The sequence below is a fragment of the Nicotiana tabacum genome, chromosome 9 (genome assembly GCF_000715075.1).
Source record: "Nicotiana tabacum cultivar K326 chromosome 9, ASM71507v2, whole genome shotgun sequence".
Classification (NCBI taxonomy): Eukaryota; Viridiplantae; Streptophyta; class Magnoliopsida; order Solanales; family Solanaceae; genus Nicotiana; species Nicotiana tabacum.
The window spans coordinates 89,105,363-89,177,451 of record NC_134088.1 but is presented as its reverse complement, the minus strand read 5'-3'; the positions used below and the strand labels follow the sequence as shown (position 1 = coordinate 89,177,451).

Genomic DNA, 72,089 nt, shown 5'->3' with positions numbered 1-72,089 from the left:
TGAGAACCTATTTTACGTGCATTTGTTGTCTAAGTGTGGAGGCTAACTTGAGCCTTTAACTTCTCTCATTTGAAGTCCAATTTGTTTTGTATATTGCCTAGTTTTATCATTTTGAGCATCCTAAGTTAAGTCTAGAATACCCTAAATAGAGGTCCAATGCCTCCTGGACCATAGATATGGGACGGGTAGTGCACGCATAGGGCACGACTTAATATAGAATTAGAGCGCTTAGGTAAACAACTTTAACATAGTAATCGGGTAGCAGGAGATGATAGTCTGTGTCCGCTGAATAATATGAGTAACCCCCTACCTCAAGGGAGTTGCGAAGTATTATTTATGTTGCACGGGGTGATCCTTTAGGCTAAAAAACTTAGGACCCTCCTTCTCTTCTTTATTCGTTTAACATCTAATATAAGTTTAATAGTTATATCCTTGTAATCCTTACTTCTCATTGTGTTAATAAATTCATTTGACCCGTACTCTCTTTGTTTATCTTTCCTAATTATAATCCACATAGTCTTAAGTTTGGCCAGGACCCATAGTTGTGGACCTCGAAGAGTGCCTAACACCTTCTCTTTGAGGTAATTTGAGCCCTTACCCTATCTTTGGTGGCGTTGACTAGTCAAACAGATTTATCTGCATTATAGGTGCCCTAACTCACCTTAAAAATCGTTAGATGGCGACTCTTCTCTTCTTTAACACTCTATATCCCATCCAAAAGAGTTGTCACGACGTTGAACCCAGCTTTCGCGAGAAAACGGGGCGCGACAGCATGTCGACTCTGCTGGGGAAATACTTAGGCCCTTACCATAATGAACCTGGTTATGTGGATTATTTTCTTTGTTATAACATGCACATCCTTTCCCTTCTCCTCCTTTATTTGTTTAAATTTGTTTTAACATACACATCCCTTCCCTATTAATTTCTATGACTGCTCTTCATTTGACTGCTATATCATGCCTCTCCCATCCCTACTCCCTTACTTGCTTTATCACATTCTCGCATATATTCCACGAACTAACTTCTTCCTTTGTCTTTATTTCTTATGCTTTTCATGTTTTAACTTATTACCGTATTTTTTGCTTTTACATATTTATCATGCAAATACTTGGCAACGCGTTATTATCTCTGCATAAAGCATGCTCCACATCATACTTCACTCGTGCCAATTATCAATATAGAGGCACTTGATGCGTGTCCGCGCTCTTCCAGAATTACCCTTTTTACATCGGAAAGGCTTATTTGCGGTAGACTAGTCAATCAGCGGTGCAGTCGACGGTCCCGTGCATTTCCCTCTCAAGTTGTGCACTTGAGAGTACCATTCTAGACCATTCTAGAAACCTTACTCCACCATCAAATGCACATGCATCATGTTAAACCTAGTACGGGTTATGACGTTATTAACGTAATAGCCCGCTAAGATAAGCCTTGTCCAAAGTCCGACGGGATTTTCACAATCCCAAGGGACACTACCATGTTATGTGCATTACTTGGAAAATATTTGCCAATATGTTGATCATTATTGTGTAAATGGTAGAATTTGGAGGGGGAAAGGGCTAACTCTATTTGCTTGCAGAAAATGAAGCATGAAGTCCCCAGGTTCGGCATGGTCCAAAACATCCCACCTCTGCTACTTGATTGGTGGAAAAATCTCATGCCTTGCGACAAGAATCATGTGAGAAGGGTCATTGGTAATTTTTCATCCTTGCTAGACATCTGACCAAATAGGGCATTGATTGAGGCTGCTACCATGTTCTAGGATGAGAAAAGGGTCGTCTTCCGCTTTGGTGACATAGAAATGACTCCTCTCCTAGAAGAAATAGGAGGCTTCGCTAATCTTTCATGGGATAGTCCAGGGTTATTAGTGCCAGAGAATTGTACCCCTCGCGATTTTCTAAAAATGCTAGGTTTCAAGAAAAATGATGAGTTGCTTTGTTTGAAGAAGTCATACATCCCATTTAAATTCCTTTATGAGCGTTATGGGTACAGTAAGTCATATCGTCTTCATCATGAGGAACTTGCCATTACCTCCTTAGGTTGGACGCACCGCCGAGTTTATGTATTCATCATTTTCTTCTTGGGTTTGTTGATATTTCCAATGAAAAGGGGAAGCATTCACACTCGTTTAGCTATGGTTACAAGAACTTTAATGGAATGCATAGAGGGGCAAACCTACACCATCATCCCTATGATCCTAGCTGAACTGTACCGCGCTCTAGATCGGTGCAAGCAGGGGTTCAGACATTTTGAAGGTTGTAATCTATTGTTGCAAGTCTGGTTATTGGAACACTTTCAGAGAGGAGAATACGCCAAGAGCTTCTGCGACGATCGTTGAATGACTATATAGCTTACCATCACCCAAAGAAAATGACATTCATCCCAGATAGGTTTGCACAGCCCCGAGGTGTTGTAAGTTGGGTACGTTTCTTCCGCAATCTGACAGACGAGAAGGTACATTGGATGTTTGAGTGGTTTCCCAGCAGCGAGTTCATCATTAGGTCGAGGGATACTACACATTTGGTATTGATCGGGTTGCGAGGCATTTATCCTTATGCTCATATAAGGGTAATGAGACAAGCAAGAATAAAATAGGTCATACCTCGGGTTTCCAACATGGTCCAGTACAAGGCAGATTTCAAAGGGGACATCATTCCTTTCAAATTTGAGGCGCAACATATGTGGAACCAGAAGGTCATTGTGGAAAGAGAGACTATCGAGCCAGACATGTACCATGCCGGTCATATGTATTTCTATCCATAATGGTTGGTAGATGATATAGCGGGAGACGTCAAGCCAGGGGTCAATTTGGAAAATAGGATCATTGATGATGCTGCCGAGGCACAGGTCAAGTATAGAAGGCTTCGCAAAAGGGTTTTTGAGTCTGAAGCTAGACATCTAGAACAACATAAAGTGGACATGGAGGCAAATAATGAATGGAAGGAAATCGCCACTAAGTCCACTAAGAGATTGGAATATTTGGAGCAAGGGTTGATGGAGTTTGAGGGAAAGATGAGGAAGAGGCTTTCAGATTGTCAGAACACGGATGTCAATGAAGGAGGGCATCTAGCAAAGGCTTACCTATTGTTGGAAATGCGCGACCTGGGGAACCTGATTGACGGAGTCAAGAGTGCCAAGCATGGAGAAGGTCCCTCAGGGACCAAACAGATTTAGGAAATGATGTTCTTTACTATTTTCTAGCTTAGTTTAGATTTCGATTGTAATAAGTCTAAACGCCATTAGTAACTTCATTATTATTGTTGATTTAGTAAAGGTTTGGATCGTTTTCACATTAATGAAATGACGCAATGTTGACATCAATTTTTTTCGAGTCTATGTGTCGCTTAGGCCTACCTCGGGCACAATGAGGTCCCCAATTAGGACGTAAATTATTGCATGATTTTACAGAACATGTTTAAATACTGCAAGCATTCTTTCAAATATCCCTACTGACTTGGTTACCTTTGTTTGTTTTTCTTTCTTTTGATTATTCCCATTCCCCAAGGTTGGTTCGTGCATACTGGCATCATCTGCATATCACACTAGATCCAGAGGTCCTCCACCTCCTCCTCCACCAAATGATCTTAAAGGCCGAAGCAAAGGGAAAGGAAAAATGGATGATTTGAGCGGTATCAGAAAAGACAATGCTACTATAGCAAAAAATATTGAAACTTCTGATGGCCGAAGTATTCAGGCACAGAACGAATTGGTCTTATGCCTGGAACAGAAAATCCTGGAGCTACAAGGAGAACTTGAGCAGGTCCGAAACTTGGCAAATCTTTCCCTCACCCTAAACGTTCCTGATATCAACCAACAAAATCCAAATGCCCAAAAACCGGCACCACCCCAAAACACGCAGAACCAAAATCAACCGCTGAATCCTCCCGCTCCACATCAATTCACCACAGTTCCTCAGAACCACAACCCTCCACCAGTACCTACTCCTCAACAACACCACCATCATCCAACTCAATACCCGCAAACCACCACTTATCACGCTCCCCAGAATGCGCCACAACCTACTCTTGATCCCCAAAACTCAACCAATGACCATCCTTATGCCCAGATTCCCGGTGTTCACCAAAGCAATCCCATATATATGGAAACTTTACCCTACACCCCACAACAAACCCTATATATACTGGAATCAACCGAGAAGGACCTGCTCATCAAGAACATGGCGTAAGAACTCAAGAAGCTCACCGGTAGAGTTCAGAGCGTCGAAGGTGGTAAGGGCATTGAAGGTTTGAATTATGAGGACTTGTGTATTCAACCAGATGTGGAACTGCCGGAGGGTTACAAACCTCCCAAGTTCGAAATGTTCGATGGAACTGGTGATTTGAAGGTACATCTAAGGACATATTGTGACAAACTTATAGGAGTGGGAAAAGATGAACGAATCTATATGAAGTTGTTCATGAGAAGCCTCACAGGAGATGCTTTGTCTTGGTATATCAGTCAAAACCCAAAGAAATGGGCTAATTGGGTGAGCATGGCATCAGATTTCATGGATAGATTTAGGTTCAACACAGAAAATGCACCAGATGTTTTCTACATTCAAAATCTCAAGAAGAAACCAACAGAAACTTTCCGTGAGTATGCTACTCGGTGGAGATCTGAAGCTGCAAAGGTAAGGCCAGCGCTTGAAGAAGAATAAATGAATAAGTTCTTCGTCAGAGCTCAAGACCCACAGTACTATGAAAGACTGATGGTTATTGAAAACCATAAATTCTCTGACATCATCAAGCTGGGAGAAAGAATAGAAGAAGGAATTAAGAGTGGAATGGTGACAAATTTTGAAGCACTACAGGCCACAAATAAAGCTTTGCAGTCATGAGGTATCTCTAAGAAGAAAGAAGTGGGTGCTATAATGGTGGCCCAGGGTCCTAAGTCTCCTCTCACATACCAAACACCTCCACCCACATACCATCCCTCACCCCCCAGATACCAACAACTTGCCATCACCTACCATGCCTATAACACCCAACCCGCATATTATCACTTACCACCACCCGCCCGCCACAATTACCAAAAACCAAGACCAAACTTCGACCGCAGACTACCCAGACAATACACTCCAATCGCTGAACCCATAGACCAACTGTATGAGAGACTGAAGGCTGCTGGTTATATCACTCCCATTCCCGCCGTTTCTATGGAAAACTCTTCTCAGTGGATTAACACAAACAAGACATGTGCATATCACTCAGGCATGAAGGGTCATACCATTGATGAGTGTCGCACTCTGAAGGACAAGATTCAGACATTGATAGACACCAAGGTCATACAGGCAAAAGAAGCCGCACCCAATATTCGTAACAATCCTCTTCCAGATCACAGATGTGAGGGAGTGAATGTGATAGAGACCGATGAGGAATGGGATCCGGAAGGGTCAATTGGACTCATTCGGGAGGGGGATGATCCTAAAACATCCCCAGTCACCCTCACGCCCATTGTGGTACAAACCCAAGCACCGCTTGAAGTCGAGGTAACCGCACCAACACCGTTTGAAGTTGAGGTAACCACACCCTTCACTGTGATGGTAGCACCCACGCCATCTTACAAGTCTGATGTTATACCATGGGATTATGTTGCGGAAGCGAGAAGGAAAGGAAAAGCAAAAATGGAAGAAACAGGTACAACACAAGGCATGACCAGAACTGGCAGGGTTTATACACCTGAGCACTTGGGAGGAACAAGCAAGGAAGCTGCATCTAAGCCGCCTGTCATTGAAACTGGCCCTGATGACCTTTGAAGAAAAGTGAAAGCAAGAGAATACTCTGTGGCTGACCATTTGAACAAAACTCCCTCTCAGATATTTATCTTGTCACTGCTTTAAAACTCTGAGACACACAGGAATGCCTTGATGAAGGTGCTGAGTGAAGCCTATGTACCCACCAACTGGTGGGGAAATGGCCAACATAGTCGGGCAGGTATTGGAAATCCACAAAATCACCTTTCATGAAGACGAGCTGCCACTAGAAGGACTAAGTCACAACAGGGCACTACATATCACGTTGCAATTTGAAGATAAATTCATCGCCCGGGTCCTGATAGATGAGGGTTCGAGTGTCAATATATGTCCAATGACCACTCTAAAGAGATTAGGTAAAGGCCTGTACGAGATACGAGCAGGAAGCATGAATGTAAAGGCGTTTGATAAATCTCAAAGAGCCACAATCGGAGAAATCAACCTCAGCCTACAAATGGGCCCAACTTGGTTTGATGTTGAGTTTCAAGTGCTGGATATATCTGCTACCTATAATCTATTGTTGGGATGACCATGGATACATACCGTTGGGGCAGTGGCCTCTACTCTGCATCAGGTCGTGAAGTTTGAATGGAACCACCAGGAGGTGATCATCCACGGAGATGGAAGTAATCCGATTTATCCCAATCAGACTGTTTCGGTCATCGAGAATTTGAAGAAGTTAGGTAGAGAAACGTACCATCGCATTGAGCGCGTCAAAGCAATTGAAAAGGACAAATGGTGGAGCAACAAGATGGAAAGCACACTGCTATGGACATGGTATGAACCTGGCAAAGGTCTCGGCAAGAACCTCCAAGGGATCACCAAACCGGTACAGCCAAAACATCATGGTACAACTTTCGGAATTGGGTACGAATATACTTGGCAAGAGTGCCAGGATTGGTCACCACCATGGCGCGGTCCTTATTATCCTCTGAAACCACCGGTACCACATTTGCACCAGATATTTCATCAAGCTGACATGATATAGGAGTCTGAGGAAGATGAAGCCTTAGCTGGCATAAGGAAGCTGTTTTTGGATGACGAAGACATGGATTGCAGTGCAATAGTTGAGGAGAAAGAGGAGGAAGACCTTACCATTCAGACCGTTGAAAAAGGAGTTGCTCTCAAGAATTGGACTGATGCACCATCCCGGGCCCGTCGAGTTCCCGGGTAGCTTGGCAATTAGCATCAATTATTTTAAAGCAATCTTTTAAGCATCTAAGACATTTACAGTGTTTTATTTTGAACGTATTTTGTTTTGAAATAATTGCTCGAGTCATCGAGCCGTACTTGTTGACGTTTTTCAAATTTTATTAATGCATTGCTATTTTTAGTATTTATTGTTATTCTTTACATTTTTTCTCTCTACAGCATTATTATTACCTATCTCGATGAACCTACGACTGTGACATGTAATGAGGTAATGCGACATAAGGATAATGATTTAGAGGATCTGAAAGACGATGTAATACCTAAGGAAATTGCTAGAGAAGTGGAAAACTTTGAAAACAAGCCTAAGTCTAATTTGGACGAGACTTAGACAGTTAACTTAGGGGACTCCGAAATGGTCAAGGAAACACGTATAAGCATTCACCTATCACCATCAGAGAAGGAAGAGTATGTCCGATTCCTAAAAGAGTATGCAGATATCTTTGCATGGTCCTATGATGATATGACTAGTTTGAGCATATCCATAGTGGCTCACAAGCTACCTACCAATCCCATGTGTCCACCGGTAAAATGGAAGCTCATAAAATTCAAGCCGGATATGAGTTTGAAGATAAAACAGGAGGTCACCAAGCAAATCAAAGCCAAGGTTCTCAGAGTGGTTGAATATCCGACTTGGTTGGCCAAAATTGTGCTGGTTCTGAAGAAAGATGGGAAAGTCAGAGTGTGTGTTGATTACCAAGATTAAAACAGGCGAGTCCCAAAGATGATTTCCTATTGCCCAATATACACATACTGATTGACAATTGTGCCAAGCATGAACTCCAGTCCTTTGTGGATTGCTTCGTAGGGTATCATCAGATCTAGATGGATGAAGAGAGTGCCGTAAAGACAAACTTTATCACACCATGGGGAATATACTGCTATAAAATGATGCCGCTTGGTTTGAAGAATGCTGGAGCCACTTACATGAGAGCCATGACAACCATTTTCCACGACATGATACACAAAGAAATAGAGGTGTACGTGGATGACGTCATCATCAAATCCAGAAGAAGCACAGATCATAATGCAGACTTGAGGAAATTCTTTAATCGGCTTCGAAGGTACAATCTGAAACTGAATCCTGCAAAGTGTGCCTTCGGAGTCCCTACCAGAAAATTGCTAGGATTCATCGTCAGTTGTCGAGGGATTGAATTGGACCCATCAAAGATCAAAGCTATCCAGGACTTGCCACCACCGAAGAATAAGAAAGATATGATAAGCTTCTTAGGGCGTCTCAACTACATCAACCGTTTCATAGCACAATCAACCATGATCTGTGAGCCGATCTTCAAAATGCTGAAGAAAGATGATGCAACAAGCTGGACTGAAGAATGTCAGAAAGCATTCGACAAAATCAAGGAGTATTTATCCAAACTGCCTGTTCTGGTCCCACCAGAGGTAGGAAGACCACTACTACTTTATTTGTCTATACTGGATGGAGCTTTTGATTACGTTTTGGGACAACATGATGAAACTGGAAGAAAGGAGCAGGCAATATATTATTTGAGCAAGAAATTCACACCTTACAAAGCCCGGTACTCTTTGTTGGAGCGCATCTGCTGCACTTTAACATGAATAGCTCAAAAGTTGAGGCATTATTTCTGTGCATACACCACATATCTCATATCAAGGATGGATCCGCTGAAATACATCTTCCAGAAACCCATGCCTACGGAAAAGTTAGAAAAATGGCAGATATTGCTGAGTGAGTTCGACATCATCTATGTAACTCAGAAGGCGGTAAAAGGGCAAGCATTGGAGATCATTTGGCAGAAAATCCTGTGGACGGAAAATACAAACCATTGAAAACGTATTTTCCCGACGACGAGGTGTCATTCGTAGGAAAATATATCACCGAAGCATATGATGGTTGGAGAATGTTCTTCGACGGAGCTGCAAACTTCAAAGGAGTGGGTATCGGAGCTGTCTTAGTATCAGAAACTGGCCAACACTATTAGGTATCTGCAAAACTCAGGTTTCCATGTACCAAAATATGGCAGAATATGAGGCTTGCATCTTGGGACTCAGGTTGCCCATTGACATGAATGTTCAGGAGTTGCTGGTGATTGGAGATTATGATCTTTTGGTGCATTAGGTTTTAGGAGAATGGGCTACCAAGAACACCAGAATATTACCATATATGTACTGTGTACAAGAGTTTATCAAGAGGTTCATGATGATAGAGTTTAAACATGTTCCAAGGATTCAAAATGAGTTCGCAGATGCATTGGCCACTTTGTCTTCCATGATACAACACCCAGACAAGAACTTCATCGATCCTATCCTAATAGGAATTCATAAACAACCGGCTTATTGTGCTCATGTTGAAGAAGAAAGTGATGGTAATCCTTGGTTCCATGACATCAAAGAATACTTTGCAAAGGGAGAGTATCCGGAACATGCAACTCATACTCAGAAGCGCACACTCCGAAGGTTAGCCAACCATTTCTTTCAAAGCAGAGGAATTCTATATAGAAGGACTCCAGACATTGGATTATTATAGTGTGTCAATGCCAAGGAAGCATCCAGATTGCTCGAGGAAATACATGTCGGAACCTGCGGACCGCACATGAATGGCTTTGTCTTAGCCAAGAAAATACTAAGAGCAGGATATTTTTGGATGACTATGGAAACAAACTGCATCAAGTATATCCAGAAGTGTCACCAGTGCCAGATACATACTGATATGATACGAGGGCCACCCAATAAACTCAATGCAACAAGTGCACCCTGGCCTTTCTCCGCTTGGGGCATGGATGTCATCGGTCCAATCGAACCCACTGCTTTAAATGGGCATAGGTTCATTCTAGTGGCCATAGATTATTTCACAAAGTGGGTTGAGGCCGCATCTTACAAAGCAATAACTAAAAAGGTCGGCGCAGATTTTGTTCGGGATCGCATTGTTTGTCGGTTTGGAGTACCAGAGTCAATCATCACCGACAACGCTGCCAATCTCAACAGTGATTTAATGAAGGCCATGTGTGAAACTTTCAAGATCAAGCATAAGAACTCGACAGCACTCCACAACATACAGGCCACAGATGAATGGAGCTGTAGAAGCCGCCAACAAAAACATCAAGAAAATACTAAGGAAAATGGTAGACAATTACAAACAATGGCACTAGAAGCTGCCCTTTGCTCTGCTTAGGTATCGTACCACGGTTCGCACATCAACTGGGGCAACTCCTTACCTGCTGGTCTACGGTACGAAAGCGGTTATCCCTGCCGAAGTAGAAATCCCTTCTCTAAGAATCATACAAGAAGTTGAGCTCAATGACGCAGAATGGGTACAGAGCCGATATGAACAACTGTCTCTCATTGATGGAAAAAGAATGAATGCGGTATGTCACGGTCAAATCTACCAGAATAGAATGGCAAGAGCTTTCAACAAAAAGGTTAGACCAAGACAATTCACACCGGGGCAGTTAGTGCTAAAGCGGATCTTCCCATATCAGACCAAGGGGAAGTTCTTACCCAACTGGCAAGGGGTTCATTGAGTACTAACAGGAGGAGCACTCAGAAATGGAGGGAGAGATTTGGCCAAAACCTATCAACTCGGATGCAGTCAAGAGATACTATGTTTAGGATTGTTTACATGTCTTCACTTGATGTAACTGAACTACGCTTGACCTGATTCCCGTTTAAGAGGGGATACGTAGGCAGCCCTGTGGGTTTGGTCATATCTTAATAAAATCTTCATGTTCCCCACGATCAGAAACTGGGGCAAGATCGCAAGTTCAACGAACTTCATCATATACGGAACAACCAAAAGTATTGTCAGAAGTATGCATTTAAACTGGGGAAGAATTTTGAGGGGGACGCTCAAAATTCTAAGGCAAGGAGGTCGCAATGTCTCTGAAATGTGTCACAGTCACCGCTTTATCTAAATTATTTGATGTCACATACTACCACATTTCAAATAACTATATTTATCAAATACATTGCATATTTTTCGAAAAATTTATTTCTACAACAGCCAGATATTGCCCAGGGTAACTTAAACGGGATCCCAAGACAGGAGCAAAGGCCGAGCAAGAAGACAAAAGCACGAACCAACCTTCCCCCCACAAAATTCACGATTTTTCTTTGGATGCAGGCACGATAAAACAACATTATCCGCAAATACATCAAGTCACTACCTTCATGGAGACAAATTACCTAGCGCGGACACCTCCAGCTAAGAAATACTTTACTTTCTCACCGCCTTCTCATCATTTGCATAAGGTTAAGCTCTACCTCCTCTTCTTGCATGAGGCTAAGCATTGCCTCCCTAATTGCATAAGGCTAAGCATTGCCTTTCTTCGCATGAGACTAAGCATTGTCTCTTCTTCTTGCATGAGGCTAAGCATTGCCTCCCCAATTGCATAAGGCTAAGCACTGCCTTTCCCCGCATGAGACTAAGCATTGTCTCTTCTTCTTTCATGAGGCTAAGTATTGCCTCCCTAATTGCATAAGGCTAAGCACTGCCTTTCCCTGCATGAGACTAAGCATTGTCTCTTCTTCTTGTATGAGGCTAAGTATTACCTCCCTAATTGCATGAGGCTAAGCACTGCCTTTCCTGCATGAGACTAAGTGTTGTCTCCTCTTCTTGCATGAGGCTAAGCATTGCCTCCCTAATTCCCTGAGACTAAGCATTGTATCCCCTAATCGCATGAGACTAAACATTGTCTCCATGAGACTAAGCATTGTCTTCTCTTCTTGCACAAGTCTAAGCACTGCCTTTCTTGCATAAGGCTAAGCATTGCCTCCCTAATTGCATAAGGCTAAGCACTGCCTTTCCTGCATGAGACTAAGCATTGTCTCCTCTTTCCTGCATGAGACTAAGCTTTGTCTCCTCTTCTCGCATGAGGCTAAGCATTGCCTCCCTAATCGCATAAGGCTAAGCATTGCCTCCCCAATTGCATAAGGCCAAGTATTGCTTTTCCCCGCACGAGACTAAGCATTGGTCCCCCTTTTTGGCATAAGGCTAAGCATTGCCTTTTCCTTGCATAAGATTAAATACTATCTCCACTACGCTATCTAAAACCTCGCACTATCCTCTGTTCACCTAGGGCTAAGCACTGCCCTCTTCCTATACAAGACTAAGCCTTGTCTTGTCTCATCTTCGCATATGCCCAAGCATCCTATCTGCGCATTTCATAGGCTGAAACATCGCCATTTTGTCCAACTGCGTCATAGTCCGAAGGCATCATCCTCATAGCCGGGAGACACCATTCCATGGCCTAAGGATCTCTCAAAATTGCACATCATTATTCAAAGGCGTCATAGTCCAGAGGCACCATCTTCATGGCCCAAGGACATCATTTCATGGCCTGCGAATCCCTTGTCATACACTTCATGGCCCAGGACATCATGGTCTGAGGACGTCATCCTCACCGTTCAAAGACAACCTTCATGGTCCAAAGAAAATTTGCATCACGTTTAAATTGTCGCAATAACCCATATATATTCGCATGCGCTGTGTTTTATGTTTTGCAGGTAACCCAGGAAGTAACCGTTATTCAAACAGGAGCAATCTTCACTCTGGTTTCTGTTCACAACGTTCACATCCTACAATTGTTTCAAACATAACCGACCACCATCAATTACCCGCCTTTTACTCTATGACCGTTCAGATATTTGCCCGGTGATACATCCGTAACATTTCAAATTCACATTCATGACTCCGCACAAATTCATCTGATACTATCCTATCCAAATGAACCCTTTCCAAAACATACGACCATTGCTATAGCAACTCCATCGATTTCGCTCACCGTTGGATCCAGAACTACACACGGCCTGATTCCCGTAACACCAGGGATGTGTGGGTAACTAAGGAACCAGGGTTCGGCCCCCAATTTTTAAAATATCATCATTCCTCACTCAATTCGGCCAAAATTGGTCATCATTTTCTTTACCCGATAACTCTTTCATCATTTTCGGGTAAAGAGGGGCAGCTGTTGATACCCAATTTTGCCCTCATATTTTCTCAAATAATAAATATACTTTCAAAACATCATTTTTTGCATCATTATTTAGCTTACAAATCTATACGAGCATATCCTATAATGTTTCATAATCTTTAGAGCTTTTAAATTGATTTTCCTGTACTTAAATTACTTGAATAATTATTAATTACTCCTTCAAATTATTTTATGATGACCTAGTTACCTAAAATTATTATTTTGCACCTATAATACATGTTTCAAATATTTTTACTTCATTATATATAATTACATTAGCATTTTAAGCTATTTGCATAATTTTGCAGTAGTAGCCTATACTCATCCATAATTGCTTTTATTTATGTTATTTGTGTCAAAATAGCATTTTTATATTTTTATAACGCTAAATTATTATTTATAATCATTTTAGGGCATAAATAGTATTTTTATTTATTAATCATTTTTTATAAATTAATTTTAATAAATTTTACATATTTAAATACTAGCCCAGATTTAAACCAATTTTTCGGACCAAAATGGCCCATCACCTTAGCCCAATAAACCCCAAGCCTAAACCAGGCGACCCTTGTACCCAACCCGGTCGCGACCCACTCAATAACCCGCCCCGCTTCCCCGTTTGATCTTGGTCGTTGATCTTAAATGATCAACTGCCCATAATTAACCTACCCGTTCCTTTATATTACCCCTTACCCAAAACCCTAGCCCATTTCTACCAACCCACCGCCCCTAAACGCTCAATCTCCCCTTCACTCTTCTGAAGAACCCTAGCCGCCTCCCCTTAATTCCCTATCCTAATCCCACTAATAATGGGATTCCCCCATTATTTACTTACCATATCAGTGTTCCTTCATGACTGGGTGTTTCTCCATGGTGTTACATAAGTACTTGCTCTATTTTGTCAAGTGTAAACCTCCGAATCAAGGGAGATTAGCTTCACCCTTCAAAATCTGGACGATATCTCGTCCATATGCATCATGGAGAGGCTATACGGGTTCGATTAGCCAAGATCTCTGGCCAATCTCCGATTTTTGTCAACTAGGGTTTACCTAATTTTTTCCTAATCTGACTTTTACTGATTCTGCTTGATATTATTTCCTTATTTATGTTAATGTTATAGTATTGCCTTGTTTGTTTGACAGATTTCTACAACTATATAAATCCCTCCCCATTCCCCTTTAGGGGACCTGAATCGCTAGATTTTCACTAAAAATTGGAGCTATCACTTTATTGTTCTCTCGTTCTCTTGTTCTATACCTTGATTCTTGGTCGGCTGAAAGCCAAGCCCACCGAGATTCGACTTTTCAACATTTTCTTGGTGCGAGCATTGCCTGGGGTTCCTTTGAAGCCCTTGGGTACTTTGACGCATTGAGATTCTGGGTTCTTGTCATTTGTTGATACTCAGAAATATTGTGGAATTTGTTCTTTCTTATTGTTCGTTTAACTGGTAAGTCACTTGGCTTTGCAATTTTGTTCTTATGTGTTTATGACTCGCACATTCTTACCTCTGAAATTCATGGCTTAATGTATTTTTGGGATACTTTTGTGTGCAACTTTAATTAGTTTTGCATTTGTTTTGAACCTCTTTAGTATTTAATTTTACCTAATGTTGCCAGTTCTGAGACATGTTTATGCCTAATTTGAATAATTTGAACCCTCTTAAGTGCATTAGTCTACTATGTCAATACCTGAATGCCTACGTTTGCTATTTGACATGAGCTTGCGTTCCCACTCTGTTCTGAATCTCCGTAATGACAGACTTGCACATGCAATGTATTCTAATCTATGTTAAGACCTTTTCTATCAACTATGATCTGCTCCTCTGTTGATGAGTCTCACAACATGTCTCTATTTTGCTTAATCATATATCCTTAGTAACTGTTTGAAACCTTTAGAATGGTTATCTTAGTTTGTGTTTCCATACCATGTTTGATACTTTTCTGCTTCATGATATAAATTAACATGGTTGTATTATGATATTGTGATGAATCCTTAGCATAATTTGGACCTTTAAGCTTTAAACCTTTTAAGTTAGTGCCCCATTTACACTTGTTTGATAATATGCACCTTAGTATGATAATCTGGTTGATCTTGTAATCTCAGGGAACTTGATTCTCCTCCAACTCCCAATGTGCTTTCTGCCAATATGTTATTTTTGCTAAGTGTTGCACCTGCTTCGAAATCTTCTTGACCTTTTTGATTAACTGTTCTGTGTTCTCAACTTTGCTATGTATGCTTTCTAAACTATAAATGTATTTTCTCAACTTCTGTCCCTTCACCACTAACCACTCCCTCTCATTTGTTACATGTGCTATTCTGAACCTATCATTCTTGGCCGACTGAAAGCCAAGGACACCAAGACTCTTAGTACTGACCTCCCTAGTGTGAGCACTGCCCGGGGTCCATTTGAGACCCTTGTGAACTCTGACACACTAGGATTTGGGGTCTTTTAGCCACTCTCTTTACTACTGAGACATGAGCTATCTATGACACTTAGCTCTTTCTTCCTACTGTCTGCTGAATATGTAAACTAGTTGGTTTAAGTGATTCAATGTCTGGGTAATATTGGTCAATCTATGGCTGTTGGTTTGGCTTGAGTTCTCCTATGGCTTCTGGGTTGTGCTGATGAATATAGTTCCTTGTTGGGAATCTAGGTATGCTATGTGAGAGTTGTTGAAGGCCTAGGCAATGCTGAGTATTTCCTTTTGGGCCCGCAGTGGCCTACTGTCATTGCTTGTATAATATTTTATAATTACGTTTATCATTGGGTCTGTAATAACTCTGTAATGAACAATTGGGGTGATAGTGAAACTGGGGAATGGGTATACTTTGATATTTGCATGCAAGGGTAGAAAACATGCCCATAGGATTCATGTGATTTACTTGTTATCCGACTTGTTGTATATTCCATTTAACTTCCACTGGTAGAAATCATGCCTTTAGGAAACTCACACACTCACATAACTTGTCTACCATCAAAGAACGAGTGTAAACCCTCTCTTTATTCTACTGTTATGTGCTACTAGACAGCATACATGAAATAAATTCAGTTAACTTTCTTTCGATTTGTATGATTATAGCATATTCATTAGATACCCTGCCTATAGGATCTCACTGGCTTATGTTCTATTTTCACCTAGAAATCATGCCTATAGGACCTTGACTAATCAATTAGCTACTGTTATTGTTATTGCTCCGCCTAGACAACCTGCTTTTAGAGGTAAAGTGTTATAAAATCAAGGTTCGATTGTCAATTGTTAGAGATCTTGCCTATAGGATACTGTCATTCGCTTAATATTGTTTATCCCCTTATCAAGGCTGGGTTCCCAAAACTATTTTCATTTGCTTAACTATGCCACTATTAGATATCATGGCTGTAGGACAATGTCACTTTTCTAAAGCTGGTATCTAAAACCAGCGTTAGCAGCAAATGGTTTACTACTTCCTCGTCTAAGCCACTAGAAGCAGTAATGTCATATATGCTCATTTGAATCCAAGGTCAAATAGAAACCATGTCTATAGGGCTTAATGATTTCTAATTGGCTTCAATTCTGAAACTATCCAATGCTCAATGTGAGATCCTATTTTACGTGCATTTGTTGTCTAAGTGTGGAGGCTAACTTGAGCCTTTAACTGCTCTGATTTGAAGTCTAATTTATTTTGTATGTCGCCTAGTTTTATCATTTTAAGCAGCCTAAGTTAAGTCTAGAACCACCCTAAATAGAGTTCCAATGCCTCCTGGACCATAGGTATGGGACGGGTAGTGCACGCATAGGGCACGACTTAGAATTGAATTAAAGCACTTAGGTAAACAACTTTAACATAGTAATCGGGTAGCAGGAGATGATAGTCTGTGCCCGATGAATAATATGAGTAACTCCCTACCTCAAAGGAGTTGCGAAGTATTATTTATGTTATACGGGGTGATCCATTAGGCTAAAAAACTTAGGACCCCCCTTCTCTTCTTTATTCATTTAACATCTAATATAGGTTTAATAGTTTTATCCTTGTAATCCTTACTTCTCATTGTGTTAATAAATTCATTTGACCCGTACTCTCTTTGTTTATCTTGTCTAATTATAATCCACATAATCTTAAGTTTGGCTGGGACCCACAGTTGTGGACCTCGAAGAGTGCCTAACACCTTCTCTTTGAGGTAATTTAAGCCCTTACCCGATCTTTGGTGGCGTTGACTAGTCAAACAGAGTTATCTGTATGATAGGTGCCCTAACGCACCTTAAAAATTATTAGGTGACGACTCTTCTCTTCTTTAATACTCTATCTCCCATCCAAAAGAGTTGTCACGACGTCGAAACCCGCTTTCACGAGAAAATGGGGCGCGACAATCATTTGTCTATAACAACCTTCTTTAGCACCATTAAAATCATCAATGAACTCACATCCATCCAATTGTTACTAATTAATTTATTACAAAATCTCTACAATACCCAATAATCTAGTTTAAGTATTTATGGCTTCCAAGCACCATTCAATAAGTGCTAATACTTATTTCTTTCTCACATACTTATAATAAATCCATGCATATATGTCAAAGGTTGTAAGATTACCTTTTTTTTGGAAGAAATCTTGCAAAACCTTCCTTTGAGTTCTTGAAACAATTTCTTGAAGATCTAAGTATTTTATGTGTAGATTTCATCAATATGATGGAATTTCATACTAAGATAATGGGGATTGCTTATCTTGAAGAAAAGAGGAGTCGGTGGTCTTGAGTGAGTGGAGAAGAGCTCCAAAATCTGTCCAAGTGAAGTGGGAAAAATGAACCCCAAAATTTTATCTATATTTCTGAGTTTCGTATGCTGCCCCGGATGCTATGGCAGCACTTCACTGCCAGCTCTTCTTTCAGACGCGGCCCCGGATGCTTCGCATCCGCAGTTCACTCCTCTGCCAACCTTTGGTAATTTGGTCATAACGTCTTGTAGAAATGTCCAAACAACAAACGGTTTGAAGCGTTGGAAACTAGACTCGAGGATCTTTTATTTGATAGGTTGTACATTACATAACTCCTTATATATATGTAGATATTCTTGTCCTAAGTTAGGTCTTGCGCGAAAACATATCATCAAAGTCAACTTCCGGTCAAGCTTATGAATATTCCAAACCTTCAAGTTTCCAACTTTCGCCAAATGGTGTCAAAACCTTCTAGAAATATCCAAATAAAATTTCGAGCATACGCCCGAGTCCAAAATCACCATCTAGACCTAACAGAATTATCAAAACTTCGTTCCGAGGTCAAATACTAAAAAGTCAAACGTGGTCGATTCTTCCAACTTAAAGCTTCAAACATGAAATTTATTCTTTCGAACTAATTCCGAAATACTTGAAAACCAAAACCGAAGATTCACACATATCATAATACATCATATGAAGCTATTCAAGACTTCAAATAATTTAAAAGAGCGTAAATACTCAAAACGACAAGTCGGGTCGTTACAACCAATTACATGCATGTGACTTCTTTTGTAAGAGTGAGCGATTTTCTTTGATATATGTGAGTCCTTAAAATATATTTGACCATTTGATTTGAATGTGTGGATTCAACGTATTCTCTTGTTCTTGTTGTGAGAGCACATGGTTATTAGATTTCTCTATGATGTTGGGTGTTCAAGCCATGAGTGCATTATGACATTGAGTCGGTTTTTGAAGCTAGGATTGTTATGAGCACGTTGTCTTTGTTGTGAATATTTTTGAAGTATGTCATAATTTAAAGGGAAGTATGTGGTGAATGCATATGCTAGAGATTAATTAATTGTTACTATCAACCATGGCCATAGGTGTAATGTGCTTTTAATGTGAGGAGCTTAATTTTGTTTCGTCTACTGTAGTTATGGTTTATTCGAGGACGAAGAAAAGTTTAAAGTGTGGGGGTGGTGATGTTGGACATATTTGTATATGTTTTAATGCTATTTTACTCGTATTTTTACTGCTCTTTGGTTATTTTTTATATTGATTATACCCAACTTAGCTTAATTATTGGTGTTACACTTATTTGAATATTAATAAATAATATAGGCACCTGAGAGGTGGAGTCTGAAAAAAAAATGATAAAAGTTAGAGTCAAAGGGTGGCATACAACATTGGTATAAACACGAGCTCGAGTGATTCATGCAAATAAACACTGAGAAGATAATTTCTTGAGCTGGGATTTTGTCTTGGAGTATCTCATTAATATTACATGTTGTACTAAGAGGTGAGGAGACCAAATAGTTAGGTGATGTTCATTACTAATGAAAACATTGGAAAGAAAATGCCATAGAGCAACAATTTGAAAGAATTGAAGGAAAGGAAAAGTTAGGCACACCAGCACTACAAAGAATGAAGTAGCGAAACATTTGCAAAGAAGCGGCAGACTACTGGATTCAGTGCCAGGTCTAGCGCCCCACGCTACCCTGGGCGTTGGTGACGTGACTAGTCCTATTTCACCCGGGACTTGGTTATTTTTGCCCTACATCCCCCTCCCCAACTCGTATAAAAGGGGTCCTGAACCTATTTTAGATGGGGGGAACGTTTTTTAGAGTAACTTTTGACGAATGGAGAGTAGAGAGCAGCCATGGAGGCCAGAATTTATCAAATTCCATCTTTCTTCCGCCAAACTTAGTAATTTTTGTGTTTCTTTGTATGATCTGTTGTTTGGCTACCATGTCTATACGGAGCTAAACTTCACGTTCTAGGGTTGTGGTCCTTTCATGACTATTGTTATTTGGATATTAATTTTGCTTTCTTGATTTATCATATTGGTTTATTTATTCAGTCTTGCGCTTAATTATTTAATTGCTTGATCACCAATTGAATACTATCTACGAATCTAGAATTGAACTCGAAAGTGGAAATTCTAGATTGCACATAGGATTGAGTAGAGCAAGTTCTTGAACCTCGGCATCGGGGAACGAATTCACAGTTAGGATAGACATATACCTAATTGTCTTACTTGGTTGATATACAGAAATTGTAAATGCGTTCTTGTTAGTTCTAATTCCATAGACATATAGGCGTTAGGTTAGCTTGAATAGGCGAGTAAGAACTCGACAGATTCTTATGAGCAATATTAGCCCTGTCAACCAATAAGCTAGATGATTTAGTTAGTCAATCCAATTGAAGAATACAATAGGAATGTTAGATAGCCCATAACCCTGGATCGTTTTCATTACATTGATAACATAAAAATCTGTTCTTCCTTTGTTCAGAGTTCATTATTTATTTTCTTTTTAATTTAATTACTTTAGCATCACTATTTTTGGGTTCAATTCTTGTTTAGATAATTGGAATAGCTTAATTTAGTTAATAGTTGATAACAAATTCTCGTGGGTTCGACACTCAGCTATCTTATCACTTTATTACTTGATGACCGCGTATACTTGCGTGTGCATTTGGCCGCAACACTTGGAGCATCCCACAATGTAACTAATTTGAACTTTTCAGATTTAACATCAAAAGCAGCTATAGCACTATCATAACGGTAAATAAGCCTATAGATAATTCCACTAGTGCAAACTCCGGGCGAGTATGTAATGTAAGGAAAAATGCTTTCAATTTCTCTCCATGATTCGTCTATGCCTAAAGTGAAAACCCAATGCTTTACGTACTCTTTTTTAACATGATGTTAAAAGAACTTTGTACTTATTTTCTTCTGATTCAAAACCTAATGAATAGTAACACGGAGAAAAATCTTTATTTAGGTAGAGAAGAAACATCTTACTTGTCTTGTACTAGGATTAAAAGTTGCGGGATGTACCACACTAAGTCCCCAGAAGCAAAATAAACTGTTAACGCAATCCAAACGAGGATTTACAGGAGCATGGTCGTAGAGTTCATCAAATCTCTCAATTTGAAGAAGGGGGGCTTTTTTCTTCCTTTTGCTCAACTGTGTATAAAACCTCCCCCTTGCGCAGAAAGAATTTTGTTCCATGATGATATCTGATTCGGATAGGAGGGAATTACAAAATTTAGAAACGCACTTGAAACGCATTAGGGACTTAGCAGGAAGCCGTGAGAATATCTCAAAGATTATTTCTTGGGGAATCGACGTTTCTTTCCTTGCAGAATTCAACTTCGTCTCCATTACAGAAGGTGCATGCGCTGCTGAAGTGATCATGTGGATGCCTTATTAATATTTGATAAGCCTTTTTCTACCACAAGTTTCATCTTTTTTCCTTCTAAATTTTTATTTCCTTTTGGTTTCTTTATCAAAAACGGGAGAACTAGGACATTTTGACGTAAAACTAGGGAAACAAGTCTTTCCTTTTTTGGAGGTGGTCTAAAAAACTAAAACCATTTCCTTATTTGAGTTGATTTGTCTTGTTTTCGAATGAATGGGCAAATAGCACTTTTGTTAATGTTATATTTTGATTTTAGTCCTTGTATTATTCAACTTGCCACCATTAACCTTCAATTAGTTTACGTGAGTGATTTTGATCTTTGGGCTTCAACTAACAAACCCGAAGAAAGTAAATTTTGGATTTATTCACGAGCAACCTGCACTAACAGCCGTACATGATATGTCTAGCTATATTTATACTACAAAGTGGAAAATTTTGAAGTTATAGTCGAAGGTTAGCACTAGAGGGAGAAAATAATTAATAATTTAAATTATAAAAATTTAAATATTTTATTGAATTTGAATTCTTGAGACTTGTGAAAGTCGTATGTAATTATATTTGTGTCAAACATTTTAGAAAAATTTACAAAGGTAAAGAACCTTACTTTAATTGTGATAGGGATAAGATCTACGTACACTCTACTATTTTCATACCCCACTATGGGATTACACTACGTTTTTTGTTGTTGTTGTTATTGTTGTAACGAAGAAAGTTCGATTCGATATAATACCTTTTTCAGTTATGGAGAAAGCCTCTTCCCATTGGAAAATAATTAAATAGTAGTTACTAAGTTTAAGCTTTAAGGAATTTGGGATTGTGGTCATCTTATTTTTGTTTGATATTTGTCTGCTTTAATTCTATTACTAAGTTGTCATGTTTAACCAAGTATACATGTAATGAGAGTGAATTTCATCCGCTATACCACTTTTATCTAATCACATGTTGCACAACATTAGTATTTTTACTTGATACCATTAAATAGTTAGATCCAACAAAAACTCTTCACGCACAAATCAGTATTGCTAAAAATTTGAAAGATTGCAATCCCATAACTCAGCTGCACAAACGCTATTCATGCGCAAATGAGTATTCCTAAAAGTTAGAAAAACTGCAATCCCATAGTTATTCACTTCCTTGCCCGGGGAAGACTTGTCCCCAAAAGATCTGATATTTGATGTCATCAGTTTGAATCATCGGCACCTTCGTATGAAGAGCATCAGTTTAGGGATCAAAACATATTATCTCGTATACTATTTCCAACATAATAAACCTTCAATTTAACTAGTTTTGAAAGGAAATTAGGATGGGAACCAAGTTATCTGTATGTTTCACAAATTCATTTGTCGTAAAGTTCACCTCACTGTTAAATGGTTATCCCCCTCAGAATCATGGGTTAAACTTAACAGTGATGAAATCCATAAGGCTGGACAAGTGGAGGTGTGTGAATATATCAGCTATACAGATGGATAAAAACCAGTGTCCATCATTTAGAATTAGATTAAAGCAAAATGCTGAATTAACTTTTTAACCATCCGTCCGCAGTTCTAGCGTGCAAGCACGACTAAACTCTTTGTAACCATCCATTAAAAGTCTTCCTCTCTTTAACTTTGTGCCAAGTCAAACTAAGACAAATAAATTGAAACATTCAAAATAAAATGACCAGGCTCTTCTCTTTGGCATGAATTTTTCTCTCAGTTTCGAATGAATGACAAGGAAAACGAAGAATGGAGGGAGAGGGAAACCAGTTCAAGGGAGTAATCCCAGTAACAATCCAAGCAAAAGGAATGTTCCACAATCAACAGATGCAAAGAAAACTCGGAATATCAATGTTATACAAGAAATTGTTCCGCTAGGGTTATGCCAGGCGTCCACCTCGACGGCATCGGCAATGAATCCGGCAATGAGTTCCCTAGTAAGAGTAGATTCAACTCCCACATCAATTGATCAGAGAAGACCGTCTTGGGCAGACATGGTGGAAGAAGAAAGTGCAGGGGAAATTGTTACTAACCAAAACCCTAGGGCCATAGAGAAATCCAAAGCTCACTCATAGAGTAAGATAGTAGGTCTTATTCCGGATGTTGAGGGATTAGATCTGACTAGTGATGAAGCAAGTAAGGAGAACGTCAAAATAACAATGGAAGATATTAAAGATGAAATAGTTTACTGGAAGTCGATTGTTATATGCTATGTACTGGGATCAAATCCTCCGCTACCGGTGCTTGATGACTACTTTAGAAGAATTAGGGGATCGCTTGGTATAGACAAAGTTTCTTAAGTGAATAAAGAGGTTTTTCTGGTAAGATTTCATTCAGGGGAAAACAGAGTCAAAGCAATAGAAGAAGGAGTCCAGATGTTCGATAAAAACTAGTGGTTGTAAAACAATGGGAACCAAACATTGATGTAAGCAAAGAGAAAGTGGATAAGATCCCTGTGTGGATTAGACTAAGGTACTGGATATCAAATATGGGCAAAGCAGCACTGAAAATAATTGTTGGAATGGTAGGCAAACCTCTCAAAGAAGATACAGCAACAACTAACAATGAGAGTCTAGCATTTGTACGAGTTCTAGTGAAAATTTCACTTAGCCAGAAGTATCCAACCTCTGTTCGTTTTGAAAATGAATGGGAGAAAATCATATAACAAGATGTAGAGTATGAATGGAAGCCCATCTTGTGCCCAAAGTGTAAAAACTTTGGACATGAACTACAGGATTGTAGGAAACTACAGAAAAAGGAGATAGCTAAGAAAGGAAAGCAAGTCGAGGAGGTGCAACAAACAAATAATGTAGTACAGAAACCACTACCACAAGGCCAACAGAAGAAAGGGAGAAGAATTGGGGAGTAACCTTCAAGAAGCAAGAGCAAGTAAGGGTGATGAAGGCAGAAAGGGACCTAGGAATGGAGATATCAATAGAACTATGATGATCAGTACCAAGAATACATTTGAAGCATTGGGACAGCATCAGGGAAACAAAGAAAAAAGACTCAAACCTAGTGCCTCCAACCCCAAAGAGGACCTAGGGGATACAGGACCAAGACTTGGTGGGGGTGGGGTAAGCCCCCCTTCTAATGGATAGGATAGGATTTTGGAATGTAAGGAGTCTAAATAGGCTGGCAAAATAGAGGGAAGTTAATCTTTTTATGCACAATTGTAGGGTAGGCCTATTTGGACTCCTGGAGACTAAGATTAAGAGAGATAAAACACACAAAGCTACTCTTAATCTTTGTAATGGGTGGTCTTTTATAACAAATCTAGCACAACATAATGGAGGTAGGATCCGGGTGGTGTGGAAACCAACTATATATGATGTTAGTATAGTTAAAACAACTGATCAGTGCATCCATTGTATAGTCAAACATAGAGGGACTAGTAAGCAATACTGTCTCACAATAGTATATGCCTACAATGACATGGCACTAAGAAGGGGATTGTGGAGGGATCTGGAGGACCTATTCACTCAAATACAACGTCCATGGGCAGTCATGTGAGACTTTAATAGTATCCTGAATAGAGAGGAAAGAGTTGGCAGCCCTGTGACAATGCCAGAAATGAAAGACTTTAGACAAAGCATGGAATCTTATGGTCTTCAAGAGTTAAGATCCATTGGAGCTTTCTACACATGGAACAATAAGCAAAGTGGTGCAGACAGAGTTATGAGTAGGATTGACAGTGTAATTCTTAATACATATTGGGTGATTGATCTACCAGCATCAGAAATAAACTTTATGAGTGAAGGCTTGTATGACCATTGCTCTGCAATGGTGCACTGGGAGGATGGAAACACAAGCACCAGCAGGCCATTCAAATACTTCAATATGTGGAAAATAACATCAGATTTTCAAAGCAAAGTTAAAAGAAGCTGGGAGATAAGAAGTACATGAACAAAGATGTACCAATTGGTGGGAAACTCAATAGATTGAAAAGAGTTCTAAAGGAGCTAAATAGATCTTCCTTTAATGAAGTACTACTCAGTGCAGAACAAACTAAAGAATAATTACTGGTTTGCTAGAAAAAGATCCAACTTTATCCTATGAACACAACACTGATAGGAGAGGAGAAGGAGTTATCAAAGACTTATCACATACTGCAGCTAGCAAGTGAGTTATATCTTAGACAGAAGACAAAGGTTCAATGGCTGACTCAAGGTGATCAAAACACAAAGGTGTTTCACAACTTTATGAAAGCAAGAAGGAATGAAAACATGATATTTTCTATAAGGGGAGATGGGGGCCAAATAATAACTAATATAGAAGGAATTGCTCGAGCATTTGTAGGATTCTATACTGAATTGTTAGGAACAAAAAACGATAACAGAGCACATGTATGCAACAATCTAGTTAGAGCAGACCCTACTGTGAATGAGGAACAACGGATAATGGTTGAAGCTGATTTCACAAATTCAGAGGTAAAACAAGAACTATGGGACATTGATGGAGAAAAGCACCAGGGCCAGATGGATATGGTAGCAACTTTTTCAAATATTGTTGGGGGACTGTAGGGAAGGATCTAACAGATGGTGTATTAGAGTTCTTTGCTACATGGAAGATGTTGAAGGCACTTAATAGCACAGTGATAACAGTCATTCCAAAAACAAAACATGCAGACAAAGTGGGGGGTTTTAGACCAATTGCATGCTGCAACACAGTGTACAAAGTCATCTAAAAAAATATTGTGTAACAGGCTCAAGTAAATACTGCCATGCATAATCTCGGAGAACCAAAGTGCCTTTATAACAGGTAGAACTATTGTGCAAAATATACTTATATACCAGGATCTAGTGAGGCTATACAATAGAAAGAATACGACAAAGAGCTGCCTAATAAAAATAGACCTTCGAAAAGCATACGACTCTGTGGAATGGGAATTTGTGGAGGAAATGCTACATGCTTTGAATTTCCCAGCTAGGTTCATCAAATGGATCATAGCCTGCATATCGACTCCACAATATACAGTAGCAATCAATAGAGGATTATATGGGAAGATAATAGGGAAGAAGGGACTTCAACAAGGGGATCATGTCTCACCACTACTGTTTGTTATATTCATGGAATATCTTACAAGAATATTGAAGCTGGTTACACAACAAGAAGGATTTGAATTTCACACAAAGTGTCGGAGTATCAAGTTGAATCATATATGTTTTGCATATGATGTTCTTTTATTCTGCAAAGGTGACTTCCACTTAGTCATGTTAATGCTAAGAGGACTGAAGACTTTTTCAAGGCATCAGGACTAACTACTAATACAAGGAAATCAAACATCTTAAGTGTGAACATGAGTATGCAACACTTGGAAAACATGTGTGAGATTACTAGTTACCAAAAAGGAAAACTCCCATTCAGGTACCTTGGAGTCCCTATTACATCAAGAAAGATATCAGTTGTAGACTGTGAAATATTGGTGGACAAATTGACTATTAAAGTTAGAGGATAGGGATCGAGAACACTATCCTATGATGGTAGAGTGTAGCTGATAAATTCAGTACTGCTGCACACACATGTGTACTGGGCATCTATTTTTATACTACCTCGAGCAGTTTTTAAAAGAATAACTACTATATGTAAGAACTATCTTTGGGATGAGAAGGTGGACACTAATAAGTGAGGCCATCAATAAACCTCATGATCATTTCCCTGTCCGTGGGAACCAACCAGATCACATGACGGGCCAACTTAGAGAACCGCATCTCATACTGTGTCACAGACATATCACCCTGGCGAAGCCGCTCAAACTGTCTGCGCAGCTCCTCTCTGTGGGATCAAGGCAAGAACTTCTCTAAAAAGACCACAGAGTACTGCTGGCAAGTAAGGGGTGTTGCGCCAATAGGCATACGCCTCTCTTAAGTCTCCCACCATCTGAATACAGCCCCAAAAAACTAAAAGGTGGTGAATGAGACCCCACAAGTCTCCAAAATACCAGCAGTACGGAGTATCCTCTGATACTTGTCCAAAAAGTTCAGAGCATCCTCTATCTCTGTGCCACTGAAAGGTGGTGGATGAAGTCTCCCAAACCTCTCCAACCTATGCTGATCATCCTCAGGCATAACAGGAACCACATAATCCTGAGCAACTGTAATCGGCTGGGATGGTGGTGCCTCTGGTGTCTGAAGTCCCTGAATAACCTACTCGGGTATGCGAGCGACGGGAGTCTGAGTGCCTCCCCTGGCCTGAGTAGTGGTTGCGGTCGTCGAAATAGAGACCGTCTGAGCAAGGCCAGTACACGCTGTCAGAATCTGAGCTAGGGCCTCCTGAAGGCCTGGAATCACAATAGTCACAGGTGGTGCCTGAGCTGGTGCATCAACAACTGGAACCTGGTCCTGATTTGGGACAACCGGTGGATTTGCAGGTACTGCCCCAGCTGCTGTACGGGCTGCACCTCTACCCTTACCATAGCCTCTACCACGGCTTCGGCCTTTCGCGGCCCTGGCTGGTGGTACTGGTGGCTGGCCCTCCTGACCGGTAGTACGAGTCCTCACCATCTATGAGAGAATGAAATAATAAATGTTTAGTTACTAGAATCAATAGATTCACACGACAAGAATTCAATAATGTGGAGTTTCCTAAAGGTTCTGCAGCCTCTTAAAGATAAGTACAGACGTCTCTGTACCTATCCGCAAGACTCTACTAAACCCGCTCATGACTCGCGAGACCTATGTAACCTAGGCTCTGATACCAATCTGTTATGACCCAAAAACCTAATCTGTCCTGATGGTGCCTATCGTGGAACTAGGGAAGCCGAATCATTTCCAAAGAAACCAATATTTTCCTTTCAAAGATAATTTCAATACTATTTAACATAAAACCTTCATTTAAGGAGTTCAAATCAAAGAAATCAAAAGTGCGAAAAAGAAAAGCCGGACATCGGGGTGTCACTAGTCATGAGCATCTACTATAATCTGTCTAACAATATCAAGGCTAACTTAGCCTGAAAAATAGCTAAATACAACTAGAGGAAGATAAGAGAGAGAAGAGCAGGGGCTGCGATCGCCAAACAGCTACCTTGCTATCTCCAAGAAAATATGCAACCAAAACACTCAATAACCGCTACCGTGTCCAGCTACACCTGAATCTGCACACAAGGTGCAGGGAGTAACGTGAGTACGCTAACTCAGTAAGTAACAATAATAAATAAAGACTGAGCAGTAGTGACGAGCGATAAAGCATATAACGTTCATATCATGAAATCTCAGTAAAGTACAACATGCTTTAAAAATCAGTGTTTGAAGCAAATCATCTCGTTTAAACCTGGTTCCAGTAAAAATCATTTAAAGATATTTATCCAACAGTTTTTCAAACAGAGGCTCAATGCAAAGGTGAGCAAAAATGATGAAATTATAAACAACCCCTCGGGCAAAACATCACTCATATACAGCCTCTCGGGCAAACCACACGGTCAATCGTGCCACTCGGGCATACCTCACAATCACTCTTGCCACTCGGGCATACCTCACAATCACTCATGTCTCACAGTCACTCAGCACTCGGCACTCGCACTCAGTAGGTACCTGCGCTCACTGGGGGTGTGTACAGACTCCGGAGGGGCTCCTTCAGCCCAAACGCTTTAATTTGCACGGACAACTCAGGTGTTGTGCGGATAACTCACGCGCTGTAATAATAAAGTATGTTGCAGGAGGGCAGCCCCGATCCACACTCATCCTCACAAATCAGTCCCTCGGTCTCACTCAGTCATAAACCTCTCAAGCCACTCGGGCATTTCAGTAAAATAGGGCATTCGGCCCAAAACATTTATATGCATCAAAATAGAGTCATAAAACTAAGTTATGCGGTAAACAAGTATAACCATGACTGAGTATAGATTTTCAATCGAAAACAATGAGAGGAGGGTAAGTAACAGCCCCTAAGGGTTCAAACAGCATTGGTGCAAGGCCCAAACATGGCATTCAGCCCAATTCACAGAAATTCTTTCTAAAACATATAAGTATCATATGGTTTCAACAAAGTATGCAACTTTACAGTTGCTACGGGGCGGACCAAGTCACAAATCCCCAACAGTGCACGCCCACATGCCCGTCACCTAGCATGTGCGTCACTAAAAATAGTAGAATGATACAAAATTCGAGGTTTCATACCCTCAGGACTAGATTTACAATCGTTACTTACCTCAAACCGGCCAAATCTATACCCCATAATGCTCTTGCCTCTGGACTCGGCCTCCAAATGCTTCAAATCTATTCACAATCAGTACAATACCATCAATATATGCTAATGGAATGAATTCCACAAGAAAAGCTACATAATTAGACCAATAAGCCGAAATTGGCTCAAACCCGGCCCCCGGGCCCACGTCTTGAAATCCGACAAAATTTACAAAACTAGAAAGCTCATTCACCCACGAGTCTAACCATACCAAATTTATCAAAATCTGATATCGGTTGGTCCTTCAAATCCTTAAATTATTCTCCAAATATTCCAAGCACTAACCCCTCATTTTCACTATATATACAAGTATTAGGGCTCAAGTAACTTACCTCAATGAAACCATCTTGATTCCCTCTTCAAATCTCTCCCAAAAGCTCCAAAAACCAAATAGAAAAGGTGAAGAATGCACCAAAATCGCGAAGGGTTCTATTTATGGTTTCTGCCCACGTTTTTCGCACCTAAGGCCATATTCTCGCACCCGCGCGACCGCACCTGCGGTCCAAGGAGCCGCACTTGCGAAACTCACTTACGCGCCCAGAATCCGCATCTACGGCAAACCTGTCGCAGTTGCAAAGGCGCAGCTACGCGTTTTCCTCCGCTTCTGCGAAGCCTGCCCATTATTCCCCTTTCCGCATCTGCGCCCCAGGTTTCGCACCTGCGGGCTCGCAGATGCGACCTCCAACTCGCACCTGCGCAACCTGCCTAGCCCAGCATTGCTCGCACCTACGCACTCTCCACGAGCACCAGCGGCCTCGCACCTGCGACTCTTCCTTCCGCAGGTGTGAAAATAGCAGAAGCAGCAGCTCCAGCTGCAAATTCCAACTTCGGCAAATCCATTAACCACCTGGAATCACCCCGAGTCCCTCGGGACCTCAACCAAAAATACCAACAAGTCATATATAAACATACAAACTTAGTCGAACCTTCGAATCACTCACAACAATATCCAAACACCAAATTACCCTCGGATTCAAGCCTAAGAACTTCTAAATTTCTAAATTCGGCAACCGATGCCGAAACCAACCAAACCACGTCCGAATGACCTCAAATTTTGCACACACATCACAAATGACACTACAAACCTACTCCAACTTCCGGAATTCCATTCTGACCCCGATATCAAATTTTTCTACTGCCGACCGAAATCGCCAAATTTCCAATTTTGCCAATTCAAGCCTAATTCTACCACGGACCTCCAAATCATATTCCGGACGCACCCCTAAGTCCAAAATCACCTAATGGAGCTAACAGAACAATCAAAATTCAAATCCGAGAGCGTTTACATATAGGTCAATATCCAGTTGACTTTTCCAACTTAAGTTTCTACTTAAGAGATTAAGTGTCTCAATTCACTCTAAAACCACTCCGGTCCCGAACCAACTAACTCGATATAACATAATAAAGCTGAATAACACAAAAAGAAGTAGAAATGGGGAAAACGAGGTTATAACTCTCAAATGACCGGCCGGGTCGTTACATCTTCCCCTTCTTAAACATTTGTTCGTCCTCGAACGGGTCTAGAAACATACTTGGACTCTCGAATAGGCATGGATATCTGCTCCGCATCTCCCGCTCGGTCTCCTAGGTGGCCTCCTCCACAGGCTGACCTCTCCATTGCACCTTCACTAAAGTTATATCCTTTGACCCCAACCTTCGAACTTGCCGATCCAAAATAACCACCGGCTCCACATCATAAGTCATATCACCCTCCAACTTAACCGTGCTGAAATTCAAAACATGGGACGGATCTCCAATATAATTCTGGAGCCTGGAAACATGAAACACTGGATGCACACTCGACAAGCTGGGTGGCAAGGCAAGCTTATAAGCCATCTCCCCTATTCTCTAAAGCACCTCAAAAGGCCCAATGAACCGTGGGCTCAACTTGCCCCTCTTCCCAAACCTCATAACACCCTTCATGGGTGATACCTTCAGCAAAACCTTTCCCCAACCATAAAAGACACATCACAGACCTTCCTATCCGCGTAGCTCTTTTGCCTAGACTGCGCCGTGCAAAGCTGCTCCTGAATTAATTTCACCTTATCTAATGCGTCCTGGACCAAGTCTGTACCTAAGAGCCTAGCCTGACCCGGCTCAAACCATCCAACCGTAGATCTACACCTCCTCCCATATAAAGCCTCGTACAGAGCCATCTGAATACTCGACTGATAATTGTTGTTATATGCAAACTCCGTGAGTGGTAGAAACTAGTCCCATGAACCCCCAAAGTCAATGACACAAGCACGCAACATGTCCTCCAATATCTGAATAGTGCGCTCGGACTGCCCGCCCATCTGAGGGTGAAAAGTTGTGCTCAACTCAACCTGAGTACCCAACTCTCGCTGCACGGCCCTCCAAAACTACGATGTGAACTGAGTACCCCTATCTGAAATGATGGAAACTGGGACACCATGCAGGCGAACAATCTCCCGGATGTAAATCTCAGCCAACCGCTCTAAAGAGTAAGTAGTACCAATTGGAATGAAGTGCGCGGACTTGGTCAGCTGATCCACAATAACCCAAATAGCATCGAACTCCCTTGAAGTCCGTGGGAGCCCAACTACAAAGTCCATGGTGATACGCTTCCACTTCCACTCTGGGATATCTAACCTCTGAAGTAAGCCACCCGGTCTCTGATGCTCATACTTAACCTGCTGACAGTTGAGACACTGAGCCACAAACCCAACTATATCCTTCTTCATCTGCCTCCACCAATAGTGCTGCCTCAAATCCTGGTACATCTTCACGGCACCCGGATGGATGGAATACCGCGAGCTGTGGACCTCCTCAAGAATCAACTCTCGAAGCCCATCTACATGAGGCACACATATCTGGACCTACATTCTCAGTACGCCATCATCACCAATAGTCACATCCCTAGCATCACCTCTCCGAACCCTGTCCTGAAGAACGAACAAGTGGGGGTCATCATTCTGACGCTCCCTGATACGGTCATAAAGAGAAGACCTGGAAACCACACAAGCCAATACCCGACTAGGCTCTGAAATATCCAATTTGATAAGCTGGCCCGCTAAGGCCTGAACATCCAATGCGAAAGGTCTCTCTGCTGCTGGAAGATATGTTAAACTCCCCAAACTCTCTGCCCCGCGACTCAAAGCATCGGCCACCACGTTAGCCTTCCCTGGATGGTACAAATTAGTGATATCATAGTACTTAAGAAGCTCCAACCATCTCCGCTGACGCAAATTAAGATCCTTCTGCTTTAAGAGATACTGCAGACTCCGGTGATCTGCATAGATCTCACAATGAACCCCATATAAATAGTGACGCCAAATCTTCAAGGCGTGAACAATGGCTGCTAACTCAAGATCATGGACACGATAGTTCTTCTCATGGGTCTTCAACTGGCGCGAGGCATAGGCAATCACCCTACCCTCCTGCATCAAAACACAACCAATGCCTATCCTCGAGGCATCACAATACACGGTGTAAGAACCTAAAACTGATGGTAGAACTAACACTGGAGCTGTGGTCAAAGCAGTCTTGAGCTTCTGAAAGCTTTCCTCACACTCATCCGACCGCCTGAATGGAGCACCCTTTTGGGTCAATTTGGTCAAGGGCGATGCAATAGATGAAAATCCCTCCATAAAGCGACGGTAGTAACCTGCCAAACCAAGAAAGCTCCTAATCTCCATGGCTGAAGACGGTCTAGGCCAACTCTGCACCGCCTCTATCTTCTTCGGATCCACCTGAATACCCTCGTTGGACACCACATGCCCCAAGAATGCTACTGAACTGAGCCAAAACTCACATTTGGAGAACTTTGCATAAAGCTTCTCTTCCCTCAATCTCTGTAATATAATCCTCAAATGTTGAGCGTGCTCCTCCTGGCTATGAGAGTACACTAGGATGTCATCAATGAATACAGCAACGAATGAGTCCAAATAGGGCTGGAATACACTGTTCATCAAATGCATGAATGTTGCTGGGGCATTGGTCAGCCCAAAAGACATCACCAAGAACTTATAATGGCCATATAGGGTCCTGAAAGCTATTTTAAGAATATCTGAATCCCTAATCTTCAGCTGGTGATAACCGGACCTCAAATCAATCTTGGAGAACACCCTCGCTCCCTGAAGCTGGTCGAATAAATCATCAATATGAGGTAAAGGATACATGTTCTTGACTTTGACCTTGTTCAACTGCCTGTAATTAATACACATTCTCATGGAACCATCCTTCTTCTTCACAAATAGAATCGGTGCATCCCAAGGTGACACACTAGGTCGAATAAACCTCTTATCAAGGAGTTCCTGAAGTTGTTCTTTCAATTCCTTCAAATCCGTCGGTGCCATACGATACGGTGGAAACGAAATGGGCTGAGTGCCCGGCACCAAATCAATACCAAAGTCAATATCCCTATTAGGCGGTATTCTCGGCAGGTCTGCAGGAAACACCTCCCGAAAATCACGTACCACCGGAACAGAATCAATGACAGGAGTCTCTGCACTAACGTCCCTCACAAAAGCCAAATAAGATAGGCAACCCTTCTCAACCATGTGCTTAGCCTTCAAATATGAAAACACCCTACTTGGTACATATATCTACAGAACCGCTCCACTCAACCCTCGGAATTCCCGGCATAGCCAACGTCACCGTCTTAGCATGATAATTTAAAACATCATGACATGGAGATAGCCAATCCATACCCAATATCACATCAAAGTCAACCATACTGAGCAACAATAGATCCACTCGGGTCTCCAAACCCCTAATAGTCACCACACATGACCAATATACGTGGTCCACAATAATAGTATCACCCACAGGAGTAGATACATGTACAGATGAAACTAAAGACTCGTTGGGGCATATCCAGAAAATGGGCGAAATACGAGAAAACATATGAATACGTGGAACTAGGGTCAAACAATACTGAGGCATCTCTGTGGCAAACTGAGACAATACCTGTAATCACAATATCTGAAGCAATAGCATCTGGTCTGGCAGGGAGAGCATAGAAACGGGCCTGACCACCCCCTGATCTGCCTCCCCCTCGAAGGCGACCCCTAGCTAACTGACCTCCATCCCGAGCTGACTAGGCGGGTGGTGAGGTAACTGGTGCTGTAGTCGGAGGCTAACTCCTCTGCTGAGATAGACCTCCATGACAATGAGGACACTGCCTCCACATATTCCTAAGCTCCCCACACTCAAAACAACTCCCTGGTGCTGACGGCGGAAACTGAAGGGAACCCCTAGCACCGGGATGACTGGTAAAAGAACCTGGCATAGAAGAGCCCTGAACAGGTGGAGCACGGGGCGAACTCTGAACTGGAAGGGCACTAAGTGATGAGTGGCCCTGGTGAGAACTGTGAGAACCATAGCCAGATGATGCACCCCAATGAAATGGCCGAGTTGACTGAGCCTGTCTGAAATGACGACCTCTACCGTGCTGGAACTGACCCCCAAAAGGAGCACCACTGAATCCACCCTGACTACGAGGCCTCTTGGCCTCCCTCTTAACCCTCTTCTGACCGTGAACCATCTCAATCTACCGAGTAATGTCGACAACATCATCAAAGGTAGCACTTGAAACTCGTTCCCTAGTCATGAACAACTATAGCTGATAAGTGAGGCCATCAATAAACCTCATGATCCTTTCCCTGTCCGTGGGAACCAACCAGATCGCATGACGGGCCAAATTAGAAAACCGCATCTCATACTGTGTCACAGACATATCACCCTGGCGAAGCCGCTCAAACTATCTACGCAGCTCCTCTCTGCGTGATCGAGGCACGAACTTCTCCAAAAAGACCACAGAGAACTGTTGCCAAGTAAGGGGTGTTGCGCCAACAGGCCTACGCCTCTCGTAAGTATCCCACCATCTGAGTGCAACCCCAAAAAATTGAAAGGTAGTGAATGATACCCCACAATTCTCCAAAATACCAGTAGTACGGAGTATCGTTTGACACATGTCCAAAAAGTCCTGAGCATCCTCTCTCTCTGTGCCACTTAAAGGTGGTGGCTGAAGGCTCCCAAACCACTCCAACCTACGATGATCATCCTCGAGCATAGCAGGAACCACATAATCCTGAGCAACTACAACCGGCTGGGCTGGTGGTGCCTCCGGTGTCTGAAGTCCCTGAATAACCTGCTCGGGTATGCGAGCGACGAGAGTCTGAGTGCCTCTCCTGGCCTGAGAAGTGGTTGCGGCCGTCGAAATAGAGACCGCCTGAGCAAGGCCATTACACGCTGTCAGAATTTGAGCTAGGGCCTCCTGAAGGCCTGGAATCACAATAGGCACAGGTGGTGCCTAAGCTGGTGCATCAATAACTGGAACTTGGTCCTGATCTGGCTCTACCGCGGCCTCGGCCTCTCACGGCACTGGCTAGTGGTACTGGTGGCTGGCCCTCCTGACCGGTAGTACGAGTCCTCACCATCTGTGAGAGAATGAAACAACAGATGTTTAGTTACTAGAATCGACAGATTCGCACAACAAGAATTCAAGAATGTGGAGTTTCCTAAAGGTTCTGCAGTCTCCTGAAGATAAGTACAGACATCTCCGTACCGATCTGCAAGACTCTACTAAACCCGCTCATGACTCGTGAGACCTATGTAACCTAAGCTCTGATACCAATCTGTCACGACCCAAAAACCTAATCTGTCATGATGGCGCCTATCGTGGAACTAGGCAAGCCGACTCATTTCTAAACAAACCGATATTTTCATTTCAAAGATAATTTCAATACTATTTAACACAAAACCTTCATTTAAGGAGTTCAAATTAAAGAAATCAGAAGTGCGAAAAAGAAAAGCCCGACATTGGGGTGTCACTAGTCATGAGCATCTACTACAATCTGTCTAGCAATATTAAGGCTAACTCAGCCTGGAAAATAGCTAAATACAACTAGAGGAAGATAAGAGGGAGAAGAGCAGGGGCTGCGATCGCCAAACAGTTACCTTGCTATCTCCAAGAAAATTTGCAACCAGAACACTCAATAACCGCTATCATGTCCAGCTACTCCTGAATCTGCACACAAGGTGCAGGGAGTAACGTGAGTACGCCAACTTAGTAAGTAACAACAATAAATAAAGACTGAGCAGTAGTGACGAACGATAAAGCATATAACGTTCATATCATGAAATCTCAGTAAAGTACAACATGCTTTAAAAATCAGTGTTTAAATCAAATCATCTCGTTTAAACCCGGTTCCAGTAAAAGTCATTTAAAGATACTTTTCCAATAGTTTTTCAAACAAAGGCTCAATGCAAAGGTGAGCCAAAATGATAAAATTATAAACAGCCCCTCTGGCAAAACATCACTCATATACAGCCCCTCGGGCAAACCTCACAGTCACTCGTGCCACTCGGGCATACCTCACAATCACTCTTGCCACTCGGGCATACTTCACAATCACTCATGCCTCCCAGTCACTCAGCACTCGTCACTCGCACTCAATAGGTACCTGTGCTCACTGGGGGTGTGTACAGACTCTGGAGGGGCTCCTTCAGCCCAAGCGCTATAATCTACACGAACAACTCACGTGCTGTAATAAAAAAGCATGTTGCAGGTGGGCAACCCCGATCCACACTCATCCTCATAAATCAGACCCTCGGCCTCACTCAGTCATAAACCTCTCAAACCACTCGGGCATTTCAGTAAAACAGGGCATTCGGCTCAAAACATTTATATGCATCAAAATAAAGTCATAAAACTAAGTTATGCGGTAAACAAGTATAACCATGACTGAATATAGATTATCAATCGAAAACAATGAGAGGATGGTAAGAAACAGCCCCTAAGGGTCCAAACAGCATTGGCGCAAGGCCCAAACATACCATTCAGCCCAATTCACAGAAATTCTTTCTAAAACATATAAGTATCATATCGTTTCAACAAAGTATGCAACTTTACAGTTTCTACTGGACGGATCAAGTCACAAATCCCCAACAGTGCACACCCACATGCCCGTCACCTAGCATGTGCGTCACTAAAAATAGTAGAATGATACAAAATTCGAGGTTTCATACCCTCAGGACTAGACTTACAATCGTTACTTACCTCAAACTAGTCAAATCTCTACCCTGTAATGCTCTTGCCTCTGGACTCGGCCTCCAAATGCTCCAAGTCTATTCACAATCAGTATAATACCATCAATATACGCTAATGGAATGAATTCCACAAGAAAAGCTGCTTAATTAGACCAAAAATCCGAAATCGGCTCAAACCCGGCCCCTGGGCCCACGTCTCGAAATCTGACAAAATTTATAAAACTAGAAAGCTCATTCACTCACGAGTCTAACCATGCCAAATTCATCAAAATCCGACATCGATTGGTCCTTCAAATCCTTAAATTACTCTCCAAATATTCCAAGCCCTAACCCTTCATTTTCACTAATTACCATGATTAAACAACGGAAAATCACCATATATACAACTATTAGGGCTCAAGTAACTTACCTCAATGAAACCCCCTTGATTTCCTCTTCAAATCTCTCCCAAAAGCTCCAAAAACCGAATAGAAATGGTGAAGAATGCACAAAGATCGCGAAGGGTTCTATTTAGGGTTTCTGCCCAGATTTTTCACACTTGCGGCCATTTTCTCGCACCCACGCGACCGCACCTGTGGTCCAAGGAGCCGCACCTACGCAACTCACTTACGCGCCGAGAATTCACATCTGCGGAAAACCCATCGCACCTGTGAAGGCGCATCTGCGCATTTTCCTCCGCTTCTGCGAAGCCTGCCCATCATTCCCCTTTCCGTATCTGCGTCCTAGGTTTCGCACATGCGGGCTCGAAGATGCGAACTCCAACTCGCACCTGCAAAACCTGCCTAGCCCAGCGTTCCCGCACCTGCGCACTCCCTACGCGCACCAGCGGCCTCGCACTTGCGACTCTTCCTTCCGCAGGTGTGGAAATAGCAGAAACAGCAGCTCCAGCTGTAAATTCCAACTTCGGCAAATCCGTTAACCACCCGGTATCACCCCGAGACCCTCGGGACCTCAACCAAAAATACCAACAAGTCATATATAAACATACAAACTTAGTCGAACCTTCGAATCACTCACAACAACATCCAAACACCAAATTACCCTCGGATTCAAGCCTAAGAACTTCTAAATTTCCAAATTCGGCAACCGATGCCGAAACCAACCAAACCACGTCCGAATGACCTCAAATTTTTTACACACGTCACAAATGCCACTACGAACCTACTCCAACTTTCAAAATTCCATTCCGACCCCGATATAAAATTTTTTCACTGCCGACGTATGAGCAAATAAGAGAAACGATAGGCAAATGTAAATAAGCCTATATAGTGTTAGTTTTATAAGTGATGTTTTTTCTATTTTTTGGACTTGGCTGATGTATACGTTTTTGTCTTGTGATGAATAAAAATTTTCTTTCACCAAAAAAATAAATAAATTGAAACGGTCATCATATTTGACTCCAAAGGAATTTGCAAAGCAGGACCACACTCTTTGAGATTTGACTCACCATGAATACATGTCTAGTAGTCTCCATATGTGGAATTCTACAACATGTACACTTAGAAACAATATGTTATCCAAATCTTGATAATATGCCATCTAAAGGAATTGAATTCAAAACTGATTGTGGATATGATATAAAAGGAACCTGTAAGCCTTCATGGAAATTGTATAAATGTATTAACAAAATTCAAGAGGCTGCAAAGGGAAAGTAAGACACTGTTATTCAGAGGCAAACTCTGTAGCAGACGTATGAGCAAATAAGGGATCAACAAGTGATGGTCAAGTACAATACTTTTCATCTGTACAAGAACTTCCAACTTCTACTAGAGGAGTTTATCTTATGGATAGAACTAGCATGCCAATAAATGAGGAAAAATATTATAGAAGTGATGATTATTGTTCATTAGGTCATTTTAGATGGGCGCACAAACTTTTAGGCGATACGAGGTCAGTTGCCCGAATTCATGAAGATGGCGTGGACATTAACACACGAAAAATTGGAAATCATGCTGAATTCCTGTTTTATGGCCCTAAACGCCAATAAACTAGGAACGTTCAGGGAGAAGTAATGACTATTGTTCATTAGGTCATTTTTTATGGGCACATAAAATTTTAAGTGATTTGGGTCCAGTCACTCGAATTCATGAAGATGGCGTGGACGAAAATTCAAAAATTGTGCTAAATTCCTATTTTATGGAGAAACAATGACTATGGTTAATTTGATCGTTTCGAATTGGCTGATAAAATTTTAGGCGATTTGGGACCGGCCACCCGATTTAATGAAGATGGCGTGGACATTAGCATGCAAAAAATCAAAAATCATGTTGAATTCCTCTTTTATGGCCCTAAAACGCCAAAGAATGAGGAACGGTCATGGAGAAGCAATGGATATTGTTCATTAGGTCATTTCTGATGGGCTCACAAAATTTTAGGCGATTCAGGACCAATCACCCAAATTCATAAAAATGGGATGGACATTAGCACACGAAAAATCAGAAATTGTACTGAATTACTATTTTAATACCATAAAACGCCAAAAAATAAGGAAACGTCATGGATAACCAACGACTATGGTTCATTAGGTCATTTATGATGGGTGCACAAAATTTTAGGCAAAACGGGGCCAGTCGCCCGAATTCATGAAGATGTCGTGGACATTAGCACACGAAAAATCAGAAATCGATCTTTATTACTATTTTAATACCCTAAAATGCCAAAAAAAAGGAACATTCATGGATAAGGAATGACTATTGTTCATTAGGTCATTTCTGATGGGTCTATAAAATTTTAGGCGATCAGGGGCCGGTCGCCCGAATTCATGAAGATGACGTGGACATTAGCATACGAAAAATAGAAAATCATTTGAATTTCTGTTTTATTGTCCTAAAACGCCAAAAAATGAGAAACGGTCATAGAAAAGCAATGACTATTATTCATTAAGTCGTTTCTGATAGGCACACAAAATTTTAGGTGATTCGGGACTGGTCGGCCGAACTCATGAAGATGGCATGGACATTAGCACACGAAAAATCAGAAATTGTGCTGAATTCTTGTTTTATTGCCCTAAAACGCCAATAAATGAGGAACGACCGTAAAGAAGAATTTTCATTTGGTCGTTGCTGATGGGGCCACAAAAGTTTAAGCGATTCTAGGGCGATCGCTAGATATTCATGAAAATGGTGTGGACATTAGCATACAAAATTAGAAATCTTGTTGATCCTGTTTTATGGCCCTAAAACACTAAAAGCGAGGAACGGTCATGGAGAAGCAATGACTATTGTTCATTAGGTTATTTTTTATTGGCTCACAAAATTTTAGGCAATTCAGGTCCGGTCGCCTGAATTGATGAAGATGGCAAAGATGACAAATCGGAAATCGTGTTGAATTCCTATTTTATGTCCCTAAAACGCCAAAAAGAAAAGGTCATGGAGAAGAAATGGATATTGTTCATTAAGTCATTTATGATGGGTCCACAAAATTTTAGGTGATCTAGGGTCGGTCGCCCGAATTCAAGAAGAAGGCGTGGACATTTGCATACAAAAAATCAAAAATAATGCTGAATTCTTATTTAATTTTCCTAAAATGCCAAAAATGATGAAAGGTCAAGGAGAAGCATTGACTATTGTTCATTAGGTCGTTTCTGATGGGCCCATAAAATTTTAGGCGATTCGAGACGGGTCGCCCGAATTTATGAAGATGGCATGGACTGCACACGTAATATCGGAAATCGTGTTGAATTCCTGTTTTATGGCCTTAAAATGCCAAAATATAATGAACGATCATGGAGACGCAATGACTATTATTTATTAGGTCATTCCAGATTGACCCATAAAATTTTAGGCGATCCGGGGTCGGATGACCGAATTCATGAAGATGGCGTGGACACTAGCACACGAAAAATAAAAAATCGTGTTAAATTATTGTTTTATGGCCATAAAACACCAAAACACAAGGAACAGTTATGGAGAAATAATGACTATTATTCATTAGGTTATTTCTGATCGGCCCATAAAATTTTAGGCGATTCAGAGCCGGCCGCCTTAATTCATAAAGATGGCGTGGATATTACCACACGAAAAATAAAAAATTGTACTAAATTCCTGTTGTATGGCCCTAATACGCCAAATAGGAGGAACGGTCATGGAGAACCTATGAATATTGTTCATTGGGTTATTTTTGATGGACCCACAAAATTTATGGCGATCCTAGGTCGGTCACCCGAATTCATAAAGATGGCATGGACATTATTAAAACACAAAAAAATGGAAATCGTGTTAAATTCTTGTTTTATAGTCCTAAAACGCCAATAAACGAGGAATGGTCATGGAAAATTAATGTTTATTGTTCAATAGGTTATTTCTGATGGGCCCAAGAAATTTTTAGGCGATCCAACGCAGTTCGTTGATGGTAGACTATAATCTCGTATTTTAGTCGCTTACTGCACTCTAATTTACTGCACTTTTATGGTGTTTGAGCTTTAATCTCTAGTGTTTTGTTCTTAGTGCATGTTTTATGCTTTGTAGGAGTGATTCCGAGCTATGTAGATGTATGGAATGAATTCGAGCTATTTAGAGTTTTGAAGTCTGAGTAAAAGCTCAAGGGATTAAGTCGGGATCGCGTTCGGGGGTCGAAAACCGCATCTGGATATCAAAAAGCGAGGAAAATTCCGTACTATGAGAAAAGCCCACAGTCGCGGTGCGTGGGGAGGCGCGCATGTACATTTTCCTGTTGTCTGTCAGAAACAACTTTCTAGATTTCCCCACTAATGTCCCGCATGGCGCGTCGCCTCATGCGGCGCACCTAAGGGTGGCATGTGGGCCGGTTAGAACCGGGACCGGCCCAGGACCGCAAGCCCACATGGGCGGTGGGCCTAAACGGTCCTAACCGGATAGGACCGGGACCGTGGGGTGGTGGGCCGGGTAGTGGGCCGGTCTCATAGGCAAGGCCCGCGAGACCGGGACCGTTTGGGATCGGGACCGGCTGAGAAGTGGGACGGTTCAAAAGGTCCTAAACGGTCCTATCCGGGCCCAACGGATAATTTTTAATAAAAAAGAAATTGACCTTTTGTCCATTTAAAAACTAGCCGTTTGGTCTGCCAAAATAGCCGTTGGCTATTTGCAAAATAGCCATTTAACCCTCCCAAATTTTATTTTAACCCCAAACTTTTTATAATTACACTTTTTCCCTATTTTCAACTATAAATACCCCCTCATTCTTTCATTTTTCTCACAAAATCATCAATCTCTCTCAATCTCTCTCTAATATTCTTCTATAATTGCTTACTTAATTGTTACAATTTGTACAAAATTGTGAAGTTGGTGAATTGAAGTCTTCAAGTCTTCAACGATAATTAATTTTCAACAAGTTGTTCGTCAATTCGGTAAACTTGTTCCAACTCTTAAGTTTTAATATTATAATTTTGTTTGTTTTATTTACTTTGCTTGATTAATTAAGATGACTTATTCCTTAAAAAAATATTTAGTAAAAATAAGAAAAAATCCAAGAGTGGTGAATCTAGTGGCAAATCTATTCCTCCTCCACTTCCCCCGGCTTCTTGGCCCAAACCCGTTACCCGTCCTATACCTCCTATTCTTGATAGCGATAATAGTTTATTACAATTTACCGAGAGTCAATTTTACCATAATATTGCATCCGGTGAACAATTAAACCATGAATATATGAATGCTCTTTATGATAATCCAACTATTGATGAAAATGATGATGAAGAAATAGATTATGATGAAATGCAACCGGATGACGATACACCCACTAGTCCTGCTCCTGAAGTTAACCCAACTAATAATAATCCAAATGATCCCCCGTCTGACCCTCCTGTTACTGCCCCTACTTTTTCTAGACAACCTTCTAAACGGGCAGAAACATCTCTTGTTTGGCCATGTTTTACTCAACTAAGAGAAAAAAATAGGGCTAAGTGTAAAACTTGTGGCAAAGAGTTAGTTTTTAAATATGTTGGAAGTCAGGGAGGGACGGGAAGTTTGACTAGACACATATTGCTACACCCTCAAGATAAAGCTAGATATTTTCGTATGAAAGCTTTGGCCGAGGGGACAAGTGCACTTAGTCAAGCTGACCTTAGTATCGGGTCAAATCAATTTCAACCGGGAATTAACACTGTTACCGGTGGTATTTTATATTATGATCCAAAAAAATATCGGGAAGAATTGGCAAAAATGGTTACTGTTATGTGCTTACCCTATAGTTTTCCTTCTGACCCTCACTTTGTGCATTATATTAGAAAAGTTTATAATCCTACTTATAAAGGTTTTCCTCGCACAACCATAAAGAGTGATATTTATAAATATAAACATGAATATGAACAATATTTGCGCTATTTATTTACTCATATAAATTGTCGTGTTACTATTATAACTGATATTGGTAGAAGTGATAATGACTGTGATTACCTTACTGTTACCAGTCATTGGATTGATGAGGATTGGATAATGCAAAAGCGCATTATTGCTTATAGAATAATTAATTCACGTCACACAGGGCAGTTTATTTCTAGCACGATTACGGATATTTGTAGATATTTTTGTATTAGTGATAAAATAATGCCAGTTTCAATGGATAATGCTACTAGTAACACAAATGTTGTAGCCTTGCTTACCACTACACTAAGTCCTGTATTTAGTAACATTTTTCATGTTAGACGTATTTGTCATATTTACCATTTAATTGTGGGTGATGGTATGCGAATTTTAAATGTTAAAATTAAAAAGGTTAAAATTGCTCTTAATTGGCTTTTTTATTCAAACCGTAGAAGTAGACTTAGAGAATATTTTAAAAGATGCGATGAATTTGGCCTAAGAGAAAGAAAGGTTCCTAAACCTTGTCCAACTAGATGGAATTACATGTATAAAAGTTTAGTTGTTGCATATGAATATAGAAACCCCATAAACTCAACGTTTAATGTTCATGTAAGTGATGATGATGAGCACCTTACAAATGCGGATTGGGCTAATGTTAAAATGCTTGTAGATTTTTTAGAAAAATTTCATATTGCTACAAATGAATTTTCTGGGCAATATTATCCTACTATTTCTAACTGTTTAGTTTATATTGCAGAACTTGCAAATTTGTTTGATCATTTTTCAGAGGGTGGGAAAATTTATCAACTTGCTATTGATTCCATGAGAAAGAAATTTAAAAAATATTTTTTCCCTATTCCCCCTATTTATGGTGTTGCTGCATTGTTAAATCCTACTATGAAATTAGGAGGTCCTCAATTTTGGTATGAAACTGTTTATAATGGTTTAGTACTTGAAGATGAGGAGTTGTCTAAACTTCTGAATGCAATAGCCTCAATTAAAATAAATGTTCAAACTATTTATAATGCTTATCAAGTTGTATTAGATCATGCTAGACCAAATGTTCCAACTCCTTCTTCTTCTAGTTCTCAATCATCTAAAAGAACTGCGGGAGTAAGAGCACTTAGTGCTTGGGCAGGGTTCAGGGATTCTCAAGGTTCTAGTACTAGTAATTTTTCACAACTAAATGAGCTTGAAGTTTATTTGTCACAGGGAATTGAGGAAGTGAATCCCAACGACTCCTTTAATATTTTGGAATGGTGGAAAGACAAAGAAAAACACTTTCCGATTCTTTCAAGGATGGCCCGAGACATTTTAACTATTCAAGCTTCAAAAGTGGCATCAGAGAGCGCTTTCAGTCAAGCAAGACTTCAACTCGGTGATTATAGAGCGTCTATGAGGGAGAGCTTGGAAAAATTAGTACTTTTCAGAGATTGGATCCGTTCGGAAAGAAGAAATTTTGGACTTGCTGAATCACAACCAGAGGTAGACGAAGCTTACGAAGAAATGCTAGCTGAACTTGCAGAGGATGATGCTTCGCCTGGAAGCGGTGATGACCAAGCTTCATTTTCGCCACCACCAACGGAAATTCCTCCGGACCTTGAAGGATTTATGAAATTTGTAAGAGATACCATGTAAATTAATATGTAACTTGTATTTTGGCACATCTTGATTAGTTTCTTTTTCTTCTCAATGGTGGTATTAGCACCTTGTTGTGCTCATTCCATAGGGGGAGGAAGACTAAGAAAGATATTGCCATGATTTTTTAATGCTATAATAAAAATATAACGCATTGCTTTGAATATCTCTTTATAATAATATTAATGTATAAATCTTAAGATGTATATATAGTAAATCGAATATAGCTTATATATCTTAAGATGTATATATAGTATAGTATAGTATATATATTATAACGCATTGCTTTGAATATCTCTTTACAATATTTTTGTCTTTAAATTTGAATTAAAAAATTTAGGTGACAATTCTATAATATAATTTACTAGGAATTGCCTTAGATATTTTTATTACCATTTTTTTTCTCTAACTTGTATAAAAATAATTTAAAAAATAGAAAGTATCTGTTGGGCCCGCTTAGGACCGTTTGGGCCCGAGACTGACCCACTTAATACGGGACCGTTAGTTCGTGGTCCCGGTCTCGGACCGATTCCAATAAGAAGCCCGCGAAGCCCAGGACTGCTTAGGACCGGCCCGCCTAGGACCGGCCCAATTAGGACCAGGCCCGCGAAGCCCACTTAGGATCGGGCCCGGCCCACATGCCACCCCTAGGCGCACCTGTGCAATTTTTACAGAGTTATTTTTCTATTTCGGTTAGGAGAAGGTGATTTCGTCTGGGGCCGACCCTTCTTGGTATAAATACATAAGAAAATGTTATTTTTTGGACTTTTGACATATTGGAGACCTAAGGAGGAGTTGGAGAAGCAAAAATACAAGGAGTTTATCATTCAATCCTCACTCAAGACGCAAGTTTGGATCGTTTTATATTTTCCCTTACTTTAAACATATTTGTGATGAATTACTCCATATCTATGGAGTAGTTCCCTATAGGGTTTGATGGATTTGGTGTATTGATATTTGTTTGTGGATTATAACTATAGTTTTATGTATTGAAGCATTTTTGGATGATTTAATTGTTACATCTATATTCACCAGTTCATGTAATCGAGAGAGGCATAACTTGTGATATCTTTGCATTATATTATTGGTTGAGTTCATTAATTCTTCTTAGTAATTGAAAGAAGCTAGTTGAATCATTGATTAAACCTAGTTAGGAGGATAATCGAGAGAGATTCTCCTAAAGACTAATCCACTACGCATTCTTGCATATCGTCATGTGCTTAAATTGGTTCATCTTGTGAAGTTAAAACTTAATCAAGAGAAGAGTTTTTGCTAAACGTTTGAACTAATAATTGAGTGAATTCGAGAGACTCACATGAACATTAGAAGTGAATTATCTTGAGTTAGATCCCAAATAATTATCTTGCACCTATCCTATCAAAACTCTATTTCCCCCCGCTGATATCTTCATTTGCTTAGTCCTTGCTTCGATTGTCATTAGCCAATTAGCTCTAGATTCTTAGTTAAATTTAGTATTTATCACATAAATCTAAATTGTTGATCATCTTGGATAGCAATTAACCTAGAAACTATGAAACACTGTTTAAATCCAATCCTTGTGGATACGATATTATACTATACCATCTTTGACTACCGAGCATAATTTAAGTGTGTGTTCTGAGCTTGTCATTCGCCCAAATTCATGAAGATGGTGTGAACATTAGCATGAAAAATCAGAAATCGTGTCGAATTCCTATTTTATGACCCTAAAATACAAAAACATGAGGAACAGTCATGGAGAAGCATTGACTATTGTTCATTAGATCATTTCTGATGGGCACATAAATTTTTAGGTGAATAGGGGCTGGTCACCCGAACTCATGAAGATGGCATGGACATTAGCACATGAAAAATCAGAAATCGTACTGAATTCTTGTTTCATAGCCCTAAAACGCTAATAAACGAGGAATGACCATAGAGAAGCAATTTTCATTAGGTCATTTTTTATGGGCCTACAAAATGTTTAGGCGATTTCGGGCCGGACACCAGATATTCATGAAAATGGCGTGGACATTAGCATACGAAAAATTGGAAATCGTACTGAATTCCTGTTTTATGGCCTTAAAACGCCAAAAAATGAGGAACGGTCATGGAGAAGCAGTGACTATTAATCATTAGGTCATTTCAGATGGGCCCAAATTTTTTTAGTTGATTCGGGGCCTGTCTTCTAAATTCATGAAGATGGTGTGGAAATTAACACATGACAAAATTGAAAATCATGCTGAATTCCTGTTTTATGGCCCTAAAATACCAAAAAATGAGAAATAATCATGGGGAAGTAATGGCTATTGTCTGTTAGGTCATTTCTGATGGACCCACAAATACTTAGGTGATTCAGGGCCGATCGCCCGATTTCATGAAGATGGTGTGGACATTTGCACCCGAAAATCGAAAATCGTACTGAATTCCTTTTTATGGCCCTAAAACGCCAATAAAGAGGAACAGTCATGGAGAATCAATAACTATATTCATTAGGTCATTTCTGATGGGCCCACAAATTTAGGCGATTCGGGGCTGGTCGCCCAAATTCATGAAGATAGCGTGGACATCAGCACATGGAAAATCATAAATCGTTCTGAATTCCTGTTTTATATTCCTAAATCGCAAAACAACGTGGAACGGTCATGGAAAAACAATGACTATTATTCATTAGGTCATCTCTAATGGGCCAAAAGTACTTGATTTTTGATTTAGGCCATCTCCAACCCTACTCCATTTTTGCCTCCAAACTCTATTTTTGAGTAAACAATTGAGGAATTTTGCTCCAACCCAGCTCCAAATTTGCCTCCATTTTGGAGGGTGAATAGTGTCACTCCAAATTTGGAGTGACACTATTCATCTACTTCATCACTATTCCCTATTATTTTATGATTATTATTTATTATTTAACCCTTTTAATTTATCCTATTGTATATACCTAATTATGCCTATGTAATATTTTTATAATATTAATTTTACATCTTAATTTGGCGTATAATTTTGAAAAATTAATTTTCGTGCATATATTATTTATATGTAAAATTATAAGTTAATTTTATTATAAATTTTAAACTACAGGTAATATATATTGAATTATCTTGTATCCCAATGATTTCACTTTTATTTGAATTATCCATTAATATGTTTAATCTATAATATTTGCGTACAAATTATATTGTTTAAAAATTTATGGTATAAAATAATTTTATTTTAAATGGTTATATAAGATAAAAATATGAATTATATAGGATGAATATGTAAAAAAGAAAAAAGAGACATGACTTGTTTAATGGAAAAAAATTTAAATAAAAGATAATAATATAATATAGAAGAGAGAGAAGAATATAAAAAGGAATATTCTTTTTTGGAGTAAAAAATAGAGTAATTGTTGGAGTTAGTTTACTCCATTTTAGAGTAAAGATTTGGAGTGAATGTTGGAGATGCCCTTAGACACGTCCAAATTTATTCTTTTTAGAATATGTATGGAGGGTGTTATGCTATTCTATTTAAAGATAGACAGGATCGACCGTTAATTAACCTATTAATCTCGCTCTTCATCAAAGTGTGGTAAGGAAAGTTTTATCTAAAGTAACATATCCAACAATCTATGAGAATTTAGCAATGTTTATTATTATTTATTGATAAAATACATAAGCTGTCACCTGAACTATGGATCAAATTTCTATTTTTGTAGGATTTGCAACCAATAGTAAAGCATATCAATTTCTGGTTCACAAATCAAAAAATTCAAAAAATCATATTTATACGGTGATAGAATCATATAGTGTCATATTCTTTGAAAATATTTAACCGTATAAAAAGGGGAAAGAAATGTGCATCGTCTAGTAAAACAAATCTAAGTGACCTCGGAAAGAAGCAAAGAAAAATACACCTAATGAGGAGAATCCACGACGTAGTAAACGTCAAATGACTACTACTACCTTTAGATCAGATTTCTGATATTTTTGTTAGAAAATGAACTTCAAACTTTTAAAGAAGTTATGTCTTACTCAGAAAAAAACAATCAATAGTGAGATAGAATCCACATTAAGTAATCATACTTGGGAATTAGTTAATCTTACTCTAGGGAACAAACTGTCGGGTTCCAAGTGAATTTTCAAGAAGAAAATAAAAGATGATGGCACTATTAACATGTATAAGGCAAGAGTTGTTATAAAAGGGTATAGACAATGAGAAGGTCTTTACTATTTTGGCACATACTCGTCGATTACGAGTATTACGTATATATGGATGTTAGTAGTATTGTCTATAGTGTATGATCTTGAAATCCATCAAATGGATGTGAAGACAACTTCTTAAATTGAGATTTGATGAAAGAAATCTATATGGAACAACCTGAAGGGTTTGTGGTTCTTGAAAAAGAAAAAAAGGTGTGCAGATTTGTTAAGTCTCTTTATGGACTAAAATAAGTACCCAAACAATGACATGCGAAATTTGATCAAATGATATTGATTTTAAAATTAACGAGTGTAAACAAATATTTTTATTAAGAATACTCTAAATCGTATAGTCATTGTTTGTTTATATGTGGACGATATATTGATAACGAATAACAGAAAAGGCACATAGAATATGTGAAATGTGGGGGAGTTAGCTTATGCATGACAAAAGCCAATGTTAGATGCAATATCTATATTATCTATAAGAACTAGATGATATGATTTTTGTACCCCACAAATGCTTAGTGGATATTACTATGATAGTCGGTGAATTTATTACTTGTTATGTCTTAGTGATGACTAGTGATGAAACTACCAATTCGAAAGTTGTTTACGTGCCTTTCTACAAAGTTTATGTTCTTTCTTGAATATTTATAATGTTTAGCTCTTTTATGAAAGGGTGTCACTTGGAAGCAAAGGTGGCTCATCAATATTAGTGGCCTAAAACCAAATTTTACTAAGAGAACTTAAATTTAGTGGTTTTTTATTTTATTCCGTAATTGTTTATCTTGTAGTATTCTTACTAGACATAAAGTTTTTAACTTCACATGGTAATACTATTATTTATATTGGTAATGATTAATTTATGTTAATAAAATATTAGCCATGTGTATGCAATATATCACCTTGAATTTTGTTGTAAAAAACTTTATTACTAATAAAGATTTGAATAATTTAATTCAAAGCTATAAAATATTTTTACTATTAAAAAATAGATAACAAGTGTGGTCAGACCCCATTTGTGAAAATCACTGGGTTTATTATTGTTGTTGTTGTTGTTGTAATATTGTATTCTTTTTATCTTTTTTATAAAAACAATTATACCTTCTTTTACAAATTACAATTTTATCTTAAGAGAAGATATTATTATGTATTCCACTATTAATATTTTTTTTGGCATCAAAATTTTGGGGGTCTAAAGCAAAAACTTTACTAGCCCCCTCCCCTGAGCCACCAATGCTTGAAAGGTTGTAACTTTACATGAAAAAATGTGTCTACATTTTTGTATAGACATACCATTCACGAATATATGTATATTGTTCTATAATACGGTGAACCAATCGATGAAAATGATAAAAATTCATAACAAGTTGCATTTGCTTCATGAATAAATGTTCTATAATTTACATATCATATAGACTTCTAAGCATCACAAAACAAGAATAAATAGCATGAAATTTCTAGAAAAGGCGGAATGCCTGTGAAATGTGTTAAATATTAAAATGTTGTGGCCACAACCGATGCCAACCATTCCAATTGTTGTTATAATATAATATTGCTACATTAAGTCTAGTCAATAATCTGATATGCAATTGAAAGTCGAGATGTATTAGTCTATGACATAGGAAAGTTTGCATTGAAATGTCACGACAATGAAACGAGTCTTGAGATATTTGAAATATACTCAAAATATGCTTTGTACTACAATAAGTATCATGAGGTAATTGAGGGATATAGTGATGCAAATTACATTGCCGGTTTGATTGTTTCTAAATCCACAAGTGGATATATTTCATAGTCAGTGGATCAGTGGTGTCGTAGAAATCATCCAAATAAACGTGCATTGCCCGCTCTACAGTGGATGCTAAGTTAATAGCCTTAAATAAGGTCGGTAAAGAAGCAGAATGGCTTCGGAATTTCTTGAAGATATTTTATTTTTGTCTAAATCATTGGCACATCTATGCATATATTGTGATAGTCAAGTGGCAATAGGAAGAGTTGAGAGCGTTATTCAACAGAAAATCTCATCATATATGATGAAAATATAAAACTGTGAGACAACTACTCTCTAGAAAAATTATCATAATTGACTATATAAAGTCAAGTGATAATGTGTTGGATCACTTACAAAAGGCCTAGCTAGAGAGGTAGTTGAAAGATCATTGAGGGGAATGGGACTATAGCCGAGGACAAGTCATTGTGGTGGTAACTCTATTTAGAAGACTGGAGATCCCAAGATCTAGGTTGAAGGAGATCAAACAAAGTCATTAATGACAATTCAACATTTTCAAATAAATTTTTTTTGGTTCATTCTCGTGATGAAACAATGTTCAGTACCAAGGATAAAGCGTTAAGGCTTTTTAGTGGTTTTAAAGTTTGATACATGGTATATCAAATAGTATATCTATGTGATAACATGGTTAGGAATCACCTATATAAGTGTAAAATATTAGCCATTTCAAGAAGAATTCCGTAAGGCCAATTCTCTATGCACTTATGAAATTAGGCGGTGTTCATGACTGAAACGAACACAATAATGAGAAGCAAAGAAGGTTAAGGGTTGATTGTATGATGTATGGTTGTTTAGGTATACACTAAATCTCGATGGTTTAAAGATATCAAATCTATCGATTGACCAAGTATATCCGACATATGTCCACTACGAAAAGTTCAAAGGGAAACATACTTATCCAGATGTGATTAATCCTTACTTGTGAATCATACAAATTTTTGCATGTTTTTAAACATATTGCCATTTCCCATTCATGTGGTGGATTGCTGGATTTTTTTCTTAAAGGATATGAATGAGAAATAAAAGAGGCACATTTTGGATTGCACCTCTCGGTCTTACCCTTTCATTCTCTATAAATTTAGAGGTTTGACCTTATTTTTTATATACAAAAAAAATCTGAAAACTTTCATTCTCTACATATTATTTTTTCCAAAAGAAAACATAAGTGTCAGGTATGATTTGTTCCGTTTGTTGAGTTCGCTGAAATTCTATAATTTCTATTGGCAGTATTACATAGTAGTTGTTTTATTTTATCTTGGGAGGAATTAATCCAACAACCTTGGGCAACAGTAAGAAAATTAAATTCCTTAAAAAAAATGCAGTCTTCTATTAGGCTCAGAACTTTTATTTCTGTTTTGTTTATTGAACTAATGTTTCCTTGCTTCTCTAATTTTCTAGTTTTGAACACAGTTTCACTAACAGTTTACATGAAAAACTTTCTTACTATTAGTGGTGGCAAAATGGTTAAAAGAAAATAGTTAACCACCTATATTATCTACTACAAAATGGGTTGGATAATGAATTTTTTAAAAATGGGTCAAATATGAATAAAAACCATATTATCCATTTTCTAAATAGATAACTATTGGGTTTAACTTTTACATTTGTAAAACCTCAAATTGGGGATTCCTCAAATTTGGGAGAATAAGAATTCTCCCAAAATGATCATATTCAAGAAGTCATGGATAATATGGTTATCCATATTATCCGCCGATTAACCCGTTTTTTATCCGTATTAAATATGGGTCGGATCGGATAATTTATCCATTTTTTTATTACCCATTTTTGATCCGTTCCATATCCGATCCGACCCGTTCGTTTGCCACCCAGTCTAGTATTATTAATTACATAATGGTGCCCAAACATCATCGTGAAAACGTGAATCAATGATGTGTCAAATTGGAGGACTGAAATTGCAGAAGAAAAAGAATATGAAAGACGAGTAGCCAACCTTTGGAGACATGAGAGAACAAAAGGCCACAAGGTCATTCACGTAAAAAGACAAATTGGATCTTACATTTCCTTCCAATTGACCCAATTTAAAGAGCCTTATCATTTTAATTTTTAGCCCTTAATTAAAGAAGGGCCAACTATACTTATCTATAAGAGAAAATCTGATTTTTTGTCTGCACAGTTGCCTCACTCCATCCATTTTCATCATCGCCTTCTCATAGAGCATATCAATTATCAGCCAATCAATTGAAACTGAAATTTAAAAATATATCATGTGGGAGAAAAGCACTAAGGATTGTGGACCTTGGGATGAATATAAATAATTTTCTGTTCTTAAGTTCTAAGCTATGTGAATGAAAATTCTAATAGGGAGTATTTCCTTTTTTAATGAGCTTTATGCGGTACATATTCGAGTCAGTTCCCTACACGCATAATGAAACCGAGTGAAAAACAAAAAAAAAATATGAGGATAAATTTATTTTCAACTTATTTTTTCTAATAATTACTTCACCCTTTTGTTTCATGACACTGTTATAATTTAAAGAAGTGGATATTTTTTATAACGTTTTATATAAATATTTCGTAAATTATTTTATAAATATTGTGGCTTAACTTTTGTAGTTTCAAAGGATACAAAGTTATTTAAAGAAAACTTATCGGATACATTTTTCATAAAACCGTAACGGATGATCTTGGGAATTTATATAATAATTAAATTGTTTAATTATAGTTGACACGGAGATAGTTAAATTTGAAACCTTTTTCTTGTAAAAAAACGAGGCGAGGGGATGAGAATATTATCCAATATTCTTTTAAAGGATTTTGGCAACATCTCTGTACGCATTATGTTTAATTAATGCAAGTTATCTTTCCGACAAATAAAAAAAAAGAAAGTAAAAGTTGCATTTCTTTTGAAAAAAAATACAAGCCGATACAGTGCTTTAAAGAATCTGATACCCACCTCCCATTGGTACTACCCACTTTACAGGGCAATATAGTCAGCTATTTATTAGTTGGATGAAAATTCCTCGATGGCTGGACTGTAATATCGTAAGATTACGGGGGCAAATATGTCAGTGCAGCTTGTATAAATACCCGATTGTTTCCTCTCCATTCCTACTTCCTCTCACGAGAATCCTGTGAATTCTTATCCACTCACGCGAATTTGGTTCTTGCGCCACAGTTTTCTAGGGTTTCTCTCTTTTTCTGATTTAACAATCATATATTCCCTGTAAGTATTCTCAAAAGATTCTCATCTCTAATCTCTGTTGTGTTAATATTTTTGTTGAATTTGTTTTCTGATTCGTTTGTTTCGTTGATGTAGGATTATTGGAGGTTGATTTTAATTTATTCGGTGATAAGACAGATTTAAACAAATTCATAAAGTTTGATATCGTAAGTATTCTATTTATTCTTTTTTAATCGTTCCTCTTGTTGTCTCAATTGTAAGTAATCTGTTACGTATTTTCATTCTTTTTCTTTGTCTTTTATTTACCTTAGAGATTTTTCTGGAACGATAGACTATACTGTTGTATGTGTTAGGCCCTGTGTGTGTATTTTTAGATAGAATGGATGATTTAAATGCTTTGAGATCTGCAACATTTATTTGATCCTTTTGCAGTTATAGATTTTGATTTTAGGAGTCACTATATTTTTTAGGTTAATTTTCATGTAGAGAATATGCATATAATTGATTAAAAGAAATTGTTGGGTGTGGGGTGTGTATATGGTTTGAGTATATACTCTTAATTGGATTATTTTTTCACTTCTACATAATGAATAACTAAATTTTAGATTGATACAACAGTTTTTGGTTTTTAAGGATCAACAAATGGTTCTCTTTATGGTTTGAATTTCCTTAATTTCTAATATTTTGAAATTCCAATTGACGCCATTTGCTATTATGTACTCTCTCCATTCCACTTTTATGTAGCATTTCTTTTTAAAGAGAACACAGTTTAGGGAAGTAAATTTTAAATGTTATGTCATGTTTAGACCACATGTTTTAAAGTCTTCCGTTCTTTCTTAAACTCCATGGCTAGTCAAACTATGCCCCATAAATTGAAATGGAAGGAGTAATGCTTTTGATAGAGGTTGTGAAAAGCTAGAGATCATGATGTACATATTGTTTAAATAACTTCAATATTTCCAAGTGGACTTTCTAAAAGCTTTTGCAGAAAAATAAAATAGAGATGGAATAAGAAATAATAATGGGCTAAATAATAAGGAAATGGAGTGTAGATTTTCAAGTTATTGATCTAACATGTTAGGATTTTACTATAGTTTTCATTCCCTCTACCCTAAGGGTCTTATTGTGCTTATATCAGTGCTCAATATAACTTTCCTCGCATTTCCTGAAAATCTGAATTCTGTTTTTTTTTTTTGATAGAACAAATTCCCAAAGCAAGATTGAGATATTCAGGAAATATAGGGAAAGTAAAATGAAATAGAAGCTGTTACATTGTAGAAATACTGAAGGAATCAATAAATACTTATTGAAAAAATAGGTTTTCCTCTTCAGTTAAATAGATTTTGAGTAAGATTTTCTTTTTAAATAGATATTTTGAACAAGTTGTGTTGTTTCTTTGGGCCGATACATAAAATTCTTTCTACTTGCATTAAATTGGAATTACTGTGTCTATGTCATGACAACAATAAGACGTGTGCCATGTATAAAGGATGTTCGCTTTATAGATTACCGAGTATGTTAAATTTTTACTGAACTGTTAGTGGTTGCTACGAGTACTATTTGCAGTTTTTGCTGATCAGTATCCTAATCTTAATGCATCGTTTCTGGTAGAAGTACATGGTACACATTGATAGGAGTTTTGCTCAACTTAACCTTGAGCTTAACTGGCAATTTTTCTCATTTATAAGTTTGCATATCTTAGGACTTAAAAGAAAATTTTATGTAGGGTAACATAGAATATGTGCGTACTTGCTCTCTTTTGATCCCCTCTAGTAAGTAGTTGTAAGCTGACACAATTTCTGTAAATCCTATCTTGGCCAACTATCTCGTTCAGCTCTAAGTGCTGCTAAGCTCCAAATTATCACCTCTTTTTTCTGTTTCTCTATATATATTTATTGTTATTATTATCAAATAGTGAACTATTTAATGTGGTTTTTGTTCGTCATACTACTCTGTAGTTCATTGTTCATGGGGATATATGGTTGTATTGTTGTTGACATGAAGTATCTGTCCACTTAATATGCATTGCTCTAGTAATATCTTTAACTGTATCACCTCTTAGAATTCCTTTAAGGATAGTTGATCACAACTGCTAGTTAAGCTGTTCATTTATAAGTATACTTTTGTGCCTTTAAGTTATTATCTATGTTGTTTACTGTTTAATCTTGATTAGGTATTTGGTTTGGTTTCTGATAATACGTACTCATCTTTTCATTTAAGCTCTTGGATATCACCAGTCTAGAATCTACTTTATTTCTAGTTTCAGCTGGCATCTGACTGCATGATGCCATAAACTACAGATGAAAATCCTACTTACAAATATGCCATTTGCATTCTTTATCTGCAGTATGTAATAATGGGAATGCATTTGATTTTGGGTCATCTGACCCATTCTGTCATTTTGGACTGGCCTTTTGGACTCCTAGTGAAACTTTTGTTGTTGTTCGCACTTTGCCATTATGACTGTTTAAGTTGCTCTTATTATGTTACTGTCTTTCAATTCTATCTGAAGTTTTAGTTCTTTTATTGGCAGATCCAGGTGAATGATCTAATGGAGTCTAAAGGTGGTAAGAAGTCTAGTAGTAAATCCTTACTCTACGAAGCACCCCTTGGCTACAGTATTGAAGACGTTCGACCAAACGGTGGAATCAAGAAGTTCAGATCTGCTGCTTACTCCAACGTAAGTATCTGGATTTCTTTTGTTTTGGATATGAACCTTAGAAAATGAGCTTTAAGAATTTTATAATTCTGATCACTTGCAACTTTTTTATTTTTGTATATGTGCAGTGCGCTCGCAAACCCTCCTGACATTCCTTAAGTTTCTCTCCTGCACGTGTCTCCTGGCACAAAAAAGAAAAAATCCCAAAAAAAATTCCTTCTGTCAATTGTTTTTGTTGTTAAACCCTCACTCCTTTTCCTCACTTTCTTCCTTCTTCTGCTGCTTTCTGCTCTTGCTCTCCTTGGCTGTGAGCTATTTCCTTTAAAAGATCGTTTGTTGCTGTGAACATATTTTCATCATGGAAGTGGCATTACCAGCTTCTGCCATAGGCTTTGAAGGTTATGAGAAGAGGCTTGAAATTTCATTTGTTGAACCTGGCCTTTTTGCTGATCCTGAAGGAAAAGGACTTCGATCACTGTCAAAAGCACAATTGGATGAGATTCTAGGACCTGCTGAGTGCACCATAGTTGATTCTCTTTCTAATGAGTGTGTTGACTCCTATGTCCTCTCTGAGTCGAGCCTTTTCATTTATTCTTACAAGATAATCATCAAGACCTGTGGTACCACAAAATTGCTTCTCTCAATTCCTGCCATCCTGAAGTTGGCTGATACCCTTTCACTTGAAGTACAAGCTGTGAAGTATACCCGTGGGAGTTTCATTTTCCCTGGGGCTCAGTCGTTTCCTCATCGTCACTTCTCTGAAGAAGTTGCTGTTCTTGATAGCTACTTTGGAAAGCTTACTTCAGGCAGCAAAGCTGTGATTTTGGGCAGTCCTGATAAACTTCAAAAATGGCATGTTTACTCTGCCTCGGCTGGACCTACTCAGTCTAAGAACCCTGTGTACACTCTTGAGATGTGCATGACTAGTTTGGATAGGGAGAAGGCTTCTATATTTTACAAGACCGAATCTAGCTCGGCAGCTCAAATGACTATTAGATCCGGCATAAGGAAGATCCTTCCCAACTCTGATATATGCGATTTTGAGTTTGATCCTTGTGGTTACTCCATGAATTCTATTGAAGGAGCTGCACTTTCTACTATTCATGTTACACCTGAAGATGGTTTTAGTTATGCTAGCTTTGAAGCAGTTGGATATGATTTTAAATCCTCGAGTCTGGGGTCGCTGGTTAAGAGGGTGCTGGCATGTTTCCAGCCTGATGAATTTTCTATTGCTTTGCATGCTGATGTTGCTCTTGAGCTACTGAAGCATACATGCTCTCTTGATGTTAAGGGCTACTCTCTTGCTGAGTGGAGCCCAGAAGAACTTGGTAAGAGTGGTTCTATTGTCTACCAGAAGTTTGCTAGGAGTTCCTTCTGTGGGTCTCCAAAGTCTGTTCTGCAGAACTGCTGGAAAGAGGAAGAGAAAGAAGAAAAGGAGTGGTGTTGAGGGTCTTTTAGTTCAATTACCGGTGTCGTTTCTGGATGTTTTCTGGTGTTTAGTTGTGGTGTTGATCCTTGTTTTTCCAAACAATGGACTTTATGTCCTGGTTTTCTGTCGTTGAATTAGTAATGAGAATTGTGCTAAGTTTGGCTTTTTGGTTCTCTACTAGAAGCCCTATTGCTTGTATTTTGGATTATTACCTCATTTGATTGTTCTGAGTCCACCTACTTAAAAATGTGATTTTTGTTCTTTAGTTGGCATTTTTTCTTCCTGGATTTGCAACCTACCTTGTTTTACCTTTTGTTGTAGCGCTGGCCACTAGCTACCACAGCTTTGCTGTATAAAAGAGATGTCAACTAGTGCCTAAAGGCAAAGAAAAGATGTATTAAGTTGTACAACATCTAGCTTCATCCCAACACTAGTACAACTGCTTATACATTTTCATGGAACTTGGATGTACTGTACACCGAGAACAGAATACTCCTGTCAGGATGGCTTTCTTCAAGTCATGTATGTCTTAGCACAAAAAGGTGATGGTTAAAGCTGCAATATACCATTGTTGTAAAAGTCTCTGTTATTTCCCTCTATAACGGCTTTCTAAAGCTCGTGTAAGTCTCATCCTACTGCCTATTAGACTTAGAACTTGTATAGCAAATGCCCTCCTGGTAAGAGAAAGATGAGCTAGACTGCTTATTTCTTCAACTGAACGCATCTGCCACCACCTTGGCTGTGCCTTGATGACAATGAATGGTGCAATCGTAGTCAACACAGTGGCTATACTACAGAATCCCTCCGTCAAATACCTGGCTAAACCCAAGAAACTGTGTATTTCTATAGCAGTAGGGAGTTTAGGCTATTTCTAAACTGCCTCGATACACACTAGTGCTTATTAACCAGTCCATCTATAGTTTCCCCCTTGATTAGTTTTTTTTACATAGACACAATAGAGACATTCTTTTTAATAGTGTGACTTGTAGTATTTGGCATTTATATTCATGATTGTGGTTTAATGATTTACTCTGAACTCTTAATAAATTTAACATATTTTTGATTCACAATACATAATTCCTTTTTTACACACTGCTGTAAAAGTTTAACCATTTACTATAGTCTTTTTATTCATCAGTAGCCCTTTGCTTAACACTTTAAAGCCATAATAAAATTGATCTCAACATCCCATAATTGACCCTTAACATCCATTCAAGCAGTCATACACTATATTTATAGTAGTATCTAGGAATCATTCATTTATTCACCATGGATTTTAGCATGTATAATAATGCTTATTAACCAGTGCAATTTCCCCCTTGATTACTTCCTTTAAATACACAATTTCACAAACACATACAAAGCCTCTCATATTTTTAGTTCAAACTATAGGAAAATAAGCCAGTGAGAGCAATTTGCACTTTAGATTCGCCTAATCCATTGAATAAATCAGGGACCAGAGAGTTAGATATTTGGTGCAGCCACCATCTCAATATTGTAAAAGGACAGTAAACTCGAGAAGGCAAATACTCCCATAGCCACTGCTATTGAAAATACAGCCAGCTTTCGACAATACAAGGCTGCTTTGGGCTGTTTTTCTCGCATAGATTCCGACATCATAGACCCTGTGAATGCAAATATCAGTGACAACATAAATGCATGAAAGATAGCAGGCTTTCTGGTGAATATTATAGTTGGTACTAGGTTTCCATCTATTCTCTCCGATGGAAGTTGTAGAAGTGCAAGAACTGTCAGATATGCAATTCTGAATATGGCATCTTTTGTGGCTGTGGAAAATTCATCTTTGCCACTAAATGGTCGCTTTGTTGAATCATCACTTGTTACCTTCATAAGAACTTACTGTGAAGAAGTTTTTGTTAGGAATCGGTGTATTATGACTTATGCTGTTGCACTTTTATTAGGGGGGAACTGCATTGATCTTATATATTGGAAATCAAGAACAAAAAGTGAAAAAACGCGTAAATAGGGGAGGCCCGGAGAAAAGAGTAGTGTGTTTCTCGGTACTTTCTCAGTCACATCTCAAAATTAGTGATCAACTTAAATGAACGCTTGGAAATTTCCCTGAAATTTTCCATCAAAAGAAGTACATAGTTCTATTGTTTGTCTTCCTATAATTATTTTGGTATCCGGAATTCACTATCCCGACTAATTATTTTTTAATTACCAAACCAAACCAAACCAACAAATTCAGATTTTTCAATCTCGGTTTTCTTGGGTTTTTCGGATTTTTTTCCGATAAAGTCTTCATAGCACAAAATATGTAACTTGTGCACCAAATATTTCTTTAGTCCTAGTAAGAAACAACTATATAATGTACTTTTCAAGAAAATAATACAATAATATGAGAAAACTCATAGCATTATACTAAAATATTCAATAACAAAGATAATAAAATTGCATAAAGCAAGTATTGCTAATTAATAAGCCATAATAAAAATTAACATAATCTAAAAATGTAGGTCATGCTAAAACAAGTATAGCTAATAAGTACTATTAATTACATAAGTAAGACTAAAGAACAAGATAAACTGAGTTATGCATTTTCATTATAAAGCAATGTAAAACTAAAAATAGACATCCAACAATATCATCATTTCTAGTTTAAGAAATATTTATAAATTATATTATAAATATAAAATATTTTTAAAAATTATATAAATGTACTATCGAGTTGGTTTGGTTTCGATTTGATTTTTTTTTAAGTTAAAACCGAACCAAACCAATTATAGTCAGTTTTTTTTTTCCAATACCAAACTCAATCAAACCAAACCACAATCGGATTTTTTTTTTTCCAGTTTGACTCAGATTGTCGGTTTGGTGCGATTTATCAGTTGTCTTTGTACACCCATATAATATCCATTTTATATGATGTAGTAATTGACTTCACAAAATGTTTAAGTTTTAGTTAAAAGTTTGCGCTTTGGGGTTTGGACAGTATTTTCTTGTAGTTGAAAAACAAGTATTTGATAGTAAAAAAATATTAAAATAATTGTTAACGAGTTCATTTAACGTAGAATTAAATATCACGTTAAACTTTAAAATTTGAACAGCATGATGAACTTGAATTGTTCAAACTATAAAAGTTGTACTGAAATAAAATAGTGTCTTATATTTTAAAATGTCTAAAGAAGAAAAAAATTACAAATAAATTGGGACGTAAGAAATACAGTATTTGAAATTTAAGCATATTCAATTTATAGTTTTGCAGATAGACATCATCAGATATTTCAAAAAACATAAATAGACAAAATTTAAGAAAACTTTTCACAAACGTAGCAGCAATAGGTATTTTACATACAAGGCAACTAAATAATTATATTCCTAGCAGAAAGCTTTATACCCTTACCTACAATCACGCTATGAAGTGTTCATTTCCTTAAATATAAAACCAAAAGGTTTTAGTTTCCATCTAATAATAAAATTATTATTAATTATGATTTTATTGGTACTTTCTATTTGGTGGTATAACTATATTTTATTGATAAATGTGAATGCTTGTATAATAGTGCATACTTGGATGAATAAGTGATATTTATAATATTTAGATATTATACAAATTATATAATTTGTATAATACATTAATATTTATTTAATAAGTATATTATGAAGTATTAAATTAAATATTATTAGTATAAAATATTATTTTATTTGGATATACATAGTATATAATTCTTTTTCTCAATATGATAAATATATACGACGTATATTCGGAATATTAAATTTTATAATACAAAACATACCACATATTTATTGTATAAAAATATTATATATTAAGAGCACATTGTAGTTGTTTAAATATTATATAGTATTACTATTATATATGAAGTATAAAAATGACTCACGCATGCTTCACGTTTAAAGCTGTTCATTTTATTTAGTGATTGAATTTTGTGGAAGGGAGAGAAAATAGTGAAAAGGAAGAGAAAATCGTGGCATAAAGGATTCTTAAATTATTATGATAAATTTATACTAAAAAAATAACATAAATCTTTAAATTTATTTTAGAAAGATACGATGAATCTGTAACTGTTATATTCAAATGTAATAGAATATAAAATTATTAAATTAAAAAAACGTGGTTATACAATATACATTTTATAAATATTTACTAAATTTAAGTTACATTACTTCATACATGCTTATAGATCTAAATGTCTAAACAATTAAAAAATATTAAACTCCAAAAAAGTTGAATTTTTCATATTTTCATTACCATATAGATAAGATAGAAACATTTAATAAGGAAGAAGGGAATAAAATAAATCCCTGATTTAGTAAGATCTATTTATTTTCTTAACTTGCCAAAATAGTAAAAAAATCTTTCATTATTGAAATAAACTACAATTGGTGTTATTTATATAAATAGTCTTAAATAAGAAACCTATCATGTAAAAAATTTTATTTTGGAGTTTTGAGCTTAGAAGTCGTATGTACAACAACTGGTTTACGTTGATTTTTGTGTAACATTTGTGACAATTTTGATAAAGAGTGTTGTTTACGGGGGCGGCTCAAGTACATGCGGGGCCTAACGTCAAAATTTAATATGAGGCCTAAATTTTTAAAAGAAAGTTATAAGATATATCTTTATTTGAAATCTATTCTTCTAACTTTTTGAGATATAAAATTGTTAATAATCCTTTTTATAATCAATTATTTTCTAATTATTTTTTTTTCAATTGATATTATCGCCAACTCGTTTGGTCTTTCTTGAGATATTGTTGATTTTAGGTAAGATATTATAGAACAATAGAAGTATAGAACTATTGGAAGCTTAAAAGTATTGTTGAACACTTAAACCAATAAAATCTTGGAGAAAGAATGTGCGTAAGAAATATTAAAGAGAAAGACAAAATATGTAGAGGTTTTTGAAATATGAGAAGATTGGAAAAAGAAAGATTGACTTGAACAAATTAAGAAGGGGGAGTAAAAATTTTAGGCTTTATCTAATGAAGGCGTAAAAAGTAAAAACTTAGAACGTTGGAAAAATTATTCATCTAACCATTTTTAAGTAAGTCAAATTATTATTGTATTCATATATATAAAGAGTTTTCTTTCCTTTTATATTAAAAACTCTACTTTTGTATTAGAAGTACCAAAATATTATTTTTAAATACCTATAAACCTATTATTTTTTAAAAAATAGGGCCCCCAAATTTGGGAGCCTAAGGCATAAGCCTTACCACTTATGACGTTAGAGCCGGCCTTGGTTGTTAATTGAACAACATTAACAACATTTCCTTTTTTTCTTTATAAAAAACTAGTTTTTTACACTCTAAATCTCATGAAAAAGTAATATTAGTTGCAATACTACAACTCTTATTTAGTGTATTTCCATTTCAATTTGAGTTTTGAGCATGTTTATACGTTGATATAGTTGTTTGTGACTTGTTTGGATGATCTGGAATAAACTCGAAGGGTTCAGACGGGTTTGGTACAATCTATATATATATATATTTCAGGGTCTATATATTTATATAATTCAGGGAAAATGGGAGATGACCTGGCACTATTCACAAGCCAGGATTTGGGTTCTTAGTTTTTTGCGTTTATCTTCATATTTTCCAATTTAGGCGCTCTGGAAAAAAAAATCCTAAAAAGTCACGCCTTTACACCAACAAAAATACAAAGTGAAAAGTCACGTATTTACTCTTTAATTTCATTAATTAATTGCCCTTCCTCTCTTACTCCTCTTTCTGCAAACGAAGGGTTAATCCCCATCTCTTTGCCCTGTCGAAGAATCTATCATTTTCTTCTTTTTTACCCAGCCCTAACTCAATCTTTCTTTGTCTTCCTTCTTCAGCAAATAAATATGGCATCTGATTCAATGTAGTGTTTTTCATGCTCTTTATAACGCTTTTCAGTTTATTTTCAAAATTATAAAACATTAAGATACATTAGTTCAAGTGTTTGTACCGCGCCTTCTATAAATTGCTAGCATACTACTGATTATCTTTATGTTGTATTATCAATTCACTTCTACACTTTATTACATAAAGGTATATATCTTCTTTTTTGTGTTTTCTGCTAAATGATGTCGCCTCAAATCCTAAAACGTTAAAGAGCATCAATTCCTTTGTAGGAGAAGAAAAAAAGTGCGACGGTTGACAAACTTAAGAAACAAAGATGCGATTGGCACAAGTGAATTGCTATTCCTGCTGGATATATCAAAGCTAAATAATCTATATAATTATTCTAGTTAAATTCTATATATATATATATATATATATATATATATATATATATATATATATATATATATATATATATATTTAGATATGCTCGTTCAAAGAGAACACGGGTAACTACTTAAAGTGTATTTTCGGACAGACAGTAACATATTTACTCTGGCTATGCCTCCTCTCTCTTTTTTAAAATTTCAAGCAATAAGAACTTGAACAAGCATTTTTCATAGACAAACTTTGTGATGTCTTTAACAGGTTGTGTCAGTAATTAGTCTTTTAATAGATATGTGTTTATCCGAAAAACGGATAGCAATTGAATTTATACGTAGTTCTAAGGATACGTGGTATAACTTGGTACAAATTAGAAAAGATAAGTAAATGAATATCGAAATTAGCTATAAAAGAAATGAATACAAACCAAATGAATTAGTTAGCCTAATCCTTCAAGTTTTATCACCTTCAAATTGAATGGAGAGTGATTGATAGAAGAACAATATGACTCAATATCTAAGCCTTCCAATTGATGGTATTTGCTTTATATTCTATATATCTCAATGAATCTGATGCCCTTCTACAAATGATAACCACCCTTAATATAGTGGCCAAATCCTATTTTGGATATAATTAAAAATACATAGTGGGGATCCCATGATAGATTAATTAATTAGTCTCTCCTTGATTTGCGCCGTGATTTCCGCCGAGATTCTCCCCCCAATTACAGCTATAACGACTTTTTTGTTTCTTGGCTCGATTTCGATCTTGGTCGATCTCAATCTTGATCGGTCTCTGGGTCTCGAGCTCGATCTTGGCCGATCTCGATATTGATCGGTCTCTGGATCTCGAGGTCGGTCTTGGCCGATCTCGATATTGATTGGTCTCTAGGGCTCGAGCTCGACAACCTAACTTTGCATCATGGCTCGATATTACAATGATGAACCTCGAACCATCACGTTCCAATCTCGATTAGTCATACGAAGGGCAAACTCGGTGTTGACCGTATACAGATAGTCCCCTAATTTCTCAAAAAGAAGATGACGAAAAACTATATGAATTTCTGAACTTCGATTGGTGGATGATGATGTCAGCGACGAGCCCGATTATGTATGTAACAAACGTCCCGTCGGTCCAGTTACCAAGGCATAAATGCTTGTCAGTCGTTGGTCGGCCACTACTGGTTCTGAGCAATCATCACCAAGCTATAAATATTCACACGTTCATCCTCATTCAAACTTTTCACTCAAAAAAGCTTTTTCTCTACTCTTGCATCCTCTTCAAAAAATTCCTTTGCTTCATACATTCTACATCGCATACAACCCTAATTCTCGTTCCCTTTGTTCATTAATGGCGAAAACCTCCAAAATAGTGCGGCAAAAAGAGGTCGTTTCTTCATCACGACCCACCAGCGGCGAAGATGCGGCGGAGCCTCGCCCTAAGGAATTCGTTCCGGTAGGGTGCTCAACTGTCATCGATTTTAAGGTTGAAAAACCTTCTTCGATACCGGGCCGATGTGAGCCGATATCGAGGTACCAGTGTGCAATCACCGAGAAAATTCTCGATAAAGTAAAACAGGAATGCAACTGGGGCGACAAGCACATGGTAGTCCCAACGCCTGAAGAATCAATTACTACCCACGTGGAAGGGTTCTTAAGTATTTATACTTATCCTTTCACGTTGGGTCCATTAGACCCTATCATCGTCGCCTTTTGCAAGAGATACGACGTGACCCTTGGCCAAATCCACCCTTTTTTTGGAGAATAGTGATTCTTCTCCGATTCTTCTCAAGCAAAATCGAGGGGTGTCTTTTCACCCTGAATCACCTTATGCGCCTTTATAGTCCATGACTCTATCGATGAGGGTTAATTAAGCTTGCTTGCCAAGCCACCAAAGCGCCGTTCTTGAGTATAGACCAGACTCATGATCGAGGCTGGATGGGCCGATTTGTTCGAGTCAAAACCTCGGACCTGATCCCTGCCGATGACATGTCGTTTCCTGAGAAATAGAATATGAACTGTGAGTACTTATTTCCCTTCGAGCGTTTTAATTTGTGACTGCCTTTTATTTTCTTGATCCACTTTTTCTTTCTTATTACAGCTGTGGCTCGAATGCCGGAAGCGATTCCGGAACTTAAATGATGGGTTGAAGGTCTGGTGCTACAGAGACCGTACTCTGAGCGCGCTTGGGTGGAACTATTAAATGGTCTATGGGAGGCCCGCAGTCATGGTAAGTCTCTTTTTTAATTTGTTTGTCGTTTGATCTTCTTCACTTATTTACCCTCTTTTTTTTCCTTTGTAGGACTTGGGAAGGATGTTTCCATGAGGCCCCCATCTGGTGATGAATAGGTCCCTGCTTGAAGCAGGTTAAAGAGAAGAAGAGAAAAGATGCATCGAGTTCCCCGGTCTCGGAAAAGAAAAAAATCGGCGAAGAAATCTCGCAAGCCCAAGGGGGCTCCAGTATCATGCCTCCGGACTCGATCCGTCGATTAAGGGATGAGCCCGGATGAGAAGAGGAATTAGCATGTGTACGGGATAATGTTGTGATACAACAATCCTCCGAATCGGCAGAGGTAGATAAGGGAACCCTAGCCATAACTTCTAAACAAGGAAAAATCGAGACTATCCCGTCTTGAGCTGAGATGGTTGAAAGGAAGACCGAGGGCAAGTCTTCTCGGGCAGCAGAAGATATCTCGAGGGACGAGCTCGTGATAATCGACATTAGCGGATCCCTTCAGATTCCGGATGCTATGATCTGTGAGGCCAACATATTGGAAGGTCGATCTTACGAGGGTATTCAAGAGTCGACTGATATCTATGGCTTTCTGGATGGGCTCGAGTCGGCTGCCTCAGAGGAGATTATCGGGTTCGGTGGATTACCGGTACCGAATAAAGCATCATGGTCACGCTCTACCGGGTCTTCATCGGTCCCAAAATTGGTGGATCGATTCCCGGCCCCGAGTGTTAATCCCGATAGTAAGCGGAAGATAGTGCTCTCCGTCCCGGAGGATGCCCGAATTTTCTCTCCCCCTGTGGGGATTGCTAGTTACCTTCGGTCCTTGGTGACCGAAGAGGATCAAGCCGTGATGAATGCGGTAGGACTCGCTTGCCTTATCAACGAGGCCCAACATGCTTTGAATCGGGTAACTTTGATGGTATCTCTGTTGTTTCATTTATGCTTGGAGTTTGTAGATAATTCTAACATCTTTTTTCATGTTTGTAGGCTTCAATGTTGCATCACGAGGCTTTCCTCCGAATCCGAGATGAGCATGAGGCTAAAGTTCGGAACCTCACTAAGAAGAGTGACTCCTACAAACTTCTTAGTGAGAAGCTTCGAGCGGATTCGGCAATGGCTCGGGATGAGCATGAAGAGATGGCTGAACAGGTATTCTGAATTCTTCACGATAGTGAAGATGAATTGGAGATAACCACTAACGATCCGATTCTGCAGGTTCGCCAGAGGCTCGAATAGATCGGACGACTCAATTCTCAAGTAGATGAGCTACTGGCCGAGGAGGAAAAATTCAAAAGAGTATGGATATCCTCGCCTCGATAAAGGAGGTCGTTCAAGAGCAATTGGAGTTGGCTGAGGCCCAGCTTCGGGCTGCAAAAGAAAATGCCTCAGTGCAGATCAAGAAGATTAAGGAGCTTCAACATCGGTTGGATTTGGCCACTTATGATAAAGCAAGCTTGGCTGATGAACTCGAAGTGGCCAGATCTGAGGTGACCGTAGCTAGATCTGAAGTGGCAGTATCCAGATCTGAGGTGGCCGAGGCTAATAAAAGAGTTGATGCTAAAGTGGCCCAGTTCAGGATCGATGTTGAGGTCAACCAGGCCAAGGCTTAGAGCATGGTCGAACATGCTAAATGGAAGGCTCGGAGGGAAGCTCTCGGGGGGTTCAGTGCTCGGGGCTTCGATGTTGCGGCCGAAATTGAAAATGCCAAGGCGGAGGAAGCCAGGGCCCGAAGGCTGGCCTTCCCTGAGCAAGACTCTGATAGCTCGAGCGAATCTGAAGACGGAGAAAATCCCGAGGACGCGGCCTCCGATGAAGATCAAGCCACTTAGGACATTAAGTTTCTTGTTTTTCTTTTGTATTTTTCTGGGGCCGATTTGGCCTTTTGTAAAAAAACTTTTGAATATAAACATAAGGTGTTTCTTGCCCTTTTGGGTCTTGTATTTTTCCTTTGCTTTTTTGTATTTTACAAAGGTTAAAAATGCATTAGCATAAAATTGTGTTCGAGGGTTCAGACAAACCTTGCATTTATTTCCCTTCTGCCTTATAAAATTATGAAGTTGTATTATAAGGTTCGAGTTTTAGACAATTTGATTGAAATCGAACTAGTATAGCCCTTAGGATTTACGATCGAGTGAGTGCTTGCTCGAACTCGAAGTAAGGTAACCCTTAGGTTTTTTATTTGAGCGAGGATGGTCTCTCGAACTCAAAGCAAAAAATAGCCCTTAGGTTTTTGTAAAAAGATTGTTTATGTCTTTCTCCCCTTTTCGGCTTAAATATTTTTTTATCATTTGTATTTGCAAAACTTATAATGCCTTAGCATGAAATAAGGAATTGTCTGAGAGTTCGAACAATTTTGTACTCATTAGAGTTTTCGAGGCTTGATATTATCGAAGCCTTTTATGATTTTGCCGGGGGTAGCCTTTTTAACCGGTTTATGAAAGGATTTTAAGGCATATTTTGTTATGGAATTCGGACGTCTCCGACCCGTGTTAATTCGGTCGTAGCCTTTTTAGTTCGGGATTTTCCCCTTGGGCTTACTTTCCCGTTTTACTTCAAGCTTGCCTGAAGTGTCAGTCCCCGAGTGGGATGGTCGTGGCCTACAAAAATCGAGGGTTGCCTAAAAGGTCTTATGATCTCGGAGTTTTAATAATTGGGTCTCATTTATTTTTTGAACGGTAGTCCCCGAGCGTGGGGGTAATCATCCGAACTCTAGTCATGGTCGGCCCTTAAGCATGTTTACATAATAGATCTAGAGTATGAAATTGTAAAGTAGAAAAACTTTTCTAAGGCACGAGATATTGGAAAAGAAAAATACTTCTCTTTATAAATGACTATACATGCGTACATGTTCTGTGCCAGGGCTCGAGCAAACTATGCGGGCATGGTTCGTTTGACCTTTTGGCCCTTACAAATTTTTCCTATCGAGACCTTGCTGCCATGAAGTAACTTCCTTGCATCAAAGTTGATAATCGAGGGCAATGCCCCCTAGTGTTCGAGGTTGATTGTAAAGAGGCCCCAGATAATTTTGAATTATTCTAAGTTAAGCACGATCAATGGTTTCCTTATTAAAAGCCTCACCGAAAAACCCATTTGGGACAAAACCGGTCTAAGGGGAAAAGAGTGCAACACGTACTTTCAGACCTAAAGGCTTTGTGTGGAAGAATCCATCGTTGTTTCTGGTCGAACACCTGCAAGGGTTAGTTTAAAATATAAATAAAAATGGGAGGGGTCGTACCTTAGCAGTAGTATCATTTTAGGTACAATACATTCCAATTGCTTGGCAGTTGTTCGCCGTTTATCGTGCCGAGCTTGTAGGATCCTTTTCCGATGACTTCGAGAACCCGGTATGGTCCTTCCCAGTTTGGACCCAGTTTCCCTTCATTCGGGTTTCGGGTGTTGAGGGGGACTTTTCTTAGCACCAAGTCCCCGATGTTAAAACGTCTAAGATTGGCTCTTCGATTGTAGTACCTTTCGATATGCTTTTTTTAGGCGTCTAATCAGAAGAAAGCGGCTTCGCGTCTTTCGTCAAACAATTCTAGGCTCGTATTCATGGTCTCATTATTCAACTCCTCTGTTACATATCGAAACCTGATGCTAGGTTCTACAACCTTGACCGGGACCAGAGCTTTGGCGCCATAAACTAACGAGAATGGTGTTGCTCCGGTACTGGATTTCGATGTTGTGCGGTATGCCCATAGAACTTCGGGTAGTATTTCTCTCCATTTTCCTTTGGCATCGGTCAATCTTTTCTTAAGATTTTGGATGATGGTTTTGTTGGTCGATTCAACTTGTCAGTTCCCACTAGGATGATAAGGTGTTGATAAGATCCTTTTGATCTTGTGATCCTCGAGTTTAGTTACTTTGCTGCCGATGAATTATTTTCAATTATCACATACAATCTCGGAGGGCATCCCGAATTGACATATGATGTGGTCCCAAATGAAGTATATGACTTCATTTTCTCTGACTTTCCCGAAAGCTTGTGATTCAACCCATTTAGAGAAATAATCAGTTATAAACCAAATAAATTGAACCTTACCTGGGGCCGACGGGAGAGGGCCTACGATGTCCATTCCCCATTTCATGAAGGGCCATGTGTACAAGACAGAGTGGAGTAGTTCCCCGGGTTGATGAATCATAGGTGCATACCTTTGGCATTTGTCGCATTTTCGAACGAACTCCCTTGCATCCTTGCCCATATTGGTCCAATAATACCCTGTTCTGATTACTTTGTGGACCAGCGAATCAGCACTGGAATGATTTCCACAAGTGCCCTCGTGAATTTCCCGTAGGATGTAGTCGCTATCTCCTGGTCCCAAACATATTGCCAATGGTCCATCGAACATCCTTTTAAATAGTGTATTGTTTTCGTACAAAGTAAACTTTGCTGCCTTTGTGCGCAGAGCTCTCAACTTCTTTGGATCTGATGGAAGCTTCCCGTTCTTTAAGTATTCTATGTATTTATTTCTCCAATCCCAGGTTAAACTTGTGGAGTTTATCTCGACATGACCTTCTTCAATTACCGATCTTATGAGTTGTACGACGAACCCTGAGTTGAGTCGTCTTCGACCGATGAACCTAAGTTTGCAAGAGCGTCGGCCTCGTTATTCTGTTCTCGAGGTACATGTTGCAAGGTTCATTCCTTAAATCGATGTATAGTCAGTACCTCTGCATTCGGTCTTCTCGGACTTCAAAAGTCCCGTTAACTTGGTTTACCACGAGGAGGGAATCACACTTAGCCTCTATGATCTCAGTTCCCAAGATTCTAGCTAGTTCGAGACCTGCAATCATGGCCTCATACTCGGCCTCATTGTTAGTCAATTTTGTAGTTATGATAGACTGTCTAACTACATTACCTGTTGGTGATTTTAGTACGATGCCTAGTCCGGACCCCTTCGCGTTCGAAGCACTGTCCGTAAAGAGGGTCCAGATTCCCGAAGATGTACCCAATATTATTAGTAGTTCTTTTTCAATATCGGGTACGAAGGCCGGTGTAAAGTCAACCACGAAGTCCGCCAAGATTTGAGATTTGATAGCAGTTCGCGTTCGATACTCAATATCGTACCCACTGATTTCTATGGCCCATTTTGCCAATCGACCCGAAAGCTCGAGTTTGTGCAAAATATTTCAAAGAGGATAAATTGTTACAACACATATTGGATGACATTGGAAATATGGTTTTAGTTTCCTAGAGGCGCTTATTAAAGCAAGCGCCAATTTTTCTAAGTGTGGATATCTAGTTTCGACCTCACCTAAGGTCCGACTAACATAATAGACAGGAAATTGCGTACCTTGATCTTCTCGGACTAGGACTCCACTTACCGCTATCTCCAAGACTGCCAAGTACATGTAAAGTTGTTCGTCCACTTTCGG

General features: G+C 38.7%; 4 protein-coding genes across 4 annotated transcripts; 3 read left to right on the top strand and 1 right to left on the bottom strand.

Annotated features, from left to right (window-relative positions):
• Window positions 1-20,242: 20,242 nt before the first annotated feature.
• Window positions 20,243-20,983, bottom strand: LOC142164017 (F-box protein At1g31080-like). Its single transcript, XM_075221181.1, has 2 exons — window positions 20,621-20,983; window positions 20,243-20,497 (listed from the first exon to the last, which is right to left on the bottom strand). Exons 1-2 carry the CDS (start codon window positions 20,981-20,983, stop codon window positions 20,243-20,245), a joined length of 618 nt encoding a protein of 205 aa, XP_075077282.1.
• Window positions 20,984-24,559: 3,576 nt separating this feature from the next.
• On the top strand, window positions 24,560-24,901 carry LOC142164016 (uncharacterized). The gene has a single exon (XM_075221180.1). It carries the CDS (start codon window positions 24,560-24,562, stop codon window positions 24,899-24,901), a length of 342 nt encoding a protein of 113 aa, XP_075077281.1.
• Window positions 24,902-25,050: 149 nt separating this feature from the next.
• On the top strand, window positions 25,051-25,518 carry LOC142164015 (uncharacterized). Its single transcript, XM_075221179.1, has one exon. It carries the CDS (start codon window positions 25,051-25,053, stop codon window positions 25,516-25,518), a length of 468 nt encoding a protein of 155 aa, XP_075077280.1.
• A 31,474-nt stretch (window positions 25,519-56,992) lies between these two features.
• Window positions 56,993-58,552, top strand: LOC107790064 (S-adenosylmethionine decarboxylase proenzyme-like). The gene has a single exon (XM_016611961.2). It carries the CDS (start codon window positions 57,217-57,219, stop codon window positions 58,303-58,305), a length of 1,089 nt encoding a protein of 362 aa, XP_016467447.1. The 5' UTR covers window positions 56,993-57,216; the 3' UTR covers window positions 58,306-58,552.
• The last annotated feature ends 13,537 nt before the right edge of the window (window positions 58,553-72,089 follow it).

Excerpts from the sequence above, each read along its gene's own strand:
- LOC142164017 (XM_075221181.1), bottom strand. The coding sequence starts at position 20,983 with ATGGAGACGAAGTTGAATTCTGCAAGGAAAGAAACGTCGATTCCCCAA. Across the intron at positions 20,498-20,620 it reads TTAATCCTAGTACAAGACAA|CATTGGGTTTTCACTTTAGG; the intron begins GTAAGATGTTTC and ends GAGTACGTAAAG.
- LOC142164016 (XM_075221180.1), top strand. The coding sequence starts at position 24,560 with ATGCCAGAAATGAAAGACTTTAGACAAAGCATGGAATCTTATGGTCTT.
- LOC142164015 (XM_075221179.1), top strand. The coding sequence starts at position 25,051 with ATGAACACAACACTGATAGGAGAGGAGAAGGAGTTATCAAAGACTTAT.
- LOC107790064 (XM_016611961.2), top strand. The coding sequence starts at position 57,217 with ATGGAAGTGGCATTACCAGCTTCTGCCATAGGCTTTGAAGGTTATGAG.